At 42.6% G+C, this 67,994-nt stretch overlaps 1 protein-coding gene across 1 annotated transcript; it reads left to right on the top strand.

The window, feature by feature from the left end:
• The first annotated feature begins 28,639 nt into the window (after positions 1-28,639).
• NPFFR1 (neuropeptide FF receptor 1) lies at positions 28,640-63,994 on the top strand. The gene is made up of 3 exons (XM_054983717.1): positions 28,640-28,937; positions 60,706-60,805; positions 63,103-63,994. The coding sequence occupies exons 1-3, from the start codon at positions 28,748-28,750 to the stop codon at positions 63,992-63,994; spliced, it is 1,182 nt and encodes a 393-aa protein (XP_054839692.1). The 5' UTR covers positions 28,640-28,747.
• The last annotated feature ends 4,000 nt before the right edge of the window (positions 63,995-67,994 follow it).

The raw sequence follows: 67,994 nt of genomic DNA, 5'->3' as shown, positions 1-67,994 counted from the left end.
ATAGTTACTAGCCCACTTTCCCAAGCATACCTCTAGTAGGTATTTAGTCTGCATCAGTGGCATGAAAGGAAAAAAAGTATATACACACACCCCAGTGACAAAGGCTTCTTTGATTGATTCTCTAAAGACACTTCTGACTCATCATAGGCAATTATGTGCGTACCTGTTGCTACTATATGTGAAAAGAGAGAGTGATAGCCTTTTACAGAGGTGCTTGCATAACTGAAAAAAGTTTGGTAGAACAATCCAGCACCACCCATGATCTTTCCCCTGTACGCTATCTGTCCTGTCCCCACTCTAAAATATGGCTCCCACTGTTCGGGATGATTCTGGCCAGACCTGATTCAGATACAGGCATGCCCTTAAGAAGCCCTGTACATCTAGTTAGCATTCCGATATCAACAGTGAAATCCTAAGCAGAGTTATTCCAGTCTAAACCCACTGAAATCAGTGGGCTTAGACTGGAGTAACTCTGCTTAGGATTTCACTGCAAATCATTTAACACCTGGCTAGAAGTACACCACAGATAATATTTTAGGTTCATTACCGGGTATTGTACGTACGTGATATAATTACAGAGTCTCTGGTTCCTTTTTATTCTTTTATTATTACAACTTGCCTTCTTAGTATTCTTAATAACAATTCAATCAACAGACATTCAGATCGTCCATTATAACTACATAGATCATTAGAGGAGAGCAATTATACGAGTCCAAAAAAGTATCTTACTCAAGGATATGAAGGTCACATGCAAGGAGCCTCTTCTAAGAAGGAGCTCGCTATTAGTTTAGCTTGTCATATTTATAGGGTTATAGGGTTCTTATCTTTATGATTTCATACACCAAACAAGATGATCCATATTTGAAACATCTTCTTGAAACAGATAACAATAGCTAGTTTGTTCTTGCTACTTTTTGTATTAACAAAATCTATGTAGAATTAGTGATTACAAGTTTCTCATACTTCTGAATATCTTTGGGCCCTCCACCAATGTAACGATTCTCAAATAATGTTGCCAGCCTCTATAAAGTTATACATTCCAGCCATGCTCAGATACTCCCTGCACCTGGGCCTTGGTACATTGTATGCATTAGTATGAGTTAAATGGCTCTTCTAATCTACGCATGGCAGTACAGCTGTGTAAGTCTATTGTTTTATGCCGCTCTGCAAGGTTATTTTATTCTCAGTCTCTAGATTCCCTTAGTGGCTTATCTATTTATGGTACCAGGCTAACCCTGTGTGCATAGGTGTCTTGAAAAACTTTCTTGGTCATATCCACCAATTGTTCCCCTATAGTTCTAGCTATAACAACGACACCATGCTCTCAGTGTGAAGCAGAACCATCCATTAAGCCTGTCCCCAGAAAATTACATTGGCCTTCTTGCCCACATCAAGGCCAGGGATGCAGGTAGCATACCAAGGCAGTTAGGTACAGGAAATATAGGCCATGTGCCAGGTGTATATAGCGATGATGAATATGCCAAGAAGGATGCCCCTTTGTCACTGAATGCTCCTGCCTTGCCATCTTTCATGTGCGCAAAGAGGGGCAGCAGACATGGCTTTCTGCATATGCACATTAGCAGGGCTTTTTTTCAGCTGGAACGTGGTGGAACGGAGTTCCGGCACCTCTTGAAAATGGTCACACGGCTGGTGGACCCACCCCCTGATCTCCAGACAGAGAGGAAGATTGCCCTCTGCAATGGATTTCATTAGGAGTGACTCAGGCCTAGAGGCAATCTAAACTCCCCTCTGTCTGGAGATCAGGGGCGGGGCCACCAGCCATGTGACCATTTTTGCCGAGGGCAATTTAAACTTAAAAAAAAACGCTTGTTCCAGCTGACCCGAAGTGACATCATCGTGCAGTCCTGAGTTCCACCACTGAGTTCTACCATCTCTTTCCCCCCCCAAAAAAGCCCTGGCTGAATGTAATGTCAGAAGTAGTGAGGGCTGTAACCTGGTAAGAGAAATCTTAGTCAATCATGCATGTTTATTGATCAGTCAAGTCTGCATTTGAATAAAGCAATAGTTCTAAAAGAAAAAAATATTTATTTTGAAAGTATGCTTACATATATGTTTTGCAGAAGGCAGTATTCTAGAAGGGCCACACCCTCTTGTCTGGGTAGGAAGAAAAAAATACCTTTTTAAAGATGGCACCTGCTAATTGTTAATCTAACCAATTAATTAATTGATCATAACAGCCTTAGTCCAAAGAATTCCTTCTTGCAGTCACGCGTGATTGGGCTAGATAGTCCTCTTCCCAGCAAAACATTCAAACTCCATGGTTGTGAATAGAGATGATCGCTTTCCAAATGGTAGCTTACCATGGTGTGAGAATCTAGACTGAGGTATGAGGATATTACCCCACACAGTGATCAAATCAGAAAGGAAAATAAGGTTTCACTGATGGAAGGATGTCCAAGGGTTATGTGACCAAACAGTTCTGCACACGCTATGATAAATTAACAGTTGTTGGTTGCATGGGAGCATGTGCGCATATGCGCACACGTACAGGCTTAAGTAGATGCAATATTGGAAGATCTTTGAACAGCTCTCCGGTGGATTTTCTGAGGTTTAATGGGTGTGAGTCAGCTTAATGTTTCCACAACTGTTGTTATTTGCCCTGTGGCAAATCTGTATGTTTCCCCCCACAAGAAGCAGCGGCACTTGGTGACTGAGGAGTTGGCAGGGTGGGGATTGAGGTTAGGAAAATGGTGTAGAAGAGAAGACTTAAAAAAAACTTTCCCAAATCCAGACACCCTCCACATCATTCCACATCTCATGGATGATATTATGCAGCATCAAAATCTCATGGCATGAATTTGCAGATCTCGTGATGTCCTGTCTAGTGTGGCCCAGATAATATTGTCATTTAAGGCTCTTTATAAATTCCATTTTGATTATCTGTCTATTGTAAAATATGGTGAGTTTTGGTTCCCTCCATGTTGATAAGAAAATCTTCAGCTAGATTGCATGTTTATTTTATAGCATATGGAAATCTAAGCCTGTCCTTGATCTTATAATTACATGGCAAAATGATGCTCCATGCCTTGCAGGTCCACAGATGCCATTTTCAGCATTGTCCTAATAATTCTTCTTCTTGAAATTGATGTTCTTCCAGTTATTCATCATTCCTGAAAAGCACAGCCCTGGGGTTTTGCAGCACTGGCTGAAGCTGTTCAAGAGACAATTAAAACTGTCTGCCATCTCCTACAGCAGTTGACCCCAGCTAGCAAAAATGAATTTAGGTGGCCTAGATTACAACATCAACTAGACTTAAGGTGAGGTCACAAAACCCATTAAACTAATAGTAACTACAGGGTGGTTTTATTACCTCTTGGCTTGTTCCTTATTGTGCCACTGTGATAAAACAGGGGGTCGAGAACAAATGCAGCTAAATGCTCATAACCTTATTTTTTCCTTTGATTTCCTCCTTTTTTTCAGAAACAGCTCTTCTTGTTTTTGCAACAAGATACGGTTCAGATAGCACAAGGGCAGCTGAAATGGGAACTTTAATAAGCCAACCTACAGCTCTCTCTGACCATACGTTTTGGCAACAAATGGATTGCAAACACATTTGAGAACAGAGGCTCCCAAGGAAATATTCAGGCAGTATTTCACAGCAAAAACTTGGTGAGTCAAAACAATGCCAAGAAATGTGATATTAAATCTGGAAATGCATCTACACTTCAAATGAAGGTTATTACTGGGAATCCACATGTGAGTGTAACTTTGTAAAGAATCAGTGTGGTGTAGAGGTTAGAGTTTCTGACTGGATCTGGGAGAGCCAGGTTCAAATCCTCTACTCTGCCATGAAATCTTACTGAGTGACCTTGGGCCCATCTCAAACTCTCGGCCTAACCTACCTTCCAGAGTTGTTGTGAATAGAGATGGGCATGAATAGCAATACAAACTAAAAAAACCACCAACAGCCCAATCTGCTGTTTGCGAACAAGCTGTTCATGAGGCCCCATTCTAAACGAACAGGTGGTCGATGTATTGTCGAAGGCTTTCACGGCCGGAGAACGATGGTTGTTGGGGGTTTTCCGGGCTGTATTGCCGTGGTCTTGGCATTGTAGTTCCTGACGTTTCGCCAGCAGCTGTGGCTGGCATCTTCAGAGGTGTAGCACCAAAAGACAGAGATCTCTCAGTGTCAGCTGACACTGAGAGATCTCTGTCTTTTGGTGCTACACCTCTGAAGATGCCAGCCACAGCTGCTGGCGAAACGTCAGGAACTACAATGCCAAGACCACGGCAATACAGCCCGGAAAACCCCCAACAACCATCGAACAGGTGGTCGTTGCAAGCCTTGTTTCTTGCTGTTCGTTGCTGTTTATCAAGCCAGACAGTCTGGCACCTGCAATCAATTCCCATGGCAACTTAGGCAGGGATTGTCTGAACTCTGTCTGAACTCCTGCTGTTGCCCTGGAATCCCAATCTAAGTCCAATTTAGCTTGACAGGCAAGTCTTCCTTCCAAGTGTGAAACTCCAAATTTGTTACAAGAGGAAAGACCAGAGGGGAAGGGGGCTCCCAGCTCTGGCTTTCAGGGAAAGACAGCTGCTGTTAGAGAGACAGGGTGAGTGCACTGGAGCTTGAATTTTCTTTGTGTGTGGTGGGATAGGGATCTACCCCTTCAGGTTCCAGGGCTGCTGCCAGGCTCTGGGGCCAAACTATTATTATTGGTACCTTTCCTGCTGCCTGCTCAGGTAGGGTTTCTGGGAGTGGTGTGGTAGGGATCTTGATGGCTGGAGGAGAGCCTGCTGGCCCCCACGAACAACGAACAATGAACATGTTTGTGAACAGCATTATGTTCGTCAATGTTCGTTGTTCGTGGATGGCAACGAACAACAAACACCATGTTCGGGTTTTTTTTCTGTTCGTGCCCATGTCTTGTTGTGAATATAAAATGGATGAGAGGAGAACGACTTAAGCTGCCGTGGGTTCCCATTAGGGAGAATGAAATAAATAAAATAGTTCTAAAATTCTATCTAAATTCTTAATATTCCTTCTAAGATGTAGGCTCCCTAATGCAGCTTTCTTTGGGATTAAGATGACTTGTTTGATAACCATGCATTGTTTCTGAGCACAGACACACATCCAATTTCTTCAAGTCTTAAAAAGTTTAGCAACGCACTGTCATACATAGCATTTTATACAGAAGATGAAACAAAATTTCTACTAGAAGTAATATTCATGAGGGGAAATGCTCAATCCTCAGTGTCATATATTATACATGGGCCTCCACAATTATTGATGATTGACAGTTGTGGAAGCCAATGACACTCTCTCGTGGTCTTTTTTGCTTCTTCACAGTCCCTCCAGGGCTGATTGTTTTTCATCGCTCTTCCTCACCTTTCATGGAATGACAGTAAATCCTGTTGCCGCTGACTTCTATTTTGTTTTTGTGAAGCCCAGGCTGCAAGTTTTGCTTCTTAACTTGAGAGAGAGGCAAAATTGGAGAATCCTTGTGGAGCTGCAGGGCCTCAAAAGACAAATCTGTGACAGAACATATGTCAATTCTGAGGTTTTCAAAACTGTGGAGAGTCCAAAGGACACATTACAACTAGTTAAATACAACTCCAGCTTTGAGTGCCAAGCTGCTTTAAGACGGCAGGATTTGAGTCCAGTGGCACCTTAGAGACCAACAAGATTTTCAGGGTATGAGCTTCTGAGAGTCAAATCTTCTTCAGATATGAGGAGAGGAGATCCCTGAGCCTTTATATCCCAGTCAGGAGGAAGGCAGGGTGAAGCAAAGCAAGGAGTCAGCATGTAAAGGTACAATGCAACTTCATTAAAGCAGAAATGAGCATTTGTAGTGAGATAAGAATCCTGCCTTTACTCAGCCCTCGGGGAGGGGGGGTCCATTGTTCTGAACTTGTAAATGAACTCAAGTTCAGCAAGGCAGCCCCCTAATCTTAAACAACTTCTCATTCACAATAATGTACTCTCTGACACAGACACAGACTCTGGGACCAGGGTCTGCAATAAACCTAGATGCTAACTCTGTCCCCATATTCACTCTGAAAACATAACCAGTGGACCCAACAACACAAGTTATACCATCTCAGGTTCATCTTCCAGTGTTATATATGCTATCAAATACCCTTCCGCTCTCTACATTGGAAAAAAAAGGTCAGTCCCCTAGGCAAAAGAATAAATGGACATTGACCTGACATTAGACGTCACAACACTCAAAAACCAAAGCGAGAACATTTTAATCTTCCAGGACACTCCACTGCTGATCTAAAATCGGCTGTCCTCAAACGAAGAAGCTTCAAGGGCAGATTACAACAGGAGATTGCTGGATCTGAGTCTGCTTTGCTTCCGCTGGAGCTCCTCCTGCCTGGGATGTAAAGGCTCTGGGATCTCCATTCCTCCTTGCGTCTGAAGAAGGGAGCTCCGACTCTAAAAGCTTACATCCCACAAATCTTGTTGGCCTCTAAGGTGTCACTGGACTCGAATCCTGCTGTTCTTCTGCAGACCAACACGGCTACCTACCTGAAGCTGCGTTAAACCACCTTTCACCGTTTCTGATACTGCTTTATTATATCTGGAAATCTCCCTTGCAACGAACACAGCATAACTCATTAGAGTTTTCCCTCCATCCTCACTGGCTTAAATCCACAGAAATGTGGGGAAGAATAATGGGAAGATTAACTGCATTGCTATGCATTGCTATGCTAAGCTTGATCTTTGAGATAGTATATTTCAGAGAAAATGAAAAAATGGAAAGTAATGGAAATCTCAGTGTTCTGACTCAGCCTGGTTTGAAGGGGTAGGTGGAGATTAAAAAGAAAGGAATGATGCAACTGGAGTAGAATCTACTACAGAATGTTCCGCAGAAAGAATGGCAACATTTTTAGTACAAATTGGTTAAAAACTGCTTTAAAATTCAAGATGAACCTACCATGTACGTACGGGGGCGGTCTGACCACCAGGGCTGGGGCACCAGAGGCAGAGTTACCAACTCTAGGTTGGGAAATTCCTAGAGAGGACGAGGTTTGGAGAGGGAAGGGACCTGAACCATCTATAATGCCATACAGCCCATCTTCCAAAGCAGCCACTTTCTCCAGGGGAACTGATCTCTGTAGTCTGGAGATACCAGGAGATCTCCAGGCAACCCTAGGTAGAGGGTAAGCAACCAGCCAAGCCAAACTGTCACCCGACTTCTTATGACATCAGGGTCTGGAAGGCACCCCCAGCTCCAGTGTGCATGCTCCCTCCTTCCTTCCCTATGTCAGGGGGATGAGCCCAGTGGCTTTGGCAGGCTGGCCTAGAACCTGCCCCTCTTCCCCTTGCCTGACCTTGGTGTTGATGGGGGGAGGGGAGGAGGCAGGTGGCGGCTTCCTACCATGCAAACTGGGCAAGGAAGATGAGCACTACTGCTCCCCACCGCCAGGACTTATCCCACCACTGTTGGGTAGGGAGGATGAGCCGTGGCTGGGAGGGGGGAGGAAGGAGGATTCCAACTTTTTGTTTCCCTGTGGTGCAACGAGGGTCACAGGCAGATGCCGTCTTCCCCTCTCTCCAAGTCACAGAGGGTAGAGGCTTCGGTGCTCTAGCCTAGAGTGCCCAAAATCTTTGGGCCAGCCCTGTACACATAATAGATTGCTTGCACAGACACTAGTACATCCCTGAATTTGGGGGCAATTTCTCCCATATTCCACTGAATCCAGACCAGTGTTTCTGCAGAAGCAAGGACTTCTGTGGAACATGATTTGCCACCCTTCTGCAGTACCCCAAATGCCCCTGAAATCGTGTTCTTGGGATTCTTGGGAGACATTAGAGGTTGATGCAGGATGCGAAGAAATGGAAAAATTGCACTCCGTGGATCAAAGTTCTTGAGCCCACAGAAATATTAGTCTAGGTTTGTTTGTTTGTTTGTTTGTTTGTTTGTTTGTTTGTTTGTTTGTTTGTTTGTTTGTTTGTTTGTTTGTTTGTTTGTTTGTTTGTTTGTTTGTGAGATTTCTGTGCTGTCTCATCAGAGTCCTGCCCAGAACAGCTTGCAATTAAAATGACAATAAAGTATCATAAGACATACTTTTAGGAGGGGAAACCCTTTTGCCTTTCCTTTGTCTTCATAGAATATAAGAGACAGCCACCCTGATGGTTTAAGGTAGAGTAAATGGTATACTTATTTGTTCATATGCTTAATTTATACCATGCCTTTGTCTCCAGTGGGGATCTAAAGGAGCTCACACCATTCTGCTCTTCTCTCTTTTATCCTTACAACCGCCCTGTAAAGCAAGTTAGGCTGACTGGCATCTGCTTGGGTCCGACATTCTAAGCCCTCCACCATATTGGCTGAGAAGAAAGGGAAGAAAAACAGGAAGGATCATGGCACTGAGAGAAGAAATGAAATCGACCTGTTTCGAGCTCCTCCGGAGTCAAATGAGAAGGCCCAAGAAGCCAGCTCATTCAGCAAGTAGCATCACTCCTATATCCCTACAATGAATCCTCATCTTAGGACAAAGCATGGCTGCGCTCAGGCTATTACAGTACGTGTTTTTCACAAGTGTATTGTTAAGTACTGTGACTGTGACTGGAAAATAATAAGCTAGTCAATGATACCATGACATCCAAAAAACAAAATGGGCCGGCTTAAGCTATTTTGCTGTGCTCGGTCAAAATTAAATCCATTTCCTCTTTGCTTTTTCTTGTATTGGGAGAAGGCCGAAATAATGGATTTTTCATAATAGTAATTTCAGCCTCCCCTTCCCCTCTTGAATACAAGCAAATGAATGTTTTTTTCTGTATTCACTTCTTTGGAGTAAGAAAAATGGATTACAATCGGGAAAAACATTGTGGGTGACCTTTTATCACCCCCACAGTCCAGACTCCAGACCCTGTTGTCCCAAGAGTCTAGAGTGGGGAAGGAGGAACTGCATTGCCCTTTCAAGTGTATTCTGATTAGCCTGGATCTCTGGGAATTCTTTCACCCAGGGCTTTTTTTCAGCGGGCACGCAGTGGAATGGAGTTCCGGCACCTCTTAAAAATGGTCACATGGCCGGTAGCCCCGCCCCCTGATCTCCAGACAGAGGGGAGTTTAGATTGCCCTCCGCACCGCCAAGCGGTGTGGAGGGCAATCTCAACTCCCCTCTGTCTGGAGATCAGGGGGCGGGGCCACCAGCCATGTGACCATTTTCGCCAAGGGCAATTTAAACGTTAAAAACTCCCCCCTTGTTCCAGCTGACCCAAAGTGAATCATTGTGTGGTCTTAAGTTCCACCTCTGAGTTCCACCACCTCTTTTCCCGGAGAAAAAAGCCCTGCTTTCACCCCAGGAAACTTCCTGAACTGCCTATTGGATTGTCCTGATCTGGAGAGATTTTTGGATCATTTACGGTGGGAGGGAAGAGAGGTGTACTTTCTTAATGGGAGTTGGCATCAGAGGCTTAAATACTTTGAGACTTCAACTGAGTTAAGGACTTAAATGCCACCCTGGAAACAGAAGGCATTTCTGCTTGCAAAAGGTCTGTCATCAATTTCCCTCCGCAACTGCTGCTCCCCATTTACCCAAGAGCTGCTCTAGAGGGTCAGCTGACCCTCCAGAGTGGTGTATAATGAAGCATGGGGGACAGCATTCTTTGGACATATCCTTGATGTCACCCTGTGTTAATGGAAGTACCTTCCACCATTGACTCTGGCCTGCCAATTATCTCTGCCTTGCTCCAGTCACACACACTGGGAAGACAGAAACCCACTCTCTCACCGTTCTTTAGACTGTGCAGAAACCTCACCATGAGCTATTGCCACTTTCTTAATCTTGTTGGGGCAGGGCAGCTACCCACACAGTGGGAGCCAGCTCCATGGCAGAGATTTGCTGAGAAGTGGGCGAAACGGCCACTTTCTAGCTAGCGGTGCCCCACTCCGGGTTTATGTTGGGCTGGTCCCAAGTTTGTTGGTTTGCTACCCTGCACAAAATTTAAAAAATGTCTCCTTACATACATAAACTCATACAAATAGCACACTTGACAAACAAGGATTGACTGAGGTACTGTTTTCTCATTTCACTGTTAATATCTATATCACCCCTTTACTTCCTCTTCTTTAGTTCTGCTGGCCATACGATGTATGGAGAACAGAAATCTCACCATTGTTTCTCAGAATGCAAGCCAACGCAGCCACCTGACCTGCAGCCATCACACTCTCTGAGGCAGATGCCCCTCAGATTTTGACACCTCCGGTAATAGACTGAGTTTCCTATAGGATGAAGAAAACTTGACTGAAACGTTCATCTCTCCCAAGATTTAATTCTCAAAACAAGCAGCAGACCTGTTTATGGCACCCTCCTCTTACCCTCCATAATGTCGTCGTGTGATGGTGCAGTTATGTCACAAATGTAGTGGTGCCCCCCCCCCATTTAACTCCCTTTCTGATATCGGTCAACCTCTGCTTGTTTGTCAGTTCTCTGTGTGTATTTCAAAGCTAGAATTGGTTGTGGCTCAGTGGCAGAGCTGGGCATTGTGTAGTAAAGTTCCCAGGTTCCGTGCCAGGGATCTCCAGTTAAAGAATCTCAAGTGGCAAGTGTTTCTCTACTTGTGATCCTGGAAAGCCACTGCATGCCAGATCAGCAAGGGTCTCCTCAGCCAAAGGCATGCTTGGGTATCCCTCTCTGGCATCCTCTATATTACTGTATTTTCTTGAAAGGAACACAATCCTGAATGTAAGATAACCCCTTTAAAAATGTTACATATACAACCACAATTTATTATTGGACCTACCTTTAACTTGTATGCAAATGTAAGATCACCCTCCCCCCCCCTTTTTTTTGACCTAGTATTGCATTTGAGTAAATACTGTCTCTGTCACTCATGGCTGTCCTTGGTATCAGTTCAGCTCTGCCCCTTGGTTTAATGGGAAAAAGATGTTTTTTAAATGGATGCAGTAAAAGTCCGTTTCTTTCCAAGCAGCAGCATTTGAAGATGTTTGGCGTAATATATGGACCGTTTTCATGCTACTCTGTGGCCGTGAGCCACCTGCTGGTGCTGAATGAAATACTGATGTCACAAAAATGATGTATGAAGATACGTCTGGCTACAATTCCCCTTTCTTGAAAGCAATCACGTGTCCAAGAAAATGGTCAATAAGGCCAAGAACCCCTTTGGCACAACTGCACCAAAATCATTGGGTGTTATCTGCACACACATCTGTGAAGTTGTGAAAAATTCATTTGCACTTGCTGATCCTCATAGGACTAACCAGGATGAAAGGTAAGGCTGATTTACTCAGACTGGCAGGGCAAGTGATAGGAAGCTGTCTTCTGGCAGTTAACAGTGATTTCTACTTGGCTGCTCACAGAAGCCCCTATTGGTTAATGGAGCAAGATCCCAGGAGCAAGATTCGAATCCAGAAGCACCTTAAAGACCAACTAGATTTCCAGGGTAGGAGCTTTCGAGAGTCTTGCTCTTCAACTGCAGGCCAACATGACTACCCACCTGAAACTCCTCTCCTCTGGTACTTACCATGGTTCCTTGTATTGCCACCAAATCTATGAATATAATTTGAGTTGTTTCCACATAGAGATTTTGCTCCAGTTTGTATCGAAACTGGAGCAGGGGGGTTTGTATTTGTTTGTTTGTGTGCAACACTTGCCTGATGTCATCATGAGTGAAAAAAGACAGGCTTTGCTTGACGCCTGATTGCAAATTTCTCTAGGGAGGAAGCACCCAATGAAGTTGAGAGGCAATGGATTCAGGATGGACAGACGTCTTCACTGAATAAATAATTAAATGATGGAATATAGTAGACATAGTGACGGTCCCTAGCACAGAGGGCTTCGAAGGAGATTAGACAGATTCATGGAGGATTGGTCCTTCAGTGACTGGCTAGTAGCACTATGGTAGCTGCAGGAAACATCCTCATTTACACAGTAAATCTCTGAATGCCTGTGCCCGGAGGCAACATCTGGGGAAGGCTTTTGCCTCTGAGCTCTGTTTGCTGGCTCTTCAGGGCCTCTGGTTGGCCACAGCATGAAACAGGATGCTGGACTAAGTGGACTACTGGTCTGATTCAGTGGGACTATGTTTACGTTGTTAGGAGATCGGGTCACACTCCCACCGAAAAGTCCCCACCTCTGGCACATACCCACTTCCCCAGGCTATTACATTCTAGATTGTTGGGTTTTTTAGCACTTCTAGTAATTTCTCAATGTGTTTTGAGTATTATTTACAACAGAAAAGTAGGGGTATGTGTCTGAATATAATAGTTGTCTTTCTGAGAGAACAAAGAAAACTTCAAGGGGAAGGCATCATAGATTTTTATTGATTTCTTTCTTGTGTTTCTATCCTGCCCCTTTCTCCGCAGGCGGCATATGTGGGGGTTTTATCCCAATTTATCCTTGCAAGTACCCTCTGACGTAGGTTAGACTGTTCGTGGCACTCCCAAAATCTATGTCTCCTCAAGTTCAGCATTTTAACCATAATGTCCTGCTGTCTCTCATGTCATTTTTGAGTTCTGTACAGCTTCTATCAAGCACAGTACTGGTACTTAACTGTCCAGTAGGACTTGCAGTAATTGTAGAATATAGGGGAATGTTATATAGGTGAATGCATAGGAATGATATTTTTAATTGACATGGGTATTGAGCAACACTGCTTAGACAAAGGAATCCAGTTTAGTCTTTCATAGGGTTTTCTTCGGGCTTGAAAGAAGACAGGAAACCTGATTTCTTTTTCAAGGTTTCTAGGTCAATGGCCCAAGTAGCTGAATATATTGTCATGACTCAAACTCTTTAGAGGAAATAATGTAACTGGCATGCAGATTAAGTAAAAACTTCCGAGATTCACAATTAATTAAGGCATCACAAAGGTTGTCCATCAGGTTTGAGGGAGGCATTTATATAGCATCCTTGGGTCTTGCAAGTAGTCTGCTATATAAGTTGTAATCAGTGTATTGGGGTGTTTAAATGGTATTCCAGGGAATACTTGAATACCTTGGAAGCTTATCAGGATTTTTTCAAAATTAGAAAATAAGAAATGCCAGCCGAGCTTTACTGAGAGACAGCGTCACCTGAAATCCAGAGTGGCAGGGGAGCGTTGGGTGTGTTCTGTGCTGCACACTCATTTTATGCAAGGCAACAATGAGGCCCAGAAGGCCTAACCATCTCTGGCATGCTGTGTGTACTGGCTGCGTCTCCTAGAAAATGTCCCCAAATCCTTGGCTTTCTGCTGTGACTCTGCAGCAGGTATGCAGAGGTTGCTTAGGAGATAGGTTTTGTTTTATTTATTAAAAGATTTGTTGCCTGAAGAAAGACATTTTGAAAACCACTGTGCTCAGGTATCTTGCGACCTGGGGAATCGTAAAGTATATTTCAGCATAGACGAGACAAAATATATTTTTGCATAACTGAAAATTGGTTTTCTTCTCTGTCTGGCAAGTATTGACACATAATGGAAATGAGAGCAGAAATCAGGACTGCATTTGCACAGAACAACGCAGGCTAGGTTGGAAACAAATAATTAAAGATGCGCTAGCTATACACTCTTGGCCCGCACTGCATTAAAGAAAATCCCAGGCTCAATGACAGACCCAATTATAAAAATGTCAGTGTCAAAAATACATTTTTTCCCCTAGCACAGCTATAAATAAGTAAGGCCTCAGGTTTGAGTCTTGTCTCATCCAGAAATACTATGAGCAGTTTCAAATGTTCAGAAATAGCATGGGGGGTTGAGTTCTTCCTGTATACTGCTCCAGACTTCAGGTGGGAAACGGCATGTTTGAATGCTTCCGGGTTTTTTAAAAAAAACTCTCTCAATACATTATAAAGTGCATGTCAAAAACAAATAGGGTTGGGAACTCCATGTTTGGACATTTCTGGAGATTGGGGGGGGGCTTAGGGTGGGGGGCGGTTAAGGGAGGGGGACCTCCTAGAGTTCACTCTCCAAAGCCTCCATTTCCTCCAGGGGAGCTGATCTCTGTAGTCAGGAGATCAGTGGCTATTCCAGGAGATTTTCAGGCCCCACCTAGCGGTTGGTAGCCCTACCAACAAAGGCTTTAGCTTGTATTTCTGCCTGATGTGTTATTTGATCGTGTATAGTGATTTGTCTTTTATAATTTGAGGGAGCATTCATATGTGAAATTCCCCGTCGACAATCTGCAGCGGTACAGTCCCGGAATGCTTTGTTATGTGCTACACTGGTACACCTTAAGAATTAAACTTGCATTGTCAATTAACAACACAGTAAGATTTTTTCCTCCATTTATTCTGCAGTCATTGTTATTGCTGTATACCTGAAAGCAGGTAAATATGTAGAGGTCCAGAGATCTGGGTGCTTCTCCATTATTTTGAATGGAAGGACACCATCTGGACAGGCAAGATCGGAGCTCCCCACTGAAATTAATGGAGACTTTCTTGTGAGCAAGGAAACTTTGTGCATACATCAGATCCCCTGTGTTGTGGGCAATCACTTAATCGGGTAATTATCATGTTTTCAAGGCTCTGCTTTCTGCAATTTTGTGATTATCTACTTGAGAATTCCAGTTTTTGTGAAATATGAAAAAAATACTTATTTTCAAGTTTTCATGGTTTTTAAGATTCCGATTGTGCCTTACCGTATCCCAAATGCTCCATGCTAGAAGAACAACAAATATTTATGTTATGTTCATATTCTCCAGCTGAATAGCTTGGTGAAGGTGGCTCTCAATTTTTTTTTTAAAAAAAAGGTTATACCTGTTTCAAAAAATAAGGGATCAGAAAAATATTACAAACAAAGGAGGTGAGATGAGGTGCTATGCCTTGGAGCTGATTGTATCTAAGTGGTAGAGCCAGTTTGGTGTAGTGGTTAAGAGCACGGGACTCTAATCTGGAGAGCCGGGTTTGATTCCCCACTCCTCCACTTGAAGCCAGCTGGGTGACCTTGGGCTAGTCACAGTTCTCTGGAGCTCTCTCAGCCCCACCCACCTCACAGGGTGTTTTGTTGTGGGGATAATAATGACATGCTTTGTAAACCGCTCTGAGTGGGCATTAAGTTGTCCTGAAGGGCAATATATAAATTGAATGTTGTTGTTGTTGGCTGATTCCGCATACGTTGGATAATGCACTTTCAATGCACTTTATCAATCGTTTGAGGTGGATTTTTTGTTCCGCACACAAAAAAATCCATTCCAAATGATCTATAAAGAGGATTGGAAGTGCATTATCCAACGTGTGTGGAATTAGAGCACCCGCTTTGTAGGTGCAAGTTCTAAGTTAAAGGATCTCCAAATTAAAGGATCTTATGTGACAGTTTTGGGAAAGACCTTTCTGTGCCTGAGGCCCTGGAAACCACGGCCAGTCAAAGCAGCCATTGTTGAGTTGAAGGGATCAACACACAGGTCCTGACTTGGTTCAGTGGAAATCAGGACTCCAAAGTAAGATCCCCCCCCCCCCCCCAGTTTTGATCTGGCAGTCTTCAGAGGAGACAAGGAAAGTGGTCTGAGCTGGCCCTACAATGAGGGTCTGCCTCAGGCTGAAGATTTGAGGGTGTCATTAAAGACTAGAAAATTGCCATTTCTTTCAATGTGTTACATTTTTACCAGCAGGTGGGCACTGGAGTGATTTTCCTCTTCAGGCCCTGAAGTGATCTTTGTGTGGGAGGGGGGGGGACAGGAATAATCTCAGAGCTATCGGGAAAGAAAGTTGCTAATGTTACTGTGGCTTATTGGACAAGGGTTAATGGTGTATGTGTACCTGTTAGCCCTGCAAGCTGTCTCGGAAAAGTGAACCAGACAGGTGATGCGATTGCAGAGCAAGGGGCACCTTCCATAGAACAGGCTTGATTTGATTTTCGTTGTTTGTTCGACATTCTGTCTTGAAACCCTTCACTTTGCCTGCTTGATAAATGGTAGCTCCTCCAGGTGCTGAAGTCATCCAGCTGTTTGCCTGTGTGCCTGCCAGGTGTTGTTGTAACCATGGCAAGTGAGGGGGGCTGTATCCCCTCCCTCCCCTTTAAGGCCCCTATATGTACCCCTTCAAAGTGAGATGGGGACATGCTTCTGCTTTGCCTCTTTGTGCTGTGAGCTGGTTGAGGAAAGAGATTCCAAATTGCTGAGGGGAGGCAGAGCAAAGCCACGCAGGGAGCAAAGCCAGCAAAACAGCATCTGCTTCAGTCACCAGCCAGATTGGAAACAGCGGTGAGATTTCAGCCTGTCGCAGCACTGCTGGTGGAAATGAAAATCCTGGAGCTGTTTATAAGGAAGGGCTGGGATGTTTGGAGAGGCTCTCCCTCCATCCTAGTACAAAGAAACTGGATGCTGCTGGCAAAGATTTTCAGAGGAGCTTTTCAAAAAAGCATGCTTGCGTGACGGGAAGGGGCAAATTTGAATCTCTGCAAAGTCTGTACGCTTGTTTAACTCAAGTCTTGGTGGGAACTCCATCTGCCTTCCATCAGACTGCTCTTTGCCTAATGATTATGACTTTGATTATTATGCTGTCTGCCAAGTACCGATCCCTCCGCTTTGAGAAAAGAAGGAAATCATGCCTTGTTTCACCTTCTTATCCTGGGACTGAAGTGGGCAGTTCTGAAGACATGACAAACGTAAAGCAAGCAGCAGCAGCATCCCTTGGAAGCAACCTGAAGCTCCCAGGACTGAGGAGCGACTGATTCCCAGGCAAGCAGACTCATAGACCACCTCCTGCCTGACCCAGGAAGCCCCTTTCCTTTGCTAGAAGCACCATCGGAGAGACTGAGGCTAGAGGAAGGAGAGGCGGAGGAGTGGGTCTGGCCCCAGGAGTTCTGTCCACCTGCTGATCTCCCACCCAGAGGAGAAACGGAGGCCCTCCTGCATCATGGAGCATGAGGAAGGTAAGGGCTTCCCCAGCTTCTTTCCTTTTAGAACCATTCAGTTGGCTTCAGATCTGACCCCCGAGTCTGTTAAGTATCAAATGGTGGGTTTCGCACTATGGACTTAGGATGCATTGCATGAGATTGACTGGATAACAACAAAAAAAGAACTTTTCAGGGTTTTTGTTTTCCATGTACAAAAGATGCTTTAGTTTGAAATGGCAGGACCGCTAGAAAAGGGAGGGCTGAGAGACAGCAATGCAGTCCGTTTTGTCTCTGGGTCCCACAACAACCATGGCACCCAAAGGCTTTGCTGTGTTTCTTTAAATCAAAGCAACTAAACAGTGGTCCAACAGAGACAGACTTGTTTGTTAACAGATCTGGTGGTTTCTTATGAATTAAACATTTCCTTGGTGTAGAGGTTTGCCTTCAGGGATTTTCTAGATGGCTCTTTTGCCAGCAACAGAGTACAGTTTCCATGCTTGCTGCAGACCAGGCACTGTGGGTCAGACCTGTGCAGTGTTTAGCCCCTGCTGGACTCTGCACAGCTCGCAGGGAGCAGCATAGGCTGTGCATTCCACATAGCATGGAGATCTCCTGGGGAGAAAAAGTTCCTGCCCATCCAAGAGACACTTCCTGTGGCTCTGGGTAGCATGCTAGAACATCAGACCAGGGATAGGGCACCTGCAGTCTATGTGAGCCCTCCGAAGGGGGGTTGCAAACATATAAAAATGAGATTAATACTCAAACTCACTTGCAATGCTCATTTTGTGCTTCTTTGCATGGGTAGCATTCAGTACAGTGGCTTGCTAGGTGATGGCTGCTGATTCGCTCACAATTTACCGGCTCGTTCAGCTTATCTTCCCAGAGTGATCAAGGGGAACATGATGAGAAGGGACTATGGCTCAGCAGCAGAGTATTTGCTCTGGTTCAATCCCCAACATTGCCAGTTAAAAGGATCAGGCAGCAGGTGATGGGAAAGATCTCCACTGGAGAGCCACTGCCAATCCAGAGGAGACTTGATAGACCAGTGGTCTGACTCAGTATAAGGCAGCTTCATGTGCTCGCCATATAAAATCCATGGCATTAGAATGTATGTGCTGCTTTTGCACCTGCACAGACATACATACATACTTGCACGTACTCTGCACTGACTGGCTAAAACTACATTTCCCAGGTGGCTATGTATGTATGTATGTATGTATGTATGTATGTATGTATGTATGTATGTATGTATATATGTATGTATCTATGTAAGACCATGGTTGGCTTTGGGAGTCAAGGAGAGAGACCAAATAGGCGAGGCTTGATCACTAGAGAGACAAACCAGGTGCCCACCCACCACCTTGGAATATTCAAACATCCAAACAAGGCATCTCTTTTGTAAATGTTTTTCTTGTTGTGTACATTCGATGAACAAAAGGGGGAGGTGTGTATGGCCCCTTCCAACTCTATGAGGTGCAGCCATGGAAGGAAGCTTTCTTCCTGGAACCTCTAGGAAAAGCCTCTCTGACCTGCCCCTTTGACCTGCCCAAGGGGTGGGCACAGGGAGAGTGAATACAATCTACTGGCACAGGGAGGAGGGCCTCTTTGGCTGATTTGAGCTGGAAGCTGAAGGAGCTGAGCGTTGGCCTCTTGCCAGTGGCGGCCATTGCCCAGGTGGAAACTGGAGGCCTGACTCAAGAAACATTTGAGGACTTCCCAAAAAGCTGGAACTTTCTAAGACAGAGAGCCTGCCTAAACAGAAGATCTAACAGTCTCTCTTCACAAGACATCTGACTTTCACAAGTGACGTACTTTCTGTGTGGTCTTATTTTCAACTGTACTCTGACTTCCTAGCAGTGCACGTGTATCTGCAATGGGAGAACATGTGTAAGATCTTTCACTTTCTCCTACTTGTGTAAGATGTCTTATGTAGAGAGACTCTCTGTTAGGCATGTACAGAGGGATAGAGGAATTGCGTTTTTACCCATTTCTTTCGGAGTTCCCTTGCTTGCTTTGGGGCTGTGCCTAAAAGTGTGACTGTGAACCTTTCCCCCCCCCCCCTCTTTTCTTTAATAAATTCATTTAAGAATTCTTAAATGCTGGTAGCTGTTCTCTGTACCACATAGACTCCCACTGCTCAACCACACTATCTAAAACAGGTGCCATGGGAAGGGGGTGGTCTGTTGGCAGCTGGCTGATCCCTGAATGGTGCACAGGTGCATGGGTAGCAGGAGACTGGGCACAAGGCACGGATTGGAGTGGCAAGTCTGCCCAGGGCAGTTGGGGAGCCTTGGCCCTCTTCATGGGCAATTCTCACTAAAGCCAAGTGGTGGCAGCAGGCACGAGAGAGAAGGAGCAAAAGCCCCTCTGAGAGTTAGGGAAGGCATCATGTGAGTGGCACCTGAAGTGCAGTTATTGCTGGACACAGCAAACAGCCAAAGTATTTCAGATCCAGACCCAATGGACTTAGGTCAGCCTGGCAAAGGCTAGAACAGAAAGACAACTCTTGCAGCTTCATCCTCTCCAAGCAGGATTAAAGACATTTCTTTTTTAGAATCAATTTTTAAAGCAGCTAACAAAGCTTGTAAATAAGGCATAAAGCTTAGGAAAGCAGTGCGAGAATACATAGGTGCTGAACATTTTTTATCCAAATTCCGAATGATCAAGAAATGACTGGACTTTTTCTTCAAGGTTCAAGGATGCTGCTTATAAACTGATTGGAACAGAACCATGCTTGAGCATCCCTGGCCCTGAGTTCAGCCATGAAAGCGGGCAGGAACAGGGAGATGCGGCAGCTGTAAAACATAAGTTTTTTTTTGTAAAAAGCCAGTCCTGCCCATTGGAGTTTTCATATAATATTACAGGATCCAAAACAACAACTCATACCTGGCAATCCATTTTCATCAGGACTGGAAAATCGCATGCTACAGCCTTCACAAGACTGTGCCATTTCAAGATGCAAGGCAGGAATACTCTTATGTGAATAAGTGGACTGGGCAATGCCTCTGCAGGCCCCTTCCCCAGACATTGGTGACCCCAGTATTAGGGCATGCATAAGTTGTGCTCTTACCACAGCAATGTCCTGAGTACACACATCTTTATCTTCTTAAGAACATAAGAAGAGCCCTGCTGGATCCCAACAAAGTTCTGTTTGGCCCAGTCTCCTGTTTCCCACAGTGGACAACCAGGTGCTTTGGGGAAGCCCAGAAGAAGAACATCAAAGCAATAAACCACCCTCATGCTTCACTCCCCAACAGCCGGTATCACCTCTGAACACAAAGGCTCCTTTTAGTCACTATGGTTGATGGACGTGGATCTTGCTCCAGTAGAAGAGAATGGCCATAATTCATTTGTCTGGAAGAAATTAAGAGAGTGTAGGGATGGAATAGGAAAGATGCAAAATCCTGTGGCAGCCTTTGATACTACTTGGTCAAGCCTTCTGTGTGTGTGTGTGTGTGTGTGTGTGTGTCTGTGTGTGTGTGTGTGTGTGAGAGAGAGAGAGAGAGAGAGAGAGAGAGCAAACACACAACGCCTCTGTCTACTGTGTCCACCAACCATCAAACAGCTCCCAATTTCCTCAGTGTTTATCACAAAAGTATCTTCCCAATATGAGAACAGCCAATCAAATGTACAAAGGAAAGAAACTGCAGGTTCATCTTTGATTCAGCCCTTCCCTTCCCCGAGCCCCTCTCTCCTCATTTCATTTTCGTAAAGCCTGCTTATTATTCTCTTCTTAGTCCTGCTGTGCCAGTAGAGGGGGACTCGAAGCTGCCTTATACATCAGCAGAACGCCTTGGCTAAATTCTGACAGGGAGTGCTTTCACACTGGCAGAGCAGAAGCCTGAGAAGATCAAACTTCATTTTCTTGAGTCCAGGCTGAATGAATAAAGCTGGGAGTTGAGGAGAAAATGGTTTTGTAACTTCTGCTGTGAGAGACATGATGGAGGCATTACTGCTAGAAGCTAGCAAATGCAGAATCCGACTATAACACATCCCTTTTTAAATGCTAGAAATAAATAAGACAAAAGTATATTTTACCTGCAACAAAGACAGTGCGTTTATTTGCTTCTTGGGTTTTCTGAGAGCTGTTCCAGATAATAAAATAATTTGTAATTTAAATTTAGAGCTGTATTTATGCTAAATTGCTAGCTTGATATCTGGGTCACATATAAAGGGGAAAGGGATTAGCTCTGCTGAGGAGGCAGGCAGGCAGGGAAGGGAATGAAACGGGTTCTGTTGCTGAGTTCTGTTCTAAGATTTTAAAAAAATCATCATCAACCACTGGGGCATGTGCAGCGGGAGAGAGAAAAAGCGCATATCGAGGCTGGCTCAATGTTTATTTCCTTCTTGGGTGTCAAGTCAGCTGTATCCCTGAACCTCTACTGATGTCACTGAGGATTCTGGAGCATACTGTCAGCGTGCAAAGTCAGTTGACATGCAAGGACCAAAAATTAGACCCAGACTCCTGCCCTGCTGCTTTTGATATAATGTACTGCCCCAGCAACTGCCGCCGCTGCCCAGCCAGCCCAAGTGCATAGTCGGCAAAGAACCACAAAGACACATTGACAAAACGGACGTTCTGAGAGATGGGATGTTGCAATGGGGGAGCCTGGGGGAAGAGGTTGCAACTTTTTTGTTTCTAAAGGTACGAGCATCAGCTTACTCAGCCTTACAACTGGCCTGCCTTGCAGCATTGCCACACCTTCATTCAGTTATCAAGGGAATGTTACACTTCTCTCCCTTGGAACATCAATAGGATGGCTGATGGGAGTCAGTGTAACTTTCAAGTGACTATAGAGACAGCTGGACTTTTAAATATGTGATCAGTTAGCCTCTTACAGCAGCTCCCGGACTCAAACACCTGAAAACACCCCAAAACGCCTGACACATTTACTTGATCAAGGGACAAATCAGAGACTGCCACAGTACAACAGCATCAACCCCCGCCCACAAACAAGATCATATATTCTAGTAGACTAGAAGTTTGACTCTTCAACCTCTTTAGACTAATAAATCACCTTTAAAAAGCAGGGGGTAGTATGAGACCCTCTGAACTGCAAGTGATGGGAAATCATGTGACAGGAAGAGGAGGAGCCTAATGTAACTTCCTTTTTTAAAAAAATTTTTTATTGGATTAGACACATATAATATTTATTACAATCACATTCCCTTAGATTTTCCAATTCTAACCCCCTCCCTTCCCCCCCCTTTTGTTGACTTCCAACAGTTTTCCAACCCCTTATCTATTCTCCCTCTACTCATTTCAAACTTATTTTGCTTATTGTAATATACTTTCAAACTCTTCTAAGCTTATCTGTAGTAACATAGTGCTATCTCTAATTCCCTTCCCAAATAAGTAAAAGTAAAACACTCTTAACTTATCTTCTTCAATAATAATAATATAATCATTTTGATAACCTGTACTCTATCTTACTCTTTCTAATTACTTCAAAATGTGACAAACAATTTGTCCCTCCTTATACATAACTTCAAATACTTCTATAAACATTGCATACATTTATTATAAATCAATCAATTTGACTTAAACTCTATATGTTGCTCTTTGCTTTCTTTTACATGTCTTATCCGTTTTAATTAACTAGTTTCTCCATTATAAAACTATCCAACAAAAATAAACAATTCATGTACATTCAGCATAAGTCTATCAATTAGACCCACATTCTGTATGCTAATGTATATTCATTCTCCATTGTACAGTTATCTACCAGCAAAAAAGATTGATTAAATTCTATCCTTATAATCCTTATAATAATAACACTATTAATACCCAACTATACATACTGATCAAATAAAGTAATTGCTTAGAATTTTTCACTTAACTCTCTCCCCCCCGGTATAGTCACTCCCCTCTCCTTTTGTTATATTTCAGTAATTTTCGAACTGCCACAGTCCTCCCACCTCCCATTTTTTCACCAAATATTGTTTCAGCTTCTCCCAGTCCGTGTTAAACTGTCCTGGATCAAGGTCTCTCAATTTTCTCGTCATTTTGTCCATCTCCGCCATGTACAGCAATTTATAAATCCAATCCTCGATAGTTGGCACTTCTTGTACTTTCCATTTCTGCGCGTACAAAAGTCTAGCTGCTGCTGTCATGTAAAATAACAATGTCCTATATTGTGCTGGAATGTCCTCCATTCCCAAGTTCAGTAGCAGGAGTTCTGGGTTCTTATTAACTTGAAATTGTAAAATCTCACTCATTACTCTTATTATTTCCCCCCAGTACTGCCTAGCTACCTCACAAGTCCACCACATGTGATACAAAGATCCCTCATGCTTTTTACATTTCCAGCATTTATTAGACGTATTCAAATTCCCTAGCGCAATTTTCTTTGGTGTCAAATACCAACGATAAATCATTTTGTAGAGATTCTCTTTGATACTGGTGCATGTCGTAATCTTCACTGTATTTTTCCACAAGTATTCCCATGCCTCCATTGTTATTTCTTTATTAAAGTTTATAGCCCACTTCACCATTTGCACTTTAACTACTTCATCTTCCGTGTACCATTTTAACAACACTTTATAAATCTTAGAGATTTCCTTTTTATCTTCTTGTAAAATTACTTTCTCTAAGTCTGAATTCTCCATTCTTATCCCTCCCTTCACACAGTCCGAGTAGTAAAGATCTCTAACTTGTCTATATTGAAACCAGTCATAATTTGGAGACAACTCTTGTTGCGTCTTTATTCTTGTTTTAAAAGATTCTATTCACGTTATCTCCTTATACGTTAAGCACTGTTGTTCATTATCAACCGTTCTCGGATCTATTACTTCATATGGAACCACCCAGGAGGGAATTCCTTCTTGTAGGTAGTCTTTGTACTTCTTCCAAATTGTGAAGAGGCTTCTCCGAATATAGTGGTGCAAGAACATAGAGTCTGCTTTTACTTTGTCGTACCATAGGTATGCATGCCATCCAAATAATTTTTTATATTCCTCTAAGGCCAGCAATTTGCGATTTTTCAGCGTCATCCAATCTTTCAACCATACCAAACAAATTGCATCATAATAAAGTCTCAGGTTGGGCAGCTGTATTCCACCTCTTTCTTTTGCATCCTGTAATACTTTCATTTTCACTCAAGGCTTCCTGCCTGCCCACACAAACTCCGATATTTTCCTCTGCCATTTGTCAAACTGCTTAGAGTCCCTAATAATTGGTATTGTCTGTAACAGAAACATCACTCTTGGCAACACATTCATCTTAACTACTGCAATTCTTCCCAGCCATGACAAGTTCAATCTATTCCATTTAATCAAATCATGCTCTATTTGAGTCCATAGTTTCTCATAATTATTCTTGAATAGATCTATATATTTTTGCAGTCAGTTCAATTCCCAAATATTTCACCTTATTTGTTACTTCACAATCTGTTACTTCCATCAATTGCTGCTGTTTTAACTTAGTCATATTTTTGCATAGTATCTTTGATTTCTTTTTGTTTACATAAAAACCTGCCAAATCTCCAAATTCTTTAATTTTTTCTATTACCTTAGGCATGTTTTCAATTGGATCTTCCACAATTAACATTATATCATCTGCAAATGCTCTGACCTTGTAGGAAAAGTCTTTTATCTTTATTCCACGGATTGCATTGTCTTCTCGAATCTGTATCATTAGAATTTCCAAGACCAAAATAAACAACAGTGGAGACAACGGGCAACCTTGTCTGGTACCTTTGCCAATAGTCAGTTTTTTGGTCAACTCGTCATTCACCACAATTGCTGCACTCTGGTCTCTGTAAATTTCTTTCACTGCTCTTATGAATCTTTCTCCCATTTGTAGCTGTTCCATAGTGGCAAACATAAAGTCCCAGTTCAAATTGTCAAATGCTTTTTCAGCATCTACAAAGAAGAAGCCAACCTCCTTATCACAACGCCTATCATAATATTCAATAGCATTTATAACTGTCCTTAGATTGTCTCTGATTTGTCTGTTTGGTAAAAAACCTGCTTGTTCTTCCCCAATAACTTCGGATAACCATCCCTTTAGTCTCTCTGCCAAGATCTTCGCAAAGATCTTGTAGTCATTGTTAAGTAGGGAAATAGGTCTATAGTTTTTAACATTAGTCAAGTCCTGTCCTTCTTTAGGGATCAATGATATATTAGCTTCACTCCAAGTGTCTGGAATTCTTTGATCTCTCAAAACACCATTGATCACTTCTTTTAAAAATGATGCCAGCTCATTAACCATTACCTTGTAAAATTTAGCGGTAAGTCCGTCAGGTCCCGGCGCTTTCCCCAAATTTGTTGACTGTATTGCTTTCCTTATCTCTTCCTCTGTTATTTCACTGTTTAATTTAGCTCTCCAATCATCCGAAATTACTGGAAGCTTGATTTTCCCCAGATATGTCGCTATTGAATCTTTGTTCACTTCTTTTTTATCATACAGTTTAGCATAAAATTTGTAAAAAGCTCTACTAATAGCAGTCTGTTCCAGATGCACTTTGTTGTCCTCACATATTTTGTTAATTGTCTTTTTCTCCTTTCTCTTCTTCAGTTGCCATGCCAAATATTTCCCAGGTTTATTTGCACCTTCAAACGACTTTTGATTCATTCTCTTAAGATTCCATTCCAATTCTTTATTATTCATTGCCGTCAACTGCTCTTGAAGGATTTTAATATCTTGATAGATTTTCTTTTTCCCTGGTCTTTTCTTTAATTGTATTTCTTTTGCTTTTATTTTTTCCATAATCTCCTGTCTCTTCTCCTCTCTTTTCTTTCGAGCTCTTCCATTTAAGTCCATTAGTATGCCTCTGATTACTGCTTTATATGTGTCCCATACCTTATTGGTTGGTACTTCTCGATTCATGTTGTACTGTATGAAGAACTTAGTTTCCCTTCTCAACATCTCCATATTTTCTCCCTCTTGTAACAAGTCCTCATTTATTCTCCATCCTTTCCTCTTAGTTCTTTTTCCAAACTTCCACATTATTGGGTTATGATCTGAGCCTACCATAGGCATTATTTCTACATCCTTAGTCCAAAGCACTAAGTCCTTTGAGGCCCAGATCATATCAATTCGTGATAGAGTAGAATGCCTTGCGGAGAAAAATGTATATTGTCTACCTGTGGGATTCTGCATTCTCCACACATCTTCCAAAGTTTCCTGTTGCATTAATCCGAAAAAGTCTTTGGTAATAGTCCTCTTTTCTTTTGTGCAGTTACTGATTTTTTATCTTGTTCTAAATTTGTAACTCCATTGAAGTCTCCTGCAAGGATTATCTGATCATAGGAAAGTTCATCTAATTGCTTCCTTGAATCCTCAAAGAAGCTCTCTTTTGCTCCGTTTGGTGCATAAATTCCAATCACCAACACTTTCTTTAAATTCCATGTACATTCCACTGCTATAAATCTGGCTTCCACATCTCTAATCATTAGCTTTGGCTGTAGCTCCTCTCTTATGTATAATACCACTCCCCTTTTTTTCTTTTTTGAGGCCGCTACAAACTCGTTGCCCAACTTACCCAATTTAAGATATTTTACATCCTGATTTCTAATATGGGTCTCTTGCAAGCACACAATATCACATTTTTGTTTTAATAGCCAGTGGAAAATACTTTTTCTCTTATTAGGTGAATTAAGTCCATTTACATTCCAAGATAATACTTTACACTCCATATTCATAGCCCTGTTGTTGGTAAGTCTTTTTCATTGTCCCTCATAAACTTTTCCATCTCAAGTTCAGATCTGATGCGCTTTTTCACTCCTCCGAATTCAAAGGATATCCCTTCCGGTAATTCCCATCTGTATCTTACTTTCATGTCCTTCAAATTCTGGACTAAGACTGTATTTTTTCCGATCAAGCAGCACCGATCTGGGTAACTCTTTCATGATGATAATCGTCTTGCCATCAACTATCAATGGATCTTGAAACTGCTTGCTCACTATCATTTCTCTTGAATTCCTTGTCGTAAATTGTACAATCACATCCCTTGGTAATTTCCTCTGGGTCGCAAATCTGGAATTTATTCGATACACCACGTCAAGGATAGCCATAACCTCCTCCTCCTCCTTTCCCAGGTATTCAGCTAACACCTCTATAACCTGTTCTTGTGCTGTCTTTCCATCTACCTCCGGCAAACCTCGAAACCTCAGCTGCTTCTCCATGTACTTGCTCTCCGCAACTGCCATCCTTCCCCTCATCGCCCTCATATCCGTTCGTTGCGTCTCTGTGAGATTCTCCACCGCCTTCTCGACAACATTAACTTTTTGCTGCGCTGCCTGCAAGTCATTTTGTATTGTTTCCATCCCCTTCTTTACTTCTGCCAATTCATTTTTTACTGTCTCTTTGACATCTTTAACTTCCCTCACCAACTCCTGTTTTGTCTCCTTCAATTCCTTTAACATTTCAAAAAAAATTTTATCCAGGTTCTCTATAGCCGTTTGCCACTCTTTTTTCGAAATCGTGGGGCTTGATTTACCTCGCTCCCACGAGTCTGTACGTTTCCTTAACTCCGTGGCGTTTAAATTAGTATCCCTTTAAATTAATTTAAATGTCCCGATTCTTAAAAAAAAACAAAAGATGTTTAAAGACTCCAAAATGTCGGGCATCTTTTCTCTATGGTTTTTCTATAGTCTTTTTGTAATCCAAAATGTCCTACTTCCGCTCCTGTTGAAGTCAAAGTCCTTCCCTTTTCAAAAATGGCGATTCCCTTCTTCCTGTCCTCCTATAAGGGCCGTCTCTCTCCAGCAGCTCTATCACTATGACGCACTTCCTGTTTCCCGATTCTCCACTGCCGCTCTCGCGATGGTAGAAATTTTCTCACAGCCTGCTATCGCTTTCTAACCACAGGTATGAAAAACAATTGTCCAGTTTCTTTAATAACTTCGTTTAACTTAGTCCTTTTTCTACACTATTTCTTGCCAAATCTTCCCCTCATTATAATCCGTCTGTTGAAGTTTAAAAGTTCACTTTAAAAGTTCGTTACTTTAAGCAATCCATCCTGATTCGAGAGATAGTGATCTTTACCTTTTCAAGCGTCTTTCTGGGTTGTAATCACTGCTTCGATCTCAGATTCTTTTCCACCTTCTTTTCCCCTGTGAAGCTTGGGCATGTAGGTCTTATGCCAGCCGCACTGGCCCCGGTTCTGCCGCAGAGATTTTAGCCGACCTGTCTTAGGGTGGGACCTCAAGGGACGAGAGAGAATCCTTAGCGCAGAACCCCCCCTCGCCCGAGATCAACGCGCCCTGAGGTTCTTGAGCGTTCTTTGCCTGTTCTCCGCCTGAGAGCAGGTGGCCGCGGGCTAGTTGTACCCTGCCGGCCGCTGAAACGGCAGCCCAGTCAGCTCTGCACTTAGAGCTGCGTTAGACCTCCGTGGATCCCAAACCGGAAGTCCTAATGTAACTTCCTTTTTGAGGGCTCCAAATGTGTGTGAGGTATTAGAGTATCCACTGAGGTTGCCTGTTTTTTAAACCGGTCCCTCTAGCTGGCCGTTTGATTAAGTTTGATCCGCAAGCAATCCTTGGGTGGTGCTATTTGACTTCAACTGCCCATTAAACCTGTACTTAAAGGGACAGTGCTTTTCTTTCCTTCCCAGTTAGCAACCTTTGGTGGGAGCATCTAAGCCAGACTGGGCTGGGCGTGAGATGAGAGGCAAGGCCAAGGAGAGGTTCTGCAGGGAGTGTGGTCTCCGATGCTGTCTGGACTAAAAGATGGCCTTGCTTCACCACCCCATTTGCTCATGGGGTTGGGCTGTTGCTCCATGCTCAGTGCTCAGTGCTCCAGCATCTGCATAGCATGCAGGTGGTTCAGGTTCAATAACTAGCATCACCAGGTGAAAGAATCAGATAGCAAGTCCTATGAAAGACTTTGTAGCTCTTCAAACTGAATCCCAGCTGATTTTTCTTTTTTGTCTTCCTCCCACCTCAGACAACACTTCCCCCCCTTCTAAAAGCAGCCCTAAGAATGAGAGCCACAGCCTGCTCTACAAGGAGAACTATACCTTCTCCGCCTACTACCAGCACTCCTCTCCAGTGGCAGCCATGTTCATCGTCGCCTACGTCTTCATCTTCTTTATGTGCATGGTTGGCAACATGCTGGTGTGCTTCATTGTGCTGAAGAACCGGCAGATGCGAACTGTCACCAATGTCTTCATCCTCAACCTGGCTATTAGTGATGTGTTGGTGGGGATCTTCTGCATGCCGACCACCCTCGTGGACAACCTCATTACAGGTAAGTGAAGCAACAAACAGGGACCCGTACCAGGCAAAAAGAGAAATGCAAAACAGGAAAGAAAAACGAGATACCAAACAGAGTCCCCAGTGTACGTTGGGCTGTGACTTAAATGATGGGCCTTCTTGCTTTTGGTAACTCTGTTGTTGATAGTTTCTGGTGGGTAGCCATGTTGGTCTGTAGCAGAAGAGCAAGATTTGGGTCCAGTTGCACCTTGGAGACCAACAAGATTTCCAGGAGAGTCAGAGCTCCCATTGTCAGATGCTTTAGAAGGACTCACCGCCCTGAGTCCTTCGGGAGATGGGCGGTATAAAAATAATTGAATTTTTATAATACTGCAACTTCTAACTTTAACTTTAAGTTAGAAGTTGCAGTATTATCAAGCCTTACACTCTTACTTCAAATACCTCTCCCACTTTCTGGCTGGATAAGTCCTACATACTTTTAAATGTATCTGGAAAGGGGAGTTTTGACTCTCAAAAGCTCATGGAAATCTGATTGGTCTTTAAGGTGCTGCTGGACCCTCTGTTCTATTGTAGGATCATGGGTGATATGCACCCCAGAATATGATTCTTTTCTTCAGAAAGCATTTTCCCATCCTGAAAGATGTCCTTTCTTTGAAATGAGTAAAACAAATAGCAGTTTCTGTGACTAATAGCTGGTTTACAGATCGGCAAATATATACATGGATTGATTATGTTGAGAGGCAGCAATAAAGTGTTAGGGTACGTTGTTCTTTTTATTAACGACAGAAAACAGGGCTACAAACTGAAACAATTTTCTAGCAAGGTTTTCCCCAAGGATGTGACATTGTTACTGCAATAGTGTGTGTGACTAAATCAAAAGTGATGGGATTCATGCACGACAAAATGGTACTTTGACACCTAATTCTGTCTGATATGAAGACAATTGTTTTTGGTCTACAGTTAAGGATGTTACTAAAATTCATAGCATAATAATGACAACTTTATGTTCTGTCTGTGTTCCTGGAAGAGAGTAACTGAACTGTAGGAGTGGCTAACAATGCAGCCTTAAGCAGAGTTACACCCTTCTAAGCCCACTGACTTCTAAACCCAGTGACTTCATTGGACTTAGAAGGGTGTAACTCTGTTTTGGAGTTTCTAAAGGTCTTTTAAAGTAAGGGACGTGTGATGCTGAGACACACTTCCAGCCATTCTGTCTAATGCTGATAATTGGTTTGTTTTAACCCAAGTACCTGCAACAGAATCCTCTTCTTTCTTGGCCAAGTTTCTGTCAACTAAGGCCGTTTTCACACGGCCACGTGCCCAGAAGATTGCACGAAACCCACGGCATAAGAGCGTCTTCCTAGTGCAATTTCCCGGCAGGATCCTGTTTAATGGCGCTTTTTCTGACGCCATCAGGTCATCAAAGGGGATTGTGCCGGGAGACTGTGCTAGGAAGACGCTTCATGCCATGAGTTTGCGCGATCTCCCGGGGTGTGTGTGAAAACGGCCTAAGTGGAGGATATGCGAGTTCTGTTTTTTCTCCTCTTGTCTTCTATAACATGTACAAGTTCTGAAACACAATAGAGAGGAAATGTGCCTCTACTCCAACTTCCCAGCAAAGGAGGACCCTCCACAAATCTACCCAATTGCAATATAAGGCTCCAAGTGTCTGGAGCCAGGCTCTGCTAGATGTCACCAGGCATACGGGGGTGAAATGACGCCAGAACCTATTCAGGTTCCATCTGAATCTGAAAGTCCTCTTGATTCTGACATGTTGCTTCAAGATGAACGACTCATCTTTTGGGAGAAGACCAAACGGTTATCAAACTGCTCCCTTGCCTTTCCTCTTTCCAAATTACTTTCCCCGCTTGCCATTCCAAATACTTGCCTGCTCACCTGCCAGCCAAGTTCATCCATCTGCCTCATTTTGTCTCCACTGGACTTGCCAGCTCTGCTATCCAGTGAACAACAAACACACAGCAAAGGCGGGGCAAATGGTCACAAGTGACAGGCGGGAAAGTCAAGTGGTTGCCAGGAAAAGCAGAACGCTCGCAGGATCTCAAGCCAATTCAGCTCTGAAGGGGGAAAAAATCCTTTCTGATCCCAAATATTGTGTTAAGTAAAGTAGTGAAGGTGACCACCACTGGTCACCTACTAAGACTTTCCCAATGCTGATTAGCTGAGCTTTATGTTATTGCTTCTTGGTCATTGGGCTGAACAAACGCTTGAGTTGATTCACACGTACATGTCCATCACGTGAGAAGCGCAGCATCAGCTTGTGGTCTGAATGTTCGTATTGCTTCAATACTTTTCAGTGGCGCCAGACCATAGCTCATGAGATCCTGGGTTCAAGTAGAAGCCTAGAGAGCCGATAGCCAAACAATATCAGGGAACTCTAGGCATGTCCTGCCATGAAGATTGAGGGCGCCGAAGAGGAGCCCATCAGTGTGTGATCATTCATTGGGTCAAGGAAAGCGAGTGAGCAGAGGCTTGTCAGTAGCTGTTCCATGTTTTAGTTTGGGATCCGTGGTGCCATTTTCATGTTTTGTCTCAAATGATGTTATAGAAGATTTCTGCAAGAGAAAGATAAACTACACTGTATGATCAATTGATGTTACAGATTAGATATATTGTGCCAATTGAAACTGTTACTCTCTGGCCTCCATCTACCAGTTATGGTGAAAATCCCTGCATATGGCAATATCTGAAGGGTAAATTTTGGTTTCCTGGATGTTATGATTAACAGGGAATGTGCAGCAAGCAATGGACAGGATGCAGTATGTTCAGATTCTACAAGCATTAGCATCCTTGTCCTTGTCACTGTGGAGCGGGGGGAAACATAGAAAACTGAGAGAGCACGACTAGTGCCTGCCACTTTTAAACAGTCCTTCCAGATTAGGTTTTAGACATATTGACACATCAGAGTTTGTCTGTTGTTGATACAGTCTGCAGACTCTCCCCATCCTCAATTTCACAACCAGCTGCGATCGTAAAGCATAATTGGAACAGGGGTAGTCATGTTCGCTTGCTGTAGCCAAAATAACATAACAGGGATGGGCTTTAGCAATGGGACAGCTGGACAGCTGCTCGGGGCCTGTGCTGGTGGGTGCTGCCCTCTGCTGCTGCCCATTCTGTCACTACCGTGCTGCCACTGCAGCGCCAAGCAGCAAGGACTGGAACGGAGGCTAAGGGCTGGCTTAGACCCTGGCTGTGTCTGACTGCCAGTGTACTGGCCCCTCCCCTGACAAAGGAATGCCCCTGCCAGCTGCTGCCCCTGCCAGAGCACTGTTGCCAAACGTCTTGCCGCCAGGAATGGAGACTGGTTGGGGTTGGATAGGCTGCTGCTACCAGACCCTGTACAACCCAACTGGTCCTCCATGGGAGAGGGAAAGGAAGAAGTGAGCAAACCATGGGAGGGAAGCTGGGGCTACTTAGGCTCCCTTGCTCTCTCGCTTGCTACCATTGCCCTAGCTGGGCATGTCCTGGCTCCAGGCTGGAGGGGAGGTCACCCAGAAACTGCAAGAACCTGCCAGGGCTGGCCCAGCCCAGCAGGCACCTCCCTCAATCCTCTGGTGAAGGTAGGGCTGAGGAGGCCGCTGTGCCTGGCTGAGCAGGCTCTTTCTCCATTCCTTCCTCCTTTTGAAAAGGTATGGTTGATGGTCGGGGACTCATCCTGGATGTTTACCCAGAGCTGCAAAATCATTAACACCACCTCTGTAATAGAGTCTTGTGACACCTTTAAGTCTTGCTATGGTAGAAGTTTTCACAAGCCAGAGAAGATCAGATGCAGTCAGTTAGCAGGGAGATACAAGTACAAACAGAAGAGCCAGGCGGGGTGGGGCAGGTAGGTGGGTTGTTGCAAAGAAGGCCCCATTTCCCAGATGAGAACAAGATCAAGCCTGAATCCACATGGAATTTCTTCTGGGTTTTTCTTGGCTTTTAAACCACAGAGGCTTTTTTTTAGAACATCCATATGACATCATCTTCTAATCATCCCTTGTGCTATTGTACCATAGCATTGTCAGGATCTATTGCTACAGTCTACTAGTTCCTCTGGATTCCAAGCTCTTACTTAAAACTAGTCGATCATGGCAATGGATCATTATTCTGTTATTGTGACACTCTTCCAATGAATTAATGCAAACTTTAAGTCTACCATTGACTGGTAGCTTTCACATGGGAACAGGGTTTTGTGGTTTCCCTGTTGCTGGTGTGGCTGCAGATAAAGTGCAGCAGCAACAGGGCTTCCACATAGCAGGTTTCCCCAGTTTCCCTGCCCCAGTTCCCCAGAAGTGGCTGTTCCCCACCCCTCCAAACCAACAGGGCTTTTTCAAATTTTTTTACAAAAAATCAGCACTAAAATCTCATTGTATCAATATACCATTGTAACTATAGGTAGAACAGGTTCTCTGAATTCCAAATTTCCTTTTTTTAAAGTAAGTCTCTTGCCCATGGCAGCCCTACACAGCAGTCATTGAGGTTTATTGTGATCTTTCCCCAAACTTCGAAGCAAAGCACATTTTAGAAAGATTAAAGAAAAGCCTGGGAAACCCCTGGTTTTATTTATTTATTTATTTCAATTTCTATTCTTCTCTCCCCACACTGGCTGGCTCAGGGCGGATAACATTAATGCACATTAAAAACTTGCAGACCACAGTTTAAAACACAGTAAATACAATATAAATATTTAAAATACAAACACAAATACAAAGCAGCACACTGACACTGAGAGATCTCTGACTTTTGGTGCTACACCTCTGAAGATGCCAGCCACAGCTGCTGGCGAAACGTCAGGAACTACAATGCCAAGACCACGGCAATACAGCCCGGAAAACCCACAACAACCAGCACAAAATAGTTCAATTGATCCATTTCCAACCGTCACTAAAGATAATTAAAAAGAGAGAAGATTTCTTTTTGGAGGTGGATGTTCTGGTAGGGAGGGCCCAGTTCTACGCTATTTGGCTGGCAGGGGCCCTACCCAGCATCAACCATATACCTGGCAGAATAGCTCCTTCTTACAGGTCCGGCGGAACGATAACAGATCCTGCTGGGCCCTGGTCTCATTAGACAGAGCATTCCACCAGTTTGGAGCCAGGACCAAAAAGGCCCTGGCTCTGGTTGATGCTAGGCGGGCCTCCGTGGGGCCAGGGACCATTAATAGCTGTTTATTGCTAGATCGAAGCGTCCTCTGGGGCACATGTGGGGAGAGGCAGACCCGAAGATATGCAAATGTATCACAATGCTGTGAGGAAGCAAGGAAAAAAAACTGCTTCCCCAAAACATTGAACTTGGGGGAGATAACCTATGTGAAAATGGCCAGTGTCGGGGTGGTGGAAATGATCCCCTTATTGGTTTCTTTGTTTTTAACATCTAGTTGGAATCCACCATGTATCAGTGTATCAGTGAAAGACAGGCGCCAGACAATGATTGACGCAAAACATTTATCAGTGTAAAAGGATAAGACAATTATTTCTTGAAAGCTGAGTCATCCACTGAGAGCACTGTAAATTTAGCACCATTTTTCTGAATCAGGTAAATGGATAGAGGTTATTAAAGAAGCCATTTATACCATTTTGGAGAGTTCAAAGCACTTCACATTAAAAAAATCCGTACAATAACCCTGTAAGGCAGGTCTCTCTTAAGGGCTAGTTCACACATTGCAAAGTCCCTGTGGTAGTCATAAGGACTTCTGGTCAAAATTCCCCACAGGGAGCTAATTCTCAGGCATGCGCAAACCCAGTTCAGACTGGGACTACAGTACACAGAGGAGACTTAAGCTCCTTCCCTGTGCCTGAAAAGGCCCTGTGGTGCCAGTATTTTCCATATTGGGGAGACTCCATGTAACACACAAGTTTCCACAATGGACAAATAGTGCCTCCTGCACCATTTCTGCTCCAGAAAACAGGGCAGGGAGTGAAAGCTTACAACCCCTTCTCCTCATGTGCCCAGATCCCAATCCCAGTGAGGAACTCCCAGAATATGTCTCTCAAAAGAGCATGTGGGGAACACGTAATATGTGAATCAACCCTTACTCTCCCGATACTGCTGATGGCACAGAAGTGAGTGAGGCTGTGAGATGGTAGCTTTAGTTCCAAATTCATGGCCATCTCTTGAGTTCTTGGGACAGGAAAGATTTGAATCTAGTTCACAGTCTGGCCTTATGCATCCTGGTCTTATGCAGAGGTAGACATGCTGAAGCCCATTGAAATTAGTCTCTAACTCTGTATAGGAATGAGTTGTTTCCCTGCAACATATCACAATAAGCTGGGGAGGGGGTTGGCCAAAGAAGGAATAAAATCAGGTAACAATATAGAATTGTCATGTATGAGCAGCATATGGTCAGATTTTGCCAGGGTAGGTGGGTGTGGGATACATTTGATAGTTATGGTGATGGAAGTCCAGATTGGCTAATACCTCTTTTAGCACCTACATGTAGAACCCTGAAAAGGAGCAGGCCCTTTGTGTGAAGATGTGTGAACAGGTGTGTGTATAACCATGGGTGAATATACCAAGGGACCAGCAACCATACCATGCCTACACACCTGTCTGCCTTTTGTAGCCAAAGGAGAGGGAAGGGGGCAGATGTCCAGAACTGTAAGTCTCTCTTAGCTAGTACCTTTTCCCATGTACCTTTTATTTTGTTGGTCTGTATTCTAGTACTGTACTGCACTTATTCTAGAGTTGTGCCTTGAAATAATAAAACCTGTTCTTAGTTAATATGCATTGCCTTGATTCTTATATCACATCCTCAGACTGCTTTGCCAATGCTACTGAAGTAACCCTTGAACAACTGTACCCCTGAGCAGTTGTTGAGGAGCAAAGGGGAGTCCTCAGCAAGTGTGGGGGGAGGGAATCGTCTGGGAGGGCCTTGCAGGGAAAGTTGGAAAGTAACAAGAATGGCTTCCTACTCCAGTTTTCCAGCCAAGGCTGAGTTTCAGTGAGAAAATCTCACTGGGAGGCAGGATGAAGAATCAATATAAGAATATTATACATATAATACATATGTGCATGTTGTGCATAGGCAAATTTAAGAAATATATTGTTTTGCCTACTAACTGTATTGGTTCTTAATAAAATCTGTCCTGGTTTTTACAGTTGAAAAGAACTAGCACATTCTTGCCATTAAAACAAAACCAACAATTCTGAGCTCTAGAGCCAAATGGGAATTTAGCAAGAAGCAGATATCAGTTGTTCCTGTAAATTTAAGCGGCCAGTGCTATTGTAGCATCTAATGAGAGAGAGAGAGAGAGAGAGAGAGAGAAAGAGAGAGAGAGAGAGAGAGAGAGAGAGACCTTTCACAAGTCCAGAGCCACAGAGACAAAGTCTTAAGGGGAATGGTCATGTGGCTCGAGGCCCTTTCATAATCACAGAAGGCCTCACCTGGAAGTTCAGGTCAGTGAATGCTTTTCTGAATTTATTCAAACTGCTAGTTAATTTTCTGTTGCTTAAATCCTTTTAAATTCAGTGGGACTTAACCTCAGAGTAAACTATTTTAGGATTGAAATGTGAAGAAGCTGCAAACCACGAACAAAAATATGAACTTTATTGCCTGTTCAGATATGTGAATTCCCCCACCAGGGGCAGGGGAGAGAATGGAAGCCCTATGAGTTGTAACAGTCATCCCTATTTATCTTAAAGGGCCATTTTGGTCAGAAATATAACTTATAACTATAAAAGAACTGCTTTTTTAAAATTCACACTGTAAACAGGCATTCATTGATTATTTTGGAATATCTAAATTGCAAAGTTGTATCAGTGTTATACCAGTTTAAGTGCCAGATATCCCAGCTTCCTTCAAAGTGTCCTGGGAATTGTAATTTGGTTTAAGAATATAAAGATTCATAACAATACTCACTTTTTATGTAGTGCTTTAGGGTGTTCCATGCTTTTCACTCACGCTGTCCAACAACACTACTGGAAGTATTATTATCTTGTAATAGTATTATTTCCATATGAGACTAAGTTTGGTGAAGAGCCAGTTTGGTTAAGAGCAGTGAGAGTCTAATTTGGAGAACCAGGTTTGATTCCCCACTCCTCCATTTGAAGACAGCTGGGTGACTTTGGGTCAGTTTCAGCTTTTAGGAGCTCTCTCAGCCCCACCCACCTCACAAGGTGATTGTTGTTGTGGGTATAATAATAACATACTTTGTAAACTGCTCAGAGTGGCTGTTAAGTCATTCTGAAGAGTGGTATATAAATTAAGTGTTGTTGTTGTTATGAGGAGAGTGATTTGTCTCAGTGTCCTTCTTTTCATGGGTGATTTTTGTTGCTTTTAGCTCCATATTTCTTTTCTGCCTGCACATTTGGAAGAGAATCTTTGAAACGCCACACTGAAATCTGAAGGGAAATTAAGCATCCAGAATTTGGAAGAAAACCCAAAGAGGTATGGGGCCAAAAGCAGCAAAACTTGCGCATGCAAAAAAGGCCAGTATCAGTCTGTCTGAACCTCCCCTCAATAATGGTGGGCCACTTGCTGAGTATATTGCTGAGGCAAGATTCAGATTCAAATCTTTGTGAACTGTTGTTTAGTTTTTTAACAACCTAAAAATATATAAGGAAGGTCTTAGGGCCGAAACGCGTCTGGTCGGTTTTTTACTGTACCTTGGTCTATTTGTGTTGGACATTGCACTGTTCCATCATCTGTATCTTGAGACGTTTTAGCAAGTTTTAGTATATATATGCAGCCTGCCATTCAGGCCTTATGCTTTAAACTTGTTTTTAATCTACATTGGTGCACATCTATAATAAATACTCTCTCTCTCTCTCTCGGCTTCCGGTTTGGGATTCATGGAGGTCTAACGCAGCTCCATTTGTGGAGCTGACCGGATTGCCGTTTTAACCGGCCGGAGGGGTGAAAATAACCCGCGGCCGACTGCTCTCAGGCGGGGAGCAGGCAAAGAACGCTCAAGACCCTAGGGTGAGCTAGATCTCGGACGAGGGGGGGCTCTACACAAGGAGTCTCCCCCCCGATCCTTGAGGTCCCACCTTGCGACGGGTCGGCTATAATCTCTGCGGCAATTTTGGGGCCAATTCGGCTGGCATAAGACCTACATACCCAAGCTTCGATCGGGGAGGGAAGTCGAGAGGAGAATTTAAGATCGAAACAGCGATTACAACCCGAGAAAGCTGAAGAGAAGGTAAAGATCGCTATCTCTTGAAACGGGACAGATTGACAAAAACAGAGAGGAAAGAAAGTAGATTTTTAAACTGCAACAGACTAGTGAAAAGGAGGTGAAGACTCGGCAGGAGTTGTATTTTAAAAGAGACTAAGTTTAAAGAAGTTATTACAAAAATCGGACTATTGTTTTGAATACCTGTGGTTTGGGAGCTGTGGGAAAAAGACACCATCGCGAGACCTGCTGTGGGAAGACGGGAGACAGGAAGTGCGTAACAACAATAGAGTGGCTGGAGGGAAGCGGCCCTTGCCAAAGGACAGGAAGTGGGGAATCGCCATCTTTGAAAGTGGAAGGGTCGTGGCTTCAGCGGAAGAGGAAGTAGGCCATCTTGGATTATAATAACATAGAGAAACCATAGAGAAAAGACGCCCGACATTTTGGATATAAAAAATTAATTTTGGCAAAGATTGGGACATTTAAAAAAAAGGAAAACGTTTAATTATAAGCCACGGAGTTGAGGAAGAGAGCAGATTCGTGGGAGCGAGCTAAAGCAAGCCCCACGATGTCGAAAAAAGAGTGGCAATCGGCAATAGAAAATTTGGACAAAAAACTTATAGACATGATGAAAGAACTTAAGGACACGAAATTGGAGCTTATTAAAGAGGTTAAGGAAGTTACACAGACAGTAAAGTCGGAGCTGTCAGAAGTGAAAAAAGGTGTGGAAACGATTAGCAGTGAATTACAAGGAACGCAGCAGAGAGTTAAAACAGTAGAAGACGCGATGGAGAATTTAATAGACACGCAACAAACAGAGATGAGACTGGTGAAGGGGAGGATGTCAGTTGCAGAAACTAAACACATGGAGAAGCAGCTTCGTTTTCGTGGTCTGCCAGAAGTGGAAGGGAAGTCAGCGCAAGAACAGATGACTGAGGTGTTGGCTGATTACCTGGGGAAGGAGGAGGAGGAAATTGTGGCTATCCTAGATGTGGCGTATCGTGTGAACTCGAGAATTGCAACCCAGAGGAAACTACCAAGGGATGTGATCGTGCAGTTTACAACTAGAAATATGAAAGAGAGGATTGTGACAAAACAATTTCAAGATCCATTGGAGATTGATGGCAAGACGATTATTATAATGAAGGAATTGCCCAGATCAGTGTTATTGGACAGAAAAAAATATAGAGTGCTAATTCAGACTTTGAAGGACATGAATATCAGATACAGATGGGAGTTACCGGAAGGAGTGTCCTTTGAGTTTGGAGGGGCAAAAAAACGCATCAGATCTGAGCGGGAGATGGAGAGATTTATCAAGGACAATGAAAAAGACTTACCAACAAAACCATGAATATGGAGTGTAAAGTATTATCTTGGAATGTAAATGGACTAAACTCACCGAATAAGAGAAAAAATATTTTTCATTGGCTATTAAAACAAAAATGTGATATTGTTTGTTTGCAGGAGACCCATATTAGAAAACAGGATGTAAAATATTTAAAATCTGGAAAATTGGGCAAAGAATTTGTAGCGGCTTCCAACAAGAAAAAAAGAGGAGTGGTGTTGTATATAAAAGAGGAGCTGCAGCCAAAATTTGTTATGAGAGATGTGGAAGCTAGATTTGTAGTAGTGGAATGTAATTGGAACTTAAAGAGAGTGTTGGTAGTCGGACTTTATGCACCTAACGGTGCAAAGGAAAGCTTCTTTGAAGACTTAAGGAAGCACCTAGACGATCTTGTATATGACCAGATAATTCTTGCTGGAGATTTCAATGGAGTGACAGATTTGGAACTAGACAAAAAGACTACAAAAGCACAAAAGAAAAGAGGACTATTGCCAAAGCTTTTTTTTGAGTTGATTCAACAAGAGACTCTCGAAGACGTATGGAGGAGAGAATATCCTAAAACTAGACAGTTTACTTTTTATTCTGCAAGGCATCTTACATTATCAAGAATTGATATGATCTGGGCCTCAAAGGACTTAGCGTTATGGACTAAGGAGGTAGAAATAATGCCGATGGTAGGCTCAGATCACAACCCAATTATGTGGAAATTTGGAAAAAGGAGAAAAAGGAAAGCCTGGAGAATAAATGAGGACTTGTTACAGGAAAGTGAGAATATGGAAACATTGAGAAGAGAGACTAAGTTTTTTATACAATACAACGTGAATAAAGAAGTACCAACCAGTAAAGTTTGGGACGCGTACAAGGCGGTTGTAAGGGGCATATTAATGGACTTAAATGGTAGAGCAAGGAAAAAGAAAGAGGAGAAAAGACAAGAGATTGAGGAGAAAATAAAGGCCAAAGAAGCACAGTTAAAAAAGAGACCAGGGAAAAAGAAAATACATCAGGAAATCAAAATTCTTCAAGAACAGTTAACAGCAATGAGTAATAAAGAATTGGAGTGGAACCTTAAAAGACTGAATCAAAAAGCTTTTGAGGGTGCTAATAAACCTGGGAAATATTTGGCATGGCAATTAAAGAAGAAAAGGGAAAAGAAAATAATAAATAAAATTTGTGAAGAAAACAAAACGTATTTGGAGCAGACTACCATTAGCAGAGCCTTTTATAAATTTTACGCTAAGCTGTATAATAAAAAAGAAGTAAACAAAGAATCAATAGCATCATATTTGGAGAAAACCAAACTTCCAGAGGTCTCGGAAGCTTGGAGAAATAAGCTGAACAGTGAAGTAACTGATGAGGAAATAAATATGGCAATACAATCCGCAAATCTAGGAAAGGCGCCAGGGCCAGATGGACTTACGGCTAAATTTTATAAGACAATGGCCAATGAACTGGCACCATTCCTAAAAGAGGTGATGAACGGAGTTTTCAGGGATCAAAGAATTCCGGACACTTGGAGTGAAGCGAATATATCATTGATCCCAAAAGAGGGCCAAGATCTGACTAGCGTGAAAAATTACAGGCCTATATCATTACTCAACAATGATTATAAAATTTTTGCAAAGATATTGGCGGAGAGACTGAAGGGGTGGCTCTCGGAAGTTATAGAGGAAGAACAAGCAGGTTTTTTGCCGGACAGACAAATAAGAGACAATTTAAGGACAGTGATCAATGCTATTGAATACTATGACAAGCGTTGCGATAAAGAGGTTGGTTTCTTCTTTGTAGACGCTGAAAAAGCGTTTGACAACTTAAACTGGGATTTTTTGTTTGCCACTATGGAAAAGCTACAATTGGGAGAAAGATTCATCAGAGCAATTAAAGAAATATATAGGGACCAGACTGCAGCAATCGTAGTGAATGATGAACTGACCAAGAAATTGACGATTAGTAAAGGAACAAGACAAGGTTGCCCGTTATCTCCATTGTTGTTCATATTAGTATTGGAGATTCTGATGATACAAATACGACAGGACGAGGAAATACGAGGAATAAAAATAAAGGACTATTCATACAAGGTCAGAGCATTTGCAGATGACATAATGTTAATTGTAGAAGATCCATTGGAGAACATGCCAAAAGTGATAGATAAGATCAAGGAGTTTGGTGACTTGGCAGGTTTCTTCATTAATAAAAAGAAGTCAAAGATACTATGTAAAAACATGACTAAGCAGAAACAACAATTGTTAACGGAAACAATGGACTGTGAAGTAACTAGTAAGGTGAAATATTTGGGAGTTGAGCTGACTGCAAAAAATATAGATTTGTTCAAGAACAATTATGAAAAATTATGGACTCAGATAGAGAGAGACTTGATCAAATGGAATAGACTGAATTTGTCATGGTTGGGCAGGATTGCAGCAGTTAAGATGAATGTGTTACCAAGAGTAATGTTTTTGTTACAGACAATACCAATCATCAGAGACTCTAAACAATTTGAAAAATGGCAGAGGAAAATATCAGATTTTGTTTGGGCAGGCAAGAAGCCTCGAGTGAAAGTAAAAGTTCTACAAGACGCAAAGGAGAGAGGCGGAATGCAACTGCCCAATCTGAGACTTTACCATGATGCAATCTGCCTAGTTTGGCTAAAAGACTGGATGACATTAAAGAATAAGAAACTATTAGCCCTAGAGGGATATAAAAAAATTTTTGGATGGCACGCATACCTATGGCATGACAAAGTAAAGGTCAACTCGATGTTCCTGCATCATTTTGTAAGGAGAAGTCTATATACAATCTGGAAGAAGTACAGAACTTACCTACAAGAGGGAACCCCCTTGTGGGTGGTTCCATATGAGGTGATAGATCCGAGAGCTGCGGATAATGAACAACAATGTTTAACGTACAAAGAAATAACTAAGATTGAAGTATCTAAACTTAGAATAAAGACGCAAGAGGAACTATCACCTAACTATGATTGGTTCCAGTATAGACAGATTAGAGACTTATACAACTCGGACCTTGCAAAAGGGGGCATACGAACAGAGAGCTCGGAACTAGAGCAGACCCTTCTTAAAGAAGACAAGAAAAGAATATCCAAGGTATACCAAGTACTGTTGAAATGGTATACTGAGGATGAGATAGTTAAAACACAGATGGTGAAATGGGCTATAAATTTCAATAAAGAAATAACAATGGAGGCATGGGAATACTTGTGGAAAACTACAATGAAGACAACGACATGCATTAATATTAAAGAGAACATTTTCAAAATGATCTATCGTTGGTACATGACACCAAAGAAGATTGCGCTAGGGAACTTGAATACTTCTAATAAATGCTGGAAATGTAAGAAACATGAGGGCTCCCTCTATCATATGTGGTGGTCGTGTGAGGTAGCTAGGCAGTTCTGGGGGGAAATAATAAGAGAAATGAGTGAAATTTTACAGTTTCAAATAAATAAGAACCCAGAACTCCTGCTGCTAAACTTGGGAATGGAGGGAATTCCAGCCCATCATAGGACGTTGATTTTTTATATGACTGCAGCAGCTAGACTTTTGTACGCGCAGAAATGGAAAGTACAAGAAGTGCCAACTATTGAAGATTGGATTTACAAATTGCTGTATATGGCTGAAATGGACAAGATGACAAGAAAACTGAGAGATCTGGACTCAGGGCAGTTTAACACAGACTGGGAGAAGCTGAAACAATATCTGGAGAAGAAATGGGAGGTGGGAGGAAAACTGTGGCAGTTTGAGAACTACTGAAGTATAATAAAAGTATAAAAGAGAGGGGTGACTTTACCGGGGGAGGAAGAGAAATGTGAATTTATAAGCAGTTAGATTAATTGATTGAGATATATATAGATATGTATAGGTTAACTGATAGAACATTGATAGAGAATAATTAATGATAAGGTTTAAACATGAGGATTGAGTAAATAACAATATTTTCTTTCTTTGATAAGATTTATATGCACCAAACTGAATGTACAGAAGAGTTAAATTGATTGATTATGCGAGGAGTTATATAGAATTACCATAAAAAGTTGAAATGAGTAATATATAGAGAACAAATCAAATTGTTTGATTTAAATGTGGGAAATTTTTATGGTTTATGATATATAGGTTTATATAAAAATATTCAAAACTGGAAAATGGGATAAATTGTTTATCTAAAGACGTATAGTTTGGGTGTATAATAAGTAAAGGAGTTGAAGATGTACTGCTTAATATAATGGAGAATGTATATCTGTTTTAGACAGAGGAATTTAATAGAAGTAAGGGAAAAGGGACAGAGGGTGGGAAAGCTGTTGGAAGTCAACAAAAGGGGGGGAAAGGGAGGGGGTTAGAAACGAAAAATTAGGGGAAAATTGACTGTAATGTAAAAATAAAAATGTTCTAACCCAATAAAAAATTTTTCAAAAAAAAAAAATATAATAAATACTCTCTTATATAGGTTGTTACTTAACCCCTCTATTTTGTTCCCCTGCTTGTTAGGGTTGAGTTTGTGGGGATTTCCCCACCCCACCCCACCCCTTTTTTTCTTCCTTGCTGTTTAGTTTTTTAACCACCATGCTATACTGGTTCTCAATCACAGATTTTAGCCTCCTTCTTCAGCCTCACATATTGGCACTTCCAAGGGAATAACTGTTCAACCTATTTAAAGTCTGCAGTGCAAGTTATGCCACATGTGTGCTAAAGCTCATTTTTCCTACTTTTGTTTATGCATACCTGTGATGACGGCCTCTTCTGCATGGTGAACTTTACACCAGGCTTTCTGTGTATTCAACCCATGTGGATTTGGATACTAGAAAGCCGGTACCAGCCTTCTGAAAACCAAAAAAAGTAAGAGAATACTCAAATAATATGTACTAGAGTATTTGGGGAAACACTGGAGCTTAAGAAATTCTCCTTAGTCTGAAACATTAGACCATAAGTCTGTGCATGTACTGATTTTACCTCAGAGTTATACCTCAGAAATTTTCAACTCTGATTCACCTGACCTTTCCCATCTATGTTAAATGAAGTATTTTGTTATTCGTTAATTTCAAAATGCCTCTAGTGCCATTTCAGTTGGTTAAAACAAACAAACAAAAAAGGGAAAGGGGGGGGGACGTCATAATTGATGGCACTGTCGTGATATGAAAATAAAGTCCAAAAATAGTTTGTCCCACCAGAGATACAAGCTAAAATAAGAAAGTATTTTATAAATTTGTGATGAATCACCACATAATTCCTGTCAGAAATGGCACCACCAGATAGACCTAGAGAGGCACATGGAGGTGAGAGGAAACATTCCCTGAAGAGAATCCAAGTCTGGAGGTAGAAATTATGAGAATTAAAACTGAACTGGCAAAAATAGAAGCAGATAACGAAAAAGCAAGAATTGAAGTGGAAAAAGAACAACAAATACAGTTAGCTAAAATTCAAGCAGATAAAGAATTAGTTAAAATGGCACAGAGAGAGATAGGGAAGCTGCGAGGGAACATGACAAAGAAATGTATAATACGAAGATGAAGGAAACTCAGTTAAAAGCAGAATTACCACTTCCACAGAGAGGTGGGAAAAGTACTTCAATGGAACCAAAGAAATTTCCACATTATCAAAAAGGGGGTGATGTGGAAGTATTTTTCTTCAATTTTGAATGAACTTGTTGAGATTTTGGGGTCCCAGATGAGGACAGAATGATTTATTTGCACCCACAGATTTGTGAAGGACTGAGTGAAGTTTACTCAGAGATGAGGGATGAGGAAACCTCAAATTATTTGCTTTTTAAGGAGACAGTCAGACTTAGATTTGGGCTGGCCACTGAACAAAACAGAAAAGCTTTCAGGGAACTTAAAAGAAAGCGGGGCAAGATGTATGCGCAGCTAGGTTATCATCTGGACAGAGCCTTAAACAGATGGGTCAAGAGAAGTGAAGGGAGGATCTCTTTTCCTACCCAACCCCCCTACAAGAAAAATAAAGTTTGGAGCACCTCAGAGAAAATTGAGCCATCTAAAACCAACCCTGTGAGGCAGAACACTCCTGAGCCAAATAGAAAGGGAGGGATAGTGTGTTTTAACTGCCAGGAAGAGGGACTTGTGAAAGTCCATTGTCTGAAGTTAGATGAAGCAAACTTCAGCCAAGACTGTCAAATTAGTTAAAAGGACAGAAGCAGTCACAGAACTTCCACTAGATCCTGTACCAGGAGAAGCCCAAACAGAGAGACCAGCTAGAGTCCTAACAGTCTGGAAAGTGCAGGAGGATTTAATTGAGGAATATTTGGAGTCTGTAGACATAAACAATGAAGAAGTAATAGACTGGAGAGATACAGGGGCAGAAGTCACTTTAATAAAGCCTAACCTGGAGTCTCTCTACACGAGACTTCTTACATGAAAATGCTCAAGTGTAGAGAGATGCAATGCTAGCCAGGAAGTATAGTTTTAAAAGACAGCCAAAGGCTCTGTCAATTTCCCCTCTTTACAGAACCAGCAAAGATTGCTCCTCAGAGGGTTTGTTAATAAAAGTTTCTCTCCCTCCCCCACCCCCTGCACTCTGGGTGGAATTGCAAAGTTCCTCTCCCCTAATGATCTTGCCCTGCTCTGTTTTTGAAAACTTTTATTTTAAGACCTGGCAGATTCCACCCTGAGTGGCGGCCGGGGGCGGGGGGTGCTAAAGGCTCGTGCCCATAAACTGTACTAGAAAAATGCCTCAAACCTAATTTTGCTTGTATTTTCAACCTTCCTCTCCACAATGATCCCAAGCGACTCCTTTAAAACTACAGCTCCCAGGAGACATTGAATCACTCAACACTTGAAGAACACATGCCAGATGTCTTGTGTAGACAGACTTTTAGTGGCAGACCCAGTTGTTTGAAATGGGTTGCCAGAGGATGTGTAAAGGAAGTTGGGTTACCAGGCCATGTCTGGCAATCAATGGGAGATTTGGGAGCAGGGACATGGGAAGTCCTGCAGTGTTGAGTTTATCGTTATGTTGCTTCTTGTGAAAACCCAGAAGTGACATAGAGATGCTCTAAGAATCACTGGGAAATCTATGGTTTTACCATAAAGTTCCAGCAAATCCTAGAGCTACCATGCGTCACTTCTGAGTTTGCACTGGAAGTGATGTAATGGTGCACATAACTATGCCATTTTTTAAAAAATTCTGCTGCTGCTGTTCAAGGCATGAGGCCTCTTGCAGCAGCCCTCATTCCTCACTGCCACTCAGAGAAGTGGCAGGAGAAATTTATTAAAAGTCATTCAATGTCATGTATGCTGCAACGTCACGAGATGTAAGGAAAAGGCATATATGCAAAAGGACCTGGTGGTGGGGAATTCCCCACTCCAACTGGGGTACTGGTAAGCCTAAGAGAAAGGCATCTATGTAACTGGCTTTTTTTGCCCAGCCTGAATCATCTTTCTTGCTAGGTGACCTTGAGCCTAACCTACCTCACAGGATTGTTGTGAGGACAGAATGGAGGAGTGGAGAATGATGAATACTGGCTGAGCTCCCTGAAAGTAGGGGTGATAATAATGCACTAGACAGGCAGAAAGCTGGAGCTATAAGAAGGCGCGTCAGGATTACAGTTCTACATGGACATTTACTTAATCTGCAATATGGTGTGGGCAGAGCAGGTGGTCGGCTGCTGAAAGAAAATAAGTCAAGGATCCCAGCAAGCAGACATAAGCCTGTTTGTGTCAGCTAAAGCAATGCTTTGGATCTTGGCCAGCATTTCATACATCTTACAGTGTCATCCTAAGGAGAGTTATGCCTTCCTAAGTCCATTGAAATCAATGAATCTTAGAATGGGTTAGCTTTTTTTAGGATTGCTCTGATCAGGTGTAATGCTATTCTACTCTGGCTCAGTGAAAAGACGGCAGAAGATAGCTGCTGACAAGTGATTTGTTTTTAATCCCTGTAACTCAGCAAGGTAGTGGAAATGTGATAAGGAAAGGTTACAATGTGGAAAAAATCTACTTATGCGGAACTGCAGATATGGAAATGCATGAGATGTTTTGCCTAAACATCAAATGCCTTCGCATTTATTAGCATAATTCCTTGTTCCAGTGAGGCACATCATTATAGCAGCACTTCAAAGATTTTTCAGGGGGCAACTCAGTGACCACTTGGACATGTATAAACTGATTGGCCTCAATGGGGGCCTCAATGGGACCACTTAGCTAAGTGTCCAGCAAATCTCTTTCGGCAGGCTACCGGTAGGAGTTTCACCAATTTTAAGGCTGGATTCACACAGGCCACTTCAGGATTTCAGCCTTTTTTCTGTTGCTGATGTGCATGCTTGAAAAAACAAAGGCAGGTTTAATTTTTAATTTGTTTATTTATAACACTTTTACCCTGCCTTTCTCCTAGGGTTGCCAGGTCTGACAACCAGCAGGAGATGGGCAATTGAGGGCAGGAACATGGGCGGTCGCTATCAGTGACGATGTGAGATCACTTTCAGGGGGAAACCTGGAAGTGACATCATGCCTCTCTAGGAATTAAGGGAGAAGGTTGGTGGGAGGCCTGGTAACCCTAATCCCAAACCGTATAGAGCTTTAAAGGTCAACACCATCACTTTGAATTGGGCCTGGAAACAAATTGGGAGCCAATGTAGACAGGCCAAAACTGGAGTGATATGGCCCCTACAATCCGTTCCAGTCAATACAAAATAATAATACAAAAGGTATTATTTCTAAGTTATTGGCTACTTCTCAACCCATCTTTTCTACACTTGGCAGCCTTAGCATTGCAGTGCAGCTAATTTGTACTGCAGATCAGATTCTGAGTCATTACTATGCCAAGCAGGCACGCACATTCCCACTCAACCATGCATGTGTTAAAAGCTGAACCTCTTAATTTGACAAGATCATATTTATGTTTCTGAACTCCCATTAACACTTCAGAGTTAAGATAGATCGATCCCATTTCCATTTTGTATCCCTTTAATCAACAGAATAATTAGCTAAGTATCAATTGCATGATTGCTGTTCATGCAAATCCCCACCCCACCTGAAAGACAAGAGGGACCTTTCCTACTGTGATTCAAAAGTATAGTGAATTCAGCTGTCCTTTATTTGTACATTGAGCTTTGGCAACTAGCTGACCCATGTCAGATTTCCTGACGGGGGCAGGGAACAAATTGCTTTCAGGTGGGGCAAGACAGCCAGAACCAAAGTCTCATTTTTCTAAATATACTCAAGTTTAGGTTGCATTCATTCATATAGGGCCACAAATAACTATAGCAATGTTATCAACACAGGACAATGCTTTTTTAAAAATGCAAAAGGATTTGGCACTTATAACTAGTCTGGGAAGGCCATTTGTTGTTTATAACCCAACCCTTCAGTTGTGTAGAACAGGAGTTCCCAAACATTTTGAAGCTGTGGGCACCTTTGGAATTCTGACATAGGGTGGAGGGTTAGGGTTAGGGTAAGGGTTCTGCACATCTGCAGAATGGCCACTGTGGGTGGTGGGTGCGCACATGTGTGCGCACACGCACACATGCATGAAGCCCAAGTACAGGGAACAAGAGAAGTAATTTGGTGTCATGGTTAAGAGTGTCAGGAGAACTGGGTTTGATTCCCTGCTCCTCCACTTGAAGCCAGCTGGGTGACCTTGGGTCAGTCACAGCTCTCTCAGAGCTCTCTCAGCCCCTCCCACCTCATAGGGTGATTGTTGTGGGGATAATAATAACATACTTTGTAAACCTCTCTAAGTGGGTGTTAAGTTGTCCTGAAGAGCGGTATATTGGCACAAGGAGAAAGAACCTTCCCCCTCCCCGGTGCCATAGGCCAGATCCATATTGCCCCTGCAGTGCTTTATAGATTACACTCGTACAGTTCCAGTCACAGAATCCCTGCATCGTGCATTGTTTGGATCTTAAGGGGTAGTAGGACCCTTGAGTGAGTTGCCATTGTTTCATCTGGCTGATACTGTTCCATGATGCCATGATGACGTCTCAGGCGTTGGCCTAAATGTGGGCGACCTCCGCTAAATCCTTCCTTGGGCTTGTGACATTTTCATGCATTCTATATCTGTATGAAGTTAAACTACCTCTCTCCCAGCTCCCGCTTCGGTATTATGCTTCGGTGTTCCTTGGAGGGGTTGCAATTCTCCATTTCTTTTTTTTTAAATATATTTTTATTATTTTATATTTTATACCACAACAAATAAGCAACAAGGGGAAAAAACAAAACACCAGGAGAAGACAAAAGGAGGGGGACAGCTTCCATCCAAATTGGCTATAATTGAACAAATTCATTAAATCCATTTCTAAATAATAATAATATTCTGCAAAATAACTGTTCAATACCTTAGTCAAAGTTCAGATAAGGGTCTCCAATTAAAGAACGTTTTTAAAAGATCTATATTCTGGAAATGTGATTAAATAAACTCTGAAACATTCTCGATTATCTTAAATCGTCATTCTTTTTTTCCCCCCTGAATTAATCTAATCTTATTTATTAGTTTTTCAAGTGCCGCTATATTTCTTAATTTAGCATGCCACCTATCCAAGGAAATCACTTTAGCATTTTTCCAGCACTGGGCAATAATCATCCTAGTGCCAATTAAAAGAAAATTAGTAAGTGTTTTTTGTTTACATAAACACTTATGTAAACACTTACATATTTATTGCTAAATAAATTAAGCAGAGCTAATTCAGCAGTTGGTTTTATTTGTTCCTGGGTTATTTTAACAATCTCTCTCTATTTTGATTCCCAGAAATTTGCTATAACTGGACAGGACCACTATGTATATAGAAACGTGCCTAATTTGCCACCGCCTCTCCAGCAATTTTTATTTTCTTCTTTCATTAAGTGGGCTATCCTAACTGGGGTCAGCTACCACCTCTGAGACATCTTTAGTGCATGTTCTTATAAACCTCTTGAAATTGATTTATAAGGAAATCATTGAAATATTTGTTTCCAATCCTTATCATTAAATTTAATGTTCAATTCTGTTTCCCAGATCTTTTTAATTGTCTGCCTCGGAACTTGTCTCTGATTTAATAAAATTCTATATATTTTAGTAATTAATTTCCCCTCCTCCTTATCTAAATTTCAAATCAATTCTTCAAATTCAGTTAATGATCTGTTTAATTGCTCTTTAACTTCCTTCGTTTGAAGGAAACTTAAGATCTGACATGTCAGATGTCAGAATGTCTCCTGTCATACTCTGCAAAGCCTGTTTGATTCTGTGTTCACTGCCTGAATAGCCTGCAGTTATCTCTTGCAGCCAGTTTGGTGTAGTGGTTAAGAGCACAGGACTCTAATCTGGAGAGCCGGGTTAGATTCCCCACTCCTCCACTTTAAGCCATCTGGGTGACCTTGGGCTAGTCACAGATCTCTGGAGCTCTCTCAGCCCCACCCACCTCACAGGGTGTTTTGTTGTGGGGATAATAATGACATACTTTGTAAACCACTCTGAGTGGGCATTAAGTTGTCCTGAAGGGTGGTATATAAATCGAATGCTGTTGTTGTTATTATTGCAGACTGCTTATCTCTTTGGCGAAACATCTGATACCCCCTCCCTACAATATAGCCCTCCCATTTGAATAAAAAGGGACCATAGACTTCACCACTGTTGTCTTACATATTATCTGTTGCTTTAAATATGTACTCCTATGTACTACCTGTGCTTTATGTTGTCTAATGTTAGTCCTAGAACTGATTACATTCTGTTTCAGTATTTCTTCTTCAGTACTGGATTCTTGCTAATGCTATGTCTTTTTACACTTGTATCTATTTGCCCAATGGCATTGTTTATGGAAATGTTTTTGATACTGATTTTACTAATCTCATACTGTGTAATCCACCTTGAGTCTCAGTGAGGAAGGCAGACCATAAATAAATAAATAAATAAATAAATAAATAAATAAATAAATAAATAAATAAATAAATAAATAAATAAATAAATTTAAAGTGTGGAGGTAGGGATCCCATTCTCCTGGTGGAGGCGGGGGATCCTCCACTCTCCACCCCCACTCACCTGGCCGGTGGGGGAGAAGGGCATGGGAATGGGCCTCCTGGACATGCTCCCAGGGGGAGCACTATAACATCAGTCTGGGAATGATGTCATTTTACTGCCCCAAGAGCACACGCATGCTTTGCAGCAGGCCAACTTGGGCCCAAAATGGGCCAAATTGGGCTTGTTTGAGGGCCAAATTGGCCCGTTGCAGAGTGCATGTGTGCTCCAGTATCCACGCGATGATATCCTCCAGAAGGGATGTCATTGGAAATGACATCATCAAGTGAAGCATGCTGCGGCCATAACAAAGGTAAATGCCAGGTACCCAGCCTCCCACTAGGATGGTAAGGGGACCTGGCAGCCCTAGAGAGAGGCTTTCGACTGAATTGTAGGGGAGATGTTACAGCATAGCATATTAGATTTACCCTAAGGCAAGCAATTTGATTGAATTTTGAAAGTTCTTCCTTTAAATGTTGTATAGCTTCAGTCAAATTTGTAATGGATAGCAACATATCATCTGCGCATATTGTTAACAGATGTTCTTTTCCTCCACAATTACCTCCTCTAATATCTTGATTAGATCTCAGTTTATTAGCTAATGGCTCCAGCAGTTCTCCATTTCTTTCCACAGACTTTGACAAACATTGGTCTCTAACCTAGTGGCTTTGATAACTTCCTAGTTTCAAGGAACCCTTTCCACATCTTCCAATCTTCCAGATTGCAGAGAATTATGCGGAAAGTTCACGGTTCATGCAAGGCATTGTCTGAGCACTACTTCCAAATCACAGAAAGCACCTAACACTCTTCTGAGTCTGTGCATTGTAGGGAAAGACTTGGAAACAGAGAACAAACTATCTTTCAGAGATGCCTGTTCTCCATTACCTCTCTTCTTATTGAGGGACCCTGATAAACATCTTAGTATTCACCTGAATACAGTTCGAGAGTCCCTGGTGTAGCCTATTTTCAACAATAAAACACCAACAAGATTTAACAGCAGGCAGTGTTCTATAAGATTCTTTGGTGTAACAATCTGAGCAAGATTTAAGACTTGAAGTTTATTAGCTCACTTCACATCTCAGCAAATGCAGATTCATGTCTCTGCCTCTGACCTCCTAAAGTGGAAAAGTGTCATTTGAAAGAGATATCAGCAGGGCTTTTTTTCAGCAGGAATGCGGGGGAATGGAGTTCCAGAACCTCTTGAAAATGGTCACATGGCTGGTGGCCCCGCCCCCTGATCTCCAGACAGAGGGGAGTTTAGATTGCCCTCCATGCCATGCGGTGCAGAGGGCAATCTAAACTCCCCTCTGTCTGGAGATCAGGGGGCGGGGCCACCAGCCATGTGACTATTTTCTCCGAGGGCAACCCACTGAGTTCCACCACCTCTTTTCCCAGAAAAAAAGCCCTGGATATTGGTGATTTTTTTTGTAAATTCTCCCTTTTTAACGAATGGGGTTCTGTTGACTATATGCATACGTTTCCCCTTCTCGCTGTTTGACAGCTGATATTTGGCACTGCTCCCTCTGCTATCTCAGCTGCTGCAGCTAGGAAGCTAGCAAGAATGCACCAATAACTTCAAAAAATCCTTCTGCTGTGTCTTGAAAAGTCAGCAGAAAGCAATTTACTGGCTTTCTTAACTGCAGCAGCAAAACAACATGAAGTTAGTCTGCTTCTCTGAAACAGCACAAACAGGCCTTTTGCGAATTCAGGCGGTACCTGCTGCATCTTTTTAAATACTGTATACACTGGCTCACATACTAAACTCAACATTGGTGCATTTTGCCGTTCGTTATCTTTTATCTTACAACTGAAAAACTCTGCACCAAATTCTGTAAGCTGTATAAATAAGAGAAATTGTGTATGGGTGTAATCTGGGTTTTTTAAAATTAATGTTGTATAATTTCTTCTGCTTCTACTAGAGAGGGCATGAAAACGAGGTAGCAAAACACTGCAACCCAGCCTTATACTGCTGGAAATCTTACCCAACTACCTCTCTTGCTTAACACTGGATTTAATAACGTTTGATTTATATACCACCCTTCAGGACAACTTAATGCCCACTCAAAGCAGTTTACAAAGTGTGTTGTTATTAGCCTCACAACAATCACCCTGTGAGGTGGGTGGGGCTGAGAGAGCTGTGGAAGAGCTGTGACTGACCCAAGGTCATCCAGCTGGCTTCAAGCAGAGGATTAGAGTCCTGATGCTCTACACCAAACTGGCTCCTACACCAAACTCACTTGTATTGCCTTAACATATTCAAGGTTCATAGTCAAAAAGCCTAGAAACTTAATTTTGTCTAATGAAAGCTGTCATTCTCAGCAAGCTGTACCCACAGTTTGTCGTCGTCCTTCTGTGCAGCCCTGCATTGGGACTGCACATGTACAGGCCAGCTGTGGAGAGATTTCTCTAGCTTTAAAAGTCTGTAAGAGGGCGATCCGCCTCCACTGCGCACGCGCAGGAATTCCCGTGGAAACGCGGGTGGAGAGGCAGAGCGCCCCCACTTCCCTCAGTTCTCCTGAGCCACCAGAGGTATGATATAATACAAGCAAACACACTCACAGTGGGGCAGGAGGGAGGGAATGTGTGTCTGCACAGAAGATACTTGACAAACAACAGTTACAGGTAAGTGCAACACTGTTTTTCTTTCTATCACCTTTCTGGCTATTATCTGCACCAGTGACAGAAGGAGTCTGCAGACGTGGAGGAGCAGAAGAGAGTTCTGCATGCCTTTCTGAAGAAAGCTTCTGCCCTAATAAGACATTTTGTGGTAGCAGTTTCTAAAGGACATGTTTAAATCTGTGGCAAACAGCTAGTACAGGCAGTAAATGCAAGGATCGGTTCTGAGATGGATTTGTGATTATAAGGTGAGTGGAGACACCTAGAGGAAAACTGAAACATGTACTGAACAGGTAATATTACCCACTAGGTAATATTATCCATTTTGACTTCCATTGTTTCATTATTTAGCACATCATTTCAAATTAATCTCCAGTTTTGTTAATATAGCGTTCATCACATCTTTCTTCCGTTCCCAGCTTTTAAAGAAAACATAGTGTTTCATTGGGTATTGCAGAGGCATTCGATCAACTACTCGTGTTTTCTATAGTTTATTTGTTTACTTTACTTTACCTTTCTTGCTGATATTTCATTGGTAATCACAGTGATGATCTGGCTTGAAAGAATATATGCTGTGATATTAAATCATTTCTATGTGTATGTACAATTGTGTACATTCATTCTGTTATCGAGAGAAATCATCTTTGAGTTCTAGTGAAAGTTTGCCTCCTAACAAGGACACACAAGGTTTACAATCTGTTTATAGAGTGAATGTCAAATCAACAAGGTAAATTTTTAGGAATTCACCAGTCTATGTCAATACAACTGCATCTTTTTCTATCTGCAGATATTTAGTTGCTGCTGGGGTGAGCGCTCAGTCCAGTGTTATATGAGTTGACATTTCTATTGTTCTCCCAAACCAAAGGATGCAACAATTTGCATCTTCCAAATAGGATTGCATTACGTAGTACTAAAGATGAAATGAATATCTTTTTGATGTTGTTTTTGATGTTTGTTGAACATCATATGTTCTTCTCCCGATGAATCTCTCTGTGGCTTTGTGATTGTTTTCCATTTTGGTACAGATACGTTGCTGTTCTAGGAACTCTCTACTATCTGGCTGAATATCTCATGGTGTGGTCTAATATCTTACACGCATTAGATGAAATTTGGTGAAGATAAAATTTCATCAAACGTAACTCCAGCTTCCTGGAACTTTTTGGTGTATAATTTAACTTTCTCATGTTATGCCATTGCAGTTTCAAAGACTAGATATTCCCATGGGAGCCTGAGATCAACTTTAAGGCTCTTCTCAGACGAACCCTAATGTCATGTCTCTGTATATCCATGACATGTTTGTTTGATTGTTCTGTCACTGATGCCACAGTATATTGAATGTCTAATGTCTAACCTGCTGTATTCTCTCAGTAGCCATGTTCTTTTTATATTATAACTGTTATTCCTCCAGCCAGGATGGGCCTCCTGTTATCTTACAAAACTATGAATCTCCGAGCTAGAAACGACCTTGGAGACTCCAGGCACTTGCCTTTCTTACTTCGCCCAGATGCTGGGAATTCAGTATTGTGTACTCACTACTTAGCCATAACTATAACGGGTTCTCACAGAACCAGTGTACCCCTGCGCGCCAAAACGTAACTGTTGCAGGAACGCGGGAAAACTTAAGTATAATACTGACTTGTTGTTTTGAATTGTCACTTCTACCAAGCTCTGTGATGGAGTTCAGACCTGAACTGTAAAATCCTGAATAAAGCCTTTTCTATTGGAACCAATGTGTGTTCACTGGAGAGGGACTGAGGGATCTACCTGCCAGGAAATGACACATACACTTCAAAGTGAGGTGGGTGGTTATAAGAACAGGGCCTTCTTGGTTGAGAATGTACTACTCACAGAAATTTGCCTGTTGATGAATTTAGTGAGCTTTCAGCATTGGATAAAATCAATCCTTAGCACTCTTGGTGCTCTGATTCTTTTCTGACTCTTTTATGGGGATTTTGGCCTGTTTTTATCTACTTTCTGCTGCTGTTGGTTTTTATCGGTTTATGTAACTAGCTTGGATTTAATTTGGCTTGGTTTTAATTTCAGAGAGGTCATCTGGTAATTTGGGCTGAGTTGCCTCCAATATGTGAATGACATTCAGCTCTATCTTGAACTTCCATCAGATCCCAAAGGGGCTATGGAAATTGTGAACAGGTGCCTGGAGGCAGTTCTGGAGTAGATGAGGGCTAATACTCATACTTAATCCTGACAAAATGGAGGCGCTACTGAGAGGGGGGGAGCCTGAGTGAGCCTGGGTTGACCCAGGAATGAAGAAATCTCTTGTTCTGGGTGGGGTTGCACTCCCCTAAAGAAATGTGTTTGTAGCTTGGAGGTGCTGTTGGATCCAGGCCTCCTGTTGGATAAACAGGTAGCAGCAGTGGCCAGGGGTTTACCAACTCTGGCTGGTAAACCAGCTGCAGCCTGCCCGGGGCAGGAAAGATCTTGCCACTGTGAAGCTTGCCCTGGTAACATCTAGATTAGATTATTACAGTTTGATCTATATGGGGCTGCCCTTGAAGACTGTCCAGAAGTTGGTACATAATGCTGTGGTCAGAATGCTGGCTACTGTGGGTTGCAGGGATAGGGTTGCCAGCCTCCAGGTAGTGGCTGGAGATCTCCCGGAATTACAACTGGTCTCCAAGCCACAGAGAACAGTTCACCTGGAGAAAATGGCTACTTTGGGGGGTGGACTCTTTGGAATTATGCCATGCCAAGTTCCTTTCCCTCCCCGAAACCCACTTTCTCCTGGTTTCACCTCCCAGATCTCCAGGAATTTCCCAACGTGGAGCTGGCAATCCTATGCAGGGACCATATCACTCTAGTCTTGTTCCAGCTATACTGGCTCCTAATTTTCCTCTGGGCCCAATTCAAGGTGCTGATATTGACATTTAAAGCCCTATACGGCTTGAGGCCAGCATACCTTAAGGACCAACTTCTCTCATATGAACCTACCTATCAACTCCAGTCATCTTTGGAGGCCTTGCTTTGGGCGCCCCACCATCTGAGGGCAGATGAGTGGCAACCCAAGAAAAAGCCTTCTAGGTCATCATGATGCTGAAACTTCGGAACTCCCTTCCCAGGGAGATTCACCTGTCTCCCTCTGTCATTGTCTTCTGCCAGCAGGTGAAGACTTTTGTTGCGTTTGACATATCGACAGTGAACTCTAATTGGCCCTCCTCCTTGGTTGTGTTTGTATGTCTATATGTTTCTATTGTATTGTTAAATATTTTGCATACATATTTTAATACAATGTTAATGTTTTAAATATTTCAATATTTTGATTTTTCACTGTGTTGGAGGCCCTATTTGGGTGGAAAGACAGCACGGAAATGTTTAAAATAAACTAATTAAATAATTAGCAATTGCCTTTCAAGGGGGTTCTAGGTGACAATTATTTTTTTACTTTACTGCTGTGATGCTATTTTAATTTTTTAAAAAATTTTTTGGTCTTTATGAATGTTATATTGATCCTATTTATTGTTTGCTGCCTCAATTGAGAGTACACTATGTACATACTTTAAAATAAAGAATGAAAATGTCATCAGTGTGGCAGAGAATGACTTCTAGACCATCTAGACCATTTGTGAGACAACTGAGGCTGAAACAACACTGGGATTGAGGAATCATAAATCAGTATTCCCAAACTGAGGTGATGAAGATCATCTGGAAGATTCCTCAACAAAGGCAATCTGCCAGAACCCCCTGCTGGCATACAGTTTCGTGAATTGTCTGGCTCCGAGGTGTGCTCCTCCAAAAGGATTTTATTTCCATCTTTCTTAACAGACATACATCACAGCAGGGAGAGAGGGAAGAAGTAGGAGGGACCATCTTTACTAAGGATTGTTTCCCCCCTTCCTGTTTCAGGTACCTTATAACCAGGGCTTTTTTCTGGGAAAAGAGGTGGTGGAACTCAGTGGGTTGCACTCAGAGAAAATGGTCACATGGCTGGTGGCCCTGCCCCCTGATCTCCAGACAGAGGGGAGTTGAGATTGCCCTTGGGCAATCTAAACTCCCCTCTGTCTGGAGATCCGGGGGCGGGGCCACCAGCCATGTGACCATTTTCAAGAGGTTCCGGAAGTCCGTTCCACCACGTTCCTGCTGAAAAAAAGCTCTGCTTATAACACTTTGGTGTGGCCAGAGGCTTGAGCCTTTGGGTGTGAACTGAAGGGCAAGAGTCAAGGATTTCTTGTCACTTTGGCTCCAAGCCTATGGTTTGCTTCTTGTGGCTTTGGACAAGCCAGCCAATGAGTACAGGACCAGCTTGAGATGTAGTTTTATTTTGCTTGCTTGCTTACCTTCTTCTGGTTTTCTTACAGAGTTTTTTCCTATTGTAAACTGCTTTGGGTCTCTTCAGTGAGAAGAACAGGATACAAATAGTTAGATGATGATAACAATAATCTTGTCACTGGATTTTGGCCCAACCACAGTCCCAGCACAACAAGGCATACGTCCTTCTACCCTTGTGATCATTCATTTCTAACATTCTCTTCTCCTGCTTTGCCCATTAATGGCAAAGGCATTATGGAACTCTTATGGAACTGTTTTCAGATGTTTCATTGAATGTGAAACAGCTCTGTTCCAAATGCTCTTGAAATGATCGATTCCTGCTGTATATAACCATCTCCAGGGTTAACCATGGTCTCAAACTCTGACCTCACACTTAAAGGTTGGCCTTTCATTTTGCTCACTAATGACTTACAAATGCTCTATGTTACCAATTTCTCCTGGTTTGGTGGACCCCCAGTGCCAAGCAGGCATTTGAGGAGAGTAAATAAAAGGGGTGGTGGTGGTGATACTTAAAGGGCATCCCACTGCTCTTAAGAGGGTTTTGGGGAGAGACATAGGAATCCCACAGCCACAGTTGGGTTTCTTTTGCAAACCCCACCCAGGCTCTGGACAAACTCAGCTCTCTTGGCTGCTCACTGGCTGTTGTGGGGGCAGTGAGAGGGGGTGAACTTCGAGGGGCTGGGAGGGAATTATTACAGTACTTAAAATAGATGGTGATATTTGTGGGGAGAGATCTCCTTACTACTGAGCAGTCATTAAAAGAAGGACATGCATTGAAGTCTGTGTAATATGGTTGCAATATTATACTATTACTGTTGAGAGTTTGGCTGTGGCTCAGTCTGTCCTATAGACCTGGCTTACATTGGGGCTGAGGAGAAAGAGAGCCTGTGACAAAAGGAATGCTAATGTCTCTGTGATAGTAAATATTACCTCAGTGAGCCTTAATTGTTTGGAAACGGTCCTGGATGCGGACCCATCAGGACTTGGGAGAATGACACCCCCCCACACACACACACCATGAAAGAAAAAGGCAGGTGTGTGTGTGTGTGTGTGTGTGTGAGAGAGAGAGAGAGAGAGAGAGAGAGAGAGAGAGAGAGAGAGAGAGAGAGAGCATTTTAAACTCTAGAAGAGACAGATAAACTGATGAGACTTCACTGTGAGTTGGCTGAAGCACCTTGTGGGGAGAGGGGCATGCTCTTTATCCTTGATGATCAGATGTGAGGTAGCAGATGTGCTGTCCTGAGCATGACTCATGCCTCCACCACCTGTGCTTTGCAAATGAGGCAAACCGAGACAAGCCTCTGGCTTTCTCCGCCAAAAGGAACCAACCAAGGTAAGCACTACTAGAACTTCCTAGCACTCAGAGAAATGGGGCACGCATATCAATGCATTTACAAGTAAAGTATGGTCTAATAAAGAATATTGTGTGGTTTTGTTTTGAAAAGGTTGCTGGGAAAGACTTTATGTCCAAATGGCTGTTAAGCAGGGCTTTTTTTCAATCAGAACGCGGTGGAACGGACTTCCAGCACCACTTGAAAATGGTCACGTGGCCGGTGGCCCCACCCCCTGACCTCCAGACAGAGGGGAGTTCAGATTGCCCTCCATGCTGAGCAGCGGGGAGGGCGATCTAAACTCCCCTCTGTCTGGAGATCAGGGGGTGGGGCCACCAGTCATGTGACCGTTTTCGCTGAGGGTGATTTAAATTTTTAAAAACTCCCTCCTTGTTCCAGATGACCCAAAGTGACGTGATTGTGCGGTCCCGGGAACATGTGCGCACTTTGCGTGTGCGCATGTGGTACCGGGGCACCACCTCCCGCCAGGAGTTGCCCCCTGTGCTGGCAACCCACTGAGTTCCACCACCTCTTTTCCCAGAAAAAAAGCCCCGCTGTTAAGAAAAGCCAGCAGTACTATTCAGTGATTCAGCTGAACTTCTGGCAGAACACAAGTAATTCTGGTCCTTCTCAGCAGTGATTTTACTTCCAGCTGAGCATAGTAATTTTCATCTCCTAATTAGAAAGAAGCTCCCATAAAGAAGGATCTTTTCTTAGAGGCTGGGATAATTTATCCTGTGCAAGATTTTCAGTTTCTTGGGACTCTTACCGAGGATATCACATTTAAGAACTGACATAAAAGCATTTTAATGAGATGAATGCTAGTTTATATAGACTTTCTTGAGATGCTGAAAGCATTATTGTTATAATGTGAATATTATGCTCAGACTTCATATATTGGATGTGAGGAACTGATGAATGGACTTTCAGTTGTTATATATTGCTTGTGGGGATTGATATTAGAGGAATTTGCAGTGAAGCAAATTCTATCTAATCTGTCTGCAGAATCTTGATCAAATGTAATAGCATATTACAAAATTAACTTTTAGGTTCAGTTGCATGTAATTGAGCTGCCCCTTAAGCAAGGCTGAAATTTGGTAGCTCTGCAATCATGACACGATTCTCTGTTGGGACTAAGATGTGAATGACACTCAGTCTATAATTCCAGGTTGGCCATTTGACATTGTCATGTGTAAAATGAGTGGGCTGGTGCAGGGAATGTCAGTCTCCGCTTCGGTTTTCACGCTGGTGGCCATTGCAGTGGAAAGGTATGTCTGCATGTGCATCGTTTTGTTTTCTCTACCTTTTGCAACCAGCAAGTTAAACTTTAAAGACAGGAAAGCCCAGATGTATTTGAAGTTATTCTATACTAAATAGGTTTGCTAACCTCCATGTGGGGCCTGGAGGTCTCCCAGAATCACACTTTATCTCCAGAGTATAGAGATCAGTTCCCCTGGAGAAAATGGCTGCTTTGGAGGGCAGACTATATGGCATTATATCCCACTGAAGTCCCTCCCCTCCCCAAATGCTGCCTTCCCCAAGTTCTGCCCCCAAATCGCATGGAATTTCATGACCCTGAGTTGGCAACTAAGTCATGCCACTGGTCCATCTAGCTTACGTGGTAGTCAGTGGTTCTCCATGGCTTGTTTTCCTAAGCACTGTTGTTTGAAATCCTCTTTGATCAAAGATACCAAGGACTGAACCTGGAATCTTGTATATACAAAGCACACACTCCGTTATTGGCTCTTCAGTCCACCACCTCTAAAACTATAATCCAAAAGAAGGGAATAGAGAGTGCTTAGAATGTCACATTAAACGTTCCAACGTATGTCACTAGAAAATGTCAATAGAAAATCCAAATTCTCTTTTGATGGACCCTAGGAACTTGTCCAAGTTCTCTTTGTTTTGCAGAGGGCTAGAGGTTATATTCTGCTGTTCTATGCCAGCTGTACCCTATTGACTTTTTTGTCTGTGGTCTGGATATTTTGTCATTTTGTCAGTCCATAATCCCAGCTTCTTAGAGTCCAATACTATATGATACATATAACAACAACAACAACATTCGATTTATGTACCACCCTTCAGGACAACTTAATGCCCACTTAGAGCGGTTTACAAAGTATGTTAATATTATCCCCACAACAAACAGGTGGTGGGGCTGAGAGTGCTCCTAGAAGCTGTGACTCACCCAAGGCTTCAAGTGGAGGAGTGGGGAATCAAACCTGGCTCTCCAGATGAGAGTCCTGCACTCTTAACCACTACACCAAACAGGAAAGAACATCAGTGACAATCCATGAAGGGTGGTAGGCAAGGAATTCACTTTGCTTTGAGATGCAGACAGCAAGAAATCCGGATCTATAGCCAGTAGATATTCGCAGGGCACAGCACAAGAGTCTCCCCCTCCCCCCAATAAAGTTAGGGTGCTTAGTATGTCTGTGTGGAACCAGAGGCTCAGATTCATTATTTATTTAAAATATGTTTACGCCCTCCTTTCTCCCAAATAACTGGGACCTAAGGCATGTAACTACAATAACATCAGCACAGGATAACATAATTCTAAAAGAAAAATAACAGCTACCAATAAAAAAAAACCCTTACAAATTAAGTTCAACAAAGATTGCTGTCTTTCAGAAATTATCTGAAGGAGCCAAAGAATTTTTGCTTTACAAGCCTTCCAAAACTGCAAGTGAGACTTACATCCAGTGTAGTGTAGTGGCTAGAGTGATGGGCTAGGATCTAGGTGACCCAGGTTCGATTCCCTGCTTTGCCATGGAAACTCCCCGGGTGACCTCGGGCCACTCACAACCTCTCAGCCTAAACTACCTCACAGGGTTTGTAGAGGGGGGTGGTGGAATGGAGGAGAGGATAATGATGTAAGCAGCTTTGTGTCCCCATTAGGGAGAAAAGTGGGGTATAAATTGAATAAAATTAAAAAATAAAATAAATTATCTTCAAATGTCCTATTCCATAACATGAGAGTGGCCACAGAAAAAACGACGAGCAACAGAATATATCTTGGTGGGGGACAGAATAATCAAAAGGCATTGCTGCGCCAAGCGACAATGCCACATGGGCTCATATCCGGAGAGATAAGTTCCTCTACTGCAGTGCAAGGGCAGAGGAGGTCGCTGTGAGTGACAGGTGTGCCGTTTTAGAGAGATACAGCTACAGTTTTGTATTAAGATTGGATCTGAGTGTCAGGTCAGACTACCTATCTAGTACCCCTGATAAATGATCAACTGTGTCTTTATTTCCATTAGTGACCAGTGATAACACTTAACATACCACAGAGCTACTACTGAAAAACAACCTTGTGACTGAGTCATTTCTATATTCACCTGTACATTTCTGTATGTATGTGAAACATTTTAGAGTATTCAAATGTCTATATTAATTTATTTAAGCTGTTTGTATACAGCTTTGCATCCATGAAGATCTTATATAGCTCGTAAGGGTAGCTACATAACAGTTAAGTAGTAGTAGTATTAGATCTCAGAAAACCCACAGGCATGTCTTATACCTCTTCCAGTTTCTGAACATAATGCCTATTTTCTTTTTTTCCTAGGTTCCGTTGTATTGTGTACCCATTCAGACAGAAACTTACCCTGAGGAAAGCCCTGGTCACTATTGTTATCATTTGGGTCTTAGCCTTGATTATTATGTGCCCTTCCGCAGTCACTTTGACCGTTACCAAGGATGAATACCACTTCATGCTCGATGCCTACAACCATTCCTATCCATTTTACTCCTGCTGGGAAGCCTGGCCTGATAAGGAGATGCGCAAAATCTACACAACTGTTCTCTTCTCTCATATCTACCTTGCCCCCCTCACCTTGATTGTGATCATGTACACTCGGATTGCCTTCAAACTGTTCAAGTCATCTGCACCCATAAGAGGTTCCCAGTCGGAAGAGAACGAAGGGAGAAGAGTCTCTAAGAGGAAGGTCAAAGTTATTAATATGTTGATCATTGTGGCATTGTTCTTCACTCTCTCTTGGTTGCCTCTGTGGAGTTTAATGCTGCTAACAGACTACGGGAACTTGACTGAGTATCAACTCAATCTTATTACTGTTTATTTCTTCCCATTTGCCCATTGGCTGGCTTTCTTTAATAGTAGCATTAACCCAATAATCTATGGGTACTTCAATGAGAACTTCCGGAGAGGATTCCAGGAGGCCTTCAAAGTCCAGCTCTGCTCTATGGAAAGGGAACACAAAGATACCTATTCCGAGAGGAACAACAGTGGATTCCTTTTTGGAGCACGCAATCAGGTTTTTGTTGAAGTTCAAGGTAGTGACTCAGTACAGCCATCTGAGTCTGGACACAGTACTTTCCTAAGAACTGGACTGTTTCCAATGAGGAATGGCCGGGTAGCACACCATGGCTTGATGGTGGAGGATTTTGATAGTAAAGGTTGCTCACCCAATAATGTCAGCATCCCGGCTTGGGATATTTAAGGAAATTTGAGACTCTTGGAGTGGATGAACTGACTTTACTAGATATTATGTCATTTTCAGAGCATGTGAACCAAATGCATGTGAAGTAAGCTTATTGAGACCAAACTCTTTTATCACTGTGGATGTCTATGTGGAAATATATTGCACCTGGGGGGACTCCCTCTTCTTCAAGTCTCAGATTTTGATACGTGAATGTGGAACAGATCAGTTTTTATAAAGTGTTTCAATTTATAAATGCATAATTTCCCCCTAAATCCTCCTATTTGTTCAGAAAAGGCCTTGATTGAAATTATGCTTAAAGAGGAACTCATCAAAATATTTTGAGTAAAACATCTGCCTAGGAGTACATCTGGCAGCTACTGGTCAACTACTTCATCTATTGGACACTACTACTGGGCTACCTCAAATAAAAAAAACAAGTTAAGAATAAAATTAAGGAAGGAACAGACAGATAAACAGGAAGCTAGTCAATCTGTAGTATAGAGTGTGTGTGCACACACACATGCGCGCACACACACACACACACACAAAGAAACAAGAACAAGACAAGTCATTGACTCTAAAGCAGCTGTACAATTAGGCCCTTTAACTTTTGTGAAACTACATTAGGTTGATATAACGTGGTGTTATAATTGTCACTTCTACAATATCAAATCACATGCCCCATTGAGTTTTGGAAGGAGATGCATATATATCCCCCAAAAGTTCCCTAGTGTCACCTAGGCCTACTGATCTTCCAAAATCGGATGTGATTGGCATGTTCAGGACCTACTGCACCAGTAAAATCTCAACACAGGAACCAGTTAGGTGAATGACATGGTTATTTCCTAAAACAGCACTGCCTTGGATTCTGTTTAACAGAAGTTACAAATTAACAGAAGTTTGAGGATATGGTGTGATCTACAAATCACTAAAATTAGCCAGCTGGTACTTCTGAACCAGTGTGATTAAACCTGTTTCTGTTTTTTGTAGGCTGCAGCTATAGTATCTTTCTCAGTTCTGTGAGACAGAGAAAGCTTATCACAAGCACCTGAAAAAGATTGTGGCCCGACAAAGATTATGGCTGTGGTACTGGGCAAAGATATTCCTGTCTACCCCCCACCCCTGCTATTTTTCCAATCCAAAATGGCACCAGGGGGGCATACAGGCAAATAAGACCCCCCCAATAGTTAAAATGGCACGGGGGGAGGCAGAAGCCCTTCCTCCGCCCACAATGTGGTGGTCCTAACCAGAACTGGGTCCCCACAGTGCTGTTAAAAGGAGTTCCCCAATTTGAACTCATTCTTACAAAATGGCAGCATGTCTCCAGGGTGGACACAGTATCATCTAGTTTGGCCCTAAGTATAGAACTTTCCTCTGATGAATGAGACTCTTTTCTCCAGAGTGGTAGTGTATAACCTTGCCATTTCTGTGGTCACAAAAAGCAGTTCAATGTCACAGATTAAATTAAGTTGTGGCTCCAGTTCTCTTTGGCCCAGTACAAATATATACTTTTCTGATCTGGAGACTAGGAGGAGGATGCAGGCTTGCCTTCTTCATCTCTACATCTCACTCTGTCTCCTGCATGGACGACCCCTTCCCTTCAATGGTTTGTTTGAACCAGTAGCAATACTTGGGCTTCAATGCTAACCATGCTGACAAGGATTACTGTCATAACCACTATTTGGAAACCAAGGGTCAGCTCTTACCAACTTTCCTACTCAATCTGGCCTGTTTCCCAAACTCACTGCATTCCACAGCTCACATGGCTTTAGTCCATGTAGGTTCCACAATCTCCAGCCCAGTCTTTTTAGTAGTCTAAGGCCCACTTACCTTCCAAAATTGGATGCAATTGGCATGAGATTTGCCAGTGGAAAAGCTGATAAGATCCATCCCCAAGGTTTGATGAGGGTTTGGGGTTTGCTATACCATGGATGCCTGACCTGGATGGTCCAGGCTAACCCAATCTTGTCAGATGTTGGAAGCAAAGCAGGGTCAATCCTGGTTAGTACTTGGATGGGAGACCACCAAGGAAATCCTTGGTGGCAGACGATGACAAACTACCTCTGTTCATCTCTTGCACTGAACACCCTATGGAGTTGCCATAACTTGGCTGTGACTTGAGAGCACTTTACACACACATACCATAGATATAGTGCACCATAGGATGGAAGGGGAATTCAGTGGGGAGAGGGAAGGCATACAGGAAGCAACCCCCAATCTTCTGTCACGAATGTTATGCATGCAAAGTTAGCAAGGGACTAAAACACAGAAAATAGATTAAAGCCTGCTATTATAAAATAATCCCATTTTGTTTTAAAATGTCCATTTTCTCTAAATACTGAGTTTATCGTTCTATTATTAAGATGAAAAGGGACACTAGTAATGACCATGGATAGCAATTGATATTTTAGGATGCGCAGTATATCTGGAAACTGGTCTTGCGTGCTTGAACAGAATAAGCAGTATAAGAAATTGAACGTTGTCCCAAATTTTCATTTTCCAAAAATTCTACTTTTCAAGATTCATTAATCTTATTCTATCTTAACAGTTTAAGTTCTGAGAAGGAGTTTCAAAATCCACAGTTTAGCATGTCTGTTTATATCCACACTTTACAGAGGTACAAGTTTTCTTTATTTCTCCTGAAGCAAAGTCTAGATGATAGTAACACATTTCAAAATAATGGTTTTCTGATACTAAAAAATAGGATCCCGGCTCCTACCACAGCTCGTTCACACTCAGAGCCAAACTACAAGTGACGCCTGACACAGGTTGGACACTTGTCAGCTTCCCTCAAGTTTTGATGGGAAATGTAGGCATTTTGGTCTTGCAGCTGTAATGGAGAGCCAAGCTGTAAAACCAGGATGCCTACATTTCCCATCAAAACTTGAGGGAAGCTGACAAGTGTCCAACCTGTGTAAGGCGTCACTTGTAGCTTGGCTCTCAGTCAGTTTATTTATGAAAACGGGAGTTTTTTGTACCACTGAGTATCATTTTCCACTTCCACTGAATATCATTTGCCAGTACGTTATCTAGTCATCCTGTTTGGAGCTCCAGTGACTGCCACCATCCTGGGATGCTTCCACACAAGGGGCAATTCCCCGTTTTGTTCTTATTGCTGCTGAAAATGTAAAACCTCACCAATGGAGCTTCCACCTGGGATTTCTCTCTCATGCTTTCCATTGCTTCCATCATTTCTTCTCACTTCTGGTGGGCTTTTTGCTGCTTTTTTCAGTTGTAGGAATATTAGAATAGGAGACGCTATTGCTATAAGAACAATATATCTATTTCTGCTTTTTAAAAATGACAAAACTTGTAGGTGGGAGGAGAATGGTGTGCATGAGGGGAACCAAATGTGGGTGGGGAAGTGTGGAAATCTTTGCCTTCCCATCTACACTCTCCCCAAACCTGCTTTGGGTACAGTCTTTTAAGAAAGATATTAAAGCAGGTTCCACAGCAAAGCTGAGGAAAACACAAAAGGTGAACAACTACACAATGATGTTGTGGAAGCTCAATTTATACCACAGCATTTTAAGAGGTGAGTGGGGCAACAGCACCATGTGGAAGGGCTGTGGCGCCATGGAAGAGCCTCTGCTTTGCATGCAGAAAGTCCGAGGTTCAATCCGCAACAGCTCCAGTTAAAAGGACCAGGCAGTAAGGGATGTTAGAGACCTCTGCCTGAGTGCCTGTCTAGATGACTGTTCTGACACGTTTGTTCCTGTGGTTGGCTGAGGCCATTTTTCATTGATTTGTGGTTTTCCAACACAGAGCTGGAGGCCTCATCCAGAATAGGCATGGAGCAAGGCAGTGTAGTACATGGGCTTGCTGGCCAGCCAGCTTGTCCAGAGGCATGGCCTCACTTCCTTGCCCTGCTGTGCCAGGTTACAGGGAGAGGGATTGCCCCTCAGCCCTCCACCTGGCTGTAAGAGCAGGAAGCCATGCAAAAGCAGGAAGAAGACAGTGAGCCCCGAAGATTCATGGGCCAGGCCACCCTCTCTCTTCCGCTAAAGGAGGCAACAGC

This window comes from Eublepharis macularius, chromosome 6, assembly GCF_028583425.1.
Source record: "Eublepharis macularius isolate TG4126 chromosome 6, MPM_Emac_v1.0, whole genome shotgun sequence".
Taxonomy (NCBI): domain Eukaryota; kingdom Metazoa; phylum Chordata; class Lepidosauria; order Squamata; family Eublepharidae; genus Eublepharis; species Eublepharis macularius.
Note: the sequence above shows the minus strand (reverse complement) of the source record. Positions and strands in the feature narration are given on the sequence as shown.

Coding starts and splice junctions, on each gene's coding strand:
- NPFFR1 (XM_054983717.1), top strand. CDS start 28,748: ATGTTCATCGTCGCCTACGTCTTCATCTTCTTTATGTGCATGGTTGGC. Junction 28,938..60,705: donor CGTGGACAACCTCATTACAG/GTAAGTGAAGCA, acceptor CTATAATTCCAG/GTTGGCCATTTGACATTGTC. Junction 60,806..63,102: donor GTGGCCATTGCAGTGGAAAG/GTATGTCTGCAT, acceptor TTTTTTTCCTAG/GTTCCGTTGTATTGTGTACC.